Below are 53,845 nucleotides of genomic sequence, written 5' to 3' on the forward strand. Positions count from 1 at the left end.
GTTAGCAAACGTATTAGTCAAAAGCGCTAGAAAGTTAAAAATGAATATTCCTACATACCGTTCCGTATTTACGTTGTAATTATGCACCAACTATATACCATTAATACCAAAAGAAGAAAAAACAATGAACCGCGGTCATGCACACCGTTATTTTTATCCATTTATGGCATAATATAAGTGATTGCATAAATCTCATTCTGCAACACAAACCCAAATAACTAGTTTGACAATCCTTAAAGTATGATATTATGTTTCTTCATAAATTAGTAAACTATCATTTGTGAATGATAAAGAGTTATAAAGCAAAAAATTCTAATTATAACAAAGGTACGCAGATTTTTTCAAGAATAAAATTTCGGAAAAGAATGATATTACAAGAAATCAAAAGAAAAGATAAAAAAATGGTTTTTAGTTCTTATAGACATTTAACACATGGAAAATGCTAAAGTTATAAAAGATTTTGACAAAAGAAAGTTTACAGCTGATGTGACGGTGTTGGTTTGAAACTTTCTTTTGTCAAAATCCTTAACACATTGGCCGTTAATAAACAATTTAAAACATGTAGTACTGATTTTTATTTGTTGGTTTATTGAACTATATTATGCAACCAAGTAAAAGTGGTGTGCCATCTAATAGCTTTGTTTTTTTATTACTAAAGATTTTTTTTGTTATTACTAAAGATTTAACATGATCTTACATATAGATATCAACATAAATGTCATTAATGTTTTGTAATCTAAACAAACTCAATCCCAAAGATTTTTAACCTAAAAAAAAGTCAATTTATACATGTAGCACTTCTCATATTGTTATATTATATTTTGAGTTTTATCTATCAAATACCTTACGTTCGATATACTCCAACTTCACTTGGTCAACTCAAGTCATGGCGGCCCAAAAGACAAATTTACCAGTTGAAGGAGTGTTCGGTGGTGGAAACGAGTCCGATAAGACTTGTGAAGGAGTAAGGAAACTACCTTGGGAAAGATACTCAGCTGTTATCAAGAATCCATATACAAATAAAATGAAATGGTTGGGTTACTTTGATTCTGATGTGGAAGCTTCTAGAGCATTCCATGAGGCAACCATCAACCTTCTTAGATCTAATGCCCCAAGACAAAAACCCAAATCTAAATATTTTTTTACCCAAGATGAAATTCAAAGTCCTGTTACAATAAGGAAAAGGAAAGTGGAAAATGTGGGCAAGGAAAATGAAAAAATTCCCTTGCCATTTGATTTGAATTTACCACCACCTCCTTCTTAATCCCCCTTTGATATTAGATATATGGTAGTTTTGATTGTATATAGACAATAAAAGCTTAATAAAACTTAATTTGCATGAACTTGTGTTGGATAAGGAGATGTTTTGAATGAAATCATGTTTTGGTTGATAGATAGATATATAGATGTTTTAATTCGTTTTCTTAGTAAATACTACGTGGATGTTTTAATTGTGAAATCGTACTCTTTTTCATAAATAGTTAGAAAAAAAGTTTAATAAAAAAAATTGTTATAACAGAATAGATATATAGATACATAGATGTTTTAATGAAATGTGTCTTAAAAAGGATAATGACTCTCTGCCTCTCTTGGTATTCTATGACATGTACTGTAAGCTCGCCCCAATTTTATGTTTCAAACATGATATACCACTATTAGCATTGTTCTAGATCACCCACACATTAGAATATGTGAATTAGCTAAGTCCTAGCAATTTTTAATATCTTCCAAGCTGGTGTTTTCCCAAGAGAGATTAGTCTTGAAAGACTCTAACATGGTATCAGAGCTAGTGTAGGAACAATGTATCATAATTTCGTAACCTTAGTTCTAAACTGAGGTGGAGCGTTGAGTGACTCCAACCATTTACGTTCAGAGGATGCATCAATATTGACCCACATCGCATGGGCATCAGCGTAAGAACTTAACGGCAAAGTAGGTGAATCTTGGACAATCATTTGTTTGGCTAGTTTTGGGAGAGAGTTGTGCCTAATGGACTCTCAAAGAAATCTCGTTAGAACTAATCAGATATCCAAATGTTTCTTGATGGTTGATATATATCAAAAGAATATATTTGCAAAATTTTATCGATCTCAACATTGAACTCCTTTCGAGGTATTGCTACCATTTTAGCAAATAAAAAAAAAATTGGGTAATGCCTAAGAAATTATTTAGAAAAAATGTTTAAAGCCAACTTTGAGATTTCACTCACAAAACTAGAAGGGTGAGATATGAGGTTGATTGTTTACAATGATATATAAGTAGCTATTGCAGCAAAATATAATGTTTATCCGCCGGTGGTATTAGAAACGAATGAAATTCGTCCAACGATATTCTGTATTTTGCTCAAAGTACTATTATGTGTGCACCGACAATTTAGAACCAATCAAATATATGGCTTCTATCAAATAAATGAATCAAAATCATAAATTTTTCGATCCATTTATAGCCCCAAATGGCAAAATCAGTGTTTACATAATTTTGTTCTGCAACTCCAAACCTAATAACTAGCATTATTTATTGGAGACTTCGACAATCTTCAAACTAGCTAATATGTGATAATGTCTTTTTCATAAATAGTTACACAAAAATAATTGTTATAACAGAATAACGGTTAGAAAGGAATAAATACTTCTCATAATTTTGAATGTACTGAAGTACATAGGGTAAAGAAAATGGAAATAGTCTTTGGAAATCGTCTCAATATTTGAAAAAGACATCTTCTCAAATGTAGACATTTCCTCTCTTCACATATTTACGAAAAAGTAAACTGTTGTCTGTTTGGCCTGGAATTTTTCAAGTTTTACCGTTTCAAAAAAAGATGTAAATATCGGAAGTATTACTAACTATTTACCAAAGAGTGCGTAATGTATAAGTATCTATTGTTGCAAAAAATAATGTGAAACTTGTTAGCAAACATATTAGTCAAAAGCGCTAGAAAATTAAAAATGAATACTCCCACATACCGTTCCGTACGTACGTTGTAAGTAAGTGTTGGAAATATAGGGTAGATCAATGGATTAATCGAACAGTAATAACTTTGTTCGATGTGTCGTGGTGTGGAGGCCATTGTCTTGAAAGTGATTTCGGAGTAACCTTGGTGCAAATTACTATTTCCCTTCACTACCCAAGGATCGACCATAACTTACCGCCTCTATCTGCACTGACAGAGAAAGTAATGGAGATTGCAGAACTCGAAGCTTGAGCAGACAGAGAGAGGAAGATAGCCGAATTAAGTTGTGTATTTTCTCTTTTGATTTTGGCCAGTATATATAGCCTCTGAGATAACCCTAACCGCCTAGGAAACGTGGTAGAGAAAGTAAGAGAGTTGGAGATAAACTCGGAAATTAATTGGATTAACCCTACGAAATCAGTTAGAGATAAGCTCCCAAGCACCCGGGCACCCGAGCTCACGGGCCACGGCCCAAAGGCCCATAAGCCCAAATAGCCCAACTAGCTAAAGAACTCAAATAGTTAAAAGCCCAAATGCCTCACATGTGTGCGCGCGCGTGTGGGAGCCTTCACTACTCCATCATGTGCTTTACAATGAGTGGTCAAGCAACTTATTATAAGGCACCTTTAGTTTCACTAGTTGGAAGATGTGGGACATTAATTGTCTAGAGAAAGAAAACTTTGAATGTCATCTTCCCTCTAGAGGTGGACCCCACCCATGTGCTAACTAGAAGACAAATAGTCTTGACTAGTAGTGAGTGGGTGAGGCTCACTCTCAATTAATTATAAGATGGTAATGGGTCCAACCAAGGAATCACCCAAATGGGTCCAACCATGATACAAACCCAACAATCCCCCACAAGATGGATATCAAAGACTTCTGACTACTAAGCTGGAAGTGGGACATGTACTTAAGTGTTCAATATCTTTCGATTTGAATTGACACATGGTGGAGTGAGGCAACAACAAAAAATAAAGCAACCAAGTGAAATTACTCTTGAACTTGGAGATTTTTGCCGAGACCCCCACAACACATACGATACCCGGTGAGTTCTGCGTTCTCCGCGATTCGTTCATGTTCATTAAGTAGGCCCTGAACATACCTTGGGACTGGTGAGTTTTTAAGAAGCCTGTTGTCTGTCTTCTATAGAGGGCGGCCTTCATCAAGTCCGTCTCATTAGGACCATCACAAAGGGCTATGAACGCATTAAGAGCCTTAAGACCATCCTCTGGTCAAGCTCTGACCCTTCAATGGAGCTCTGCTAGGTCTACTCTAGCTGGCTCTGCTCCACGCCATAGGAATGGAAAATCAGCACAAGGGCTTCAACCCCATTCCCCTCGACGTCTCGAGAACTAGTCTCCTCGTTAAGCCTTCAGTGAGAGGGTCTGTCAGATTGAAGGGAAATTGGTGTCGTTTCCCTTCCCCACTGTGGTATGTCTCCCAAGAGATTTCTCAACCACTCTGCCTCCTGACCTGCCAGCTCAAGAGCGATAAATTCAGACTCCATGGTGGATCGTGCTATGCATGTCTGTTTGGAAGACTTCCATGACACATCCCCTCCACCTAATACAAAAACATAATCACTAGTAGCACTGGCTTCATCATTATCAGTGACCCAGTTAGCATCACAGTAGCCTTCCAGAACAGCTGGGAACTTTCCATAATGCAGGCCTAGGTCAATTGTGTCTCTTAAATACTTAAGCAGGCGACGAAGTGCACTCCAGTGTTCCTCACTAGGGTTATGCGTGTATCTACTCAGTCTATTCACCGCGAAGGCAATGTCAGGTCTAGTGTGATTCATCAAAAACATCACACTTCCTATGATCTTAGCATACTCAGATTGCGAGACACCTGGTCCTTCATTCTTCACAAGAGTTGTGCAAGGGTCATAGGGGGTTCTCATAGGATTCACATCATAGGAGTTGAACTTTCTCAGTATCTGTTCAACATAATGAGGTTGACTTAAAGAGATGCCATCTCGGGTTCTCTTGATTTTGGCCCCTAGTATTACATATGCCTCTCCTAAGTCCTTCATCTCAAACTTAGATGACAGAAAGGTCTTTACCTCATTCACATCATCTTCATTGGCACCGAGATGAGCATGTCATCAACATACAGACATATCCAGACTTACACTGTTTACAATATACACACGAGTCTGAGTTATTCACAGTGAAGTAGTTGCTCAACATGGTATCATCGAATTTCTCATACCATTTCTTAGGTGCCTGTTTTAGACCATAGAGGGACTTCTTCAGTCTACATACCTTGTTCTCTTGACCAGGGATCACAAATCCCTCTGGTTGAGACATATAAATCTCCTCATCTAGATCTCAATTCAGGAAGGCCATTTTAACATCCATTTGATGTATTACCAGGTCATGCATGGCATCCAACGCAATAAGAGATCTAATTATGGTGATTTTAGTCACTAGAGAGTAGGTGTCAAAGTAGTCAAGTCCCTCTCTTTGTGTAAAGCCTCTGATCACCAGTCTGGCTTTATACTTATCTATGGTCCCATCTGGTCTCATCTTTTTCTTAAAGATCCACTTACTGCTAATGGGTTTACACCCTTTAGGTAAGTTTGCCAGCTCTCCCGTGTGATTGACAAGGATAGAGTCTAGCTCACCTTTTATGGTCTCTTTCCATAAGCTTGCATCTACTGAAGTTATGGCTTCATGATAAGTCTTTGGATCAGTCTCAATTAAGAAACTAGATACAAACTGATCGTTAAGCCAGTCTACACCTTCAGATAAAAAAGCAGTATTGAAATCGGGGCCAAAAGTTTTCTCTATCCTACGTCTCTTACTTTTTCTAAGTTTTGTTTCATCTTCTACACTATTAGTGGTAGAACTAGATGGAAGCATACTATTAGGCACTTCTTCATGCAAGGGTAAGTTAGTAAGTGACGAATCATTCATGAGAATATTTTCAACAGGTAGTTTCAAAGGAAACTCATGCTCAAAGAATTCAGCATCTCTAGATTCTATTATTGTTTCATCTTCCAATAACATGAATCTATATGCTGCAATGTTTTGAGCATAACCAATAAATACAGAATCAACTGTCTTTGGTCTGAGACTGACTTTCCTAAAGTCAGGTATACCCACTTTGGCCAGACACCCCCACACTCTTCGAAATTTCAGATTAGGTGCATAACATTTCTATAATTCGTAAGGTGTTTTGTCTAGCCCTTTGTGAGGTACTCTGTTGAGTATGTGGCAGGCTAATAAGATCGCCTTCCCCCACAGTTCATCGGGTAAGCCTGAGCTTAGAATCATGGCGTTCATCATGTTTTTGAGTGTCCTATTTTTCCTCTCAGCCGCACCATTCTGTTGTGGCGTATAAGGAACACTAAATTCATGGATGATTCCATGTTTTTCACAAAAGAATTTAAGGGTGTTAGAGTTATACTCTCCTCCCCTGTCAGACCTAAACCTCTTTATTTTTCTGTCTAGTTGGTTTTCTACTTCAGCCTTATAATTCAGAAAAGCTTCTTCAGCTTCATCCTTAGACCTCAGGATGTAAACTTTCGTGTATCTAGAGTAGTCATCTATGAAGGTAATGTAGTATCTCATACCTCCTCTGCTAGCTAGGTTTCTGAAGTCAGCTAAGTCTGAGTGTACTAGTTCTAAAATTTATGTCGTTCTGTTTGTGACATTCTTAAAGGACAGTTTCGCGTGTTTAGCTTCTACACATATGGGACATCTAGTGTGATCATCAAGATCGTCTGCACTAATGATTCCATTCTCTTTAAGTTTCTTAATAGAAGCGTAATTAACGTGTCCTAATCTACCATGCCATAAATCAGAAGACTCAACGATATAAGCAGAGCTAGAATTATTATTAATTTCTGAATCGACGTTCACTATAAAAAGCCCCTCACTCAGATATCCCTTCCCAGCAAAGATCCCATTCTTAGAGATTACAATTTTATCAGACTCAAAGACTAATTTTAAACCAGCTTTGTTGAGAAGAGATCCCGAGATCAGATTCCTCCTTAGGGTAGATACATAGAGAACATCGTTCAGAGACAAATTCTTTCCAGAGGTGAGTTTCAGAAGAACCTTTCCTTTGCCCATGATTCCAGCTTTTGCAGAGTTGCCCATATAGATGCTGGATCCATCGTTCATCTCCTGGAAGGTCTGAAACATCTCTCTGTTTGCACACATATGCCTGAAAACTGCTGTGTCCAGCACCCATTCCTGTTTGTTTTCCACCAGACAAGTTTCGGCTACTGCAACAATGATCTCTTTAGACTCAGCAACATTCAGTACAACAGTGTTTGAGCGTTGGTCCTTCCCCTGGTTGCATTGGTATGCCTTATATCCTGATTTTCCACAAACATAGCAGAGACCCTTCGATTTCTAGATCTTTAAGTTGGACTTGACTCCTCCTGTCTTACTTTTTCAAGACTTCTTCTTCTTATTATTAGTTTTAACCTGTCTTTGTTTCCAGAGGGAACAGATTCAACCAATTTAGTAGTAGAAGAATTCAAAGAGAGGTTAGCAAACTTATCCTTGAGGCGATTAGCGTCTTCAGTCCTCATATAACTGATCAGCTCCTGAAGGGACATGTCCTTCTTCTTGTGCTTCAGATGGTTTCTGTAGTCACTCCAGGATTGGGGAAACTTCTCCAGCAGAACATTAGAATGAAGGATTTCGCACATCTTCATACCTTCACAAAGTATTTCTGCAACCAGGTTCTCATAAACATGAACCTGATCCACGATTGAGGAATCATCGTTGATCTGGAACTGCAACCACTTTCCCACGATGTACTTCTTCCTCCCAACATCATCAACTTCATATTTCTTTTCAAGTGTATCCCAGATATCCTTAGCAGATTTTTAGTTTACAAACAAGTCGAATAACTTGTTGTCCATATGATTCAGCAGATGTTTTCGAACGATTTTGTTGTCTTTCTATTGTTTGACACATCACTGTTCGAAGTAGAAGACCTATCCCTAACAGGGGTAATATCGATGTCGATTGAAGAACCAGTGGATAAATCTTTGAACAAAATATAATCAACTTCGAGTTGTTCAAAGAAGAGAAGAAGCTTCTGTGACCACCTCTTGTAGTTAGTTCCATCAAGAGGGATCATCTTTGACATATCACGTAGAGTTTTAAGATTAACAGCAGCCATTGATCAGAAAATCACTTTCAAATTGTTGGAAATATAGGGTAGATCAATGGATTAATCGAACAGTAATAACTTTCTTCGTTGTGTCGCGTTATGGAGGTCACTTGCCTTGAAAGTGATTTCGGAGTAACCTCGGTGCAAATTACTGTTTCCGTTGACTCCCCAAGAATTGACCACAACTTACTGCCTCTATCTGCACTGACAGAGAAAGTAATGGAAATTGCAAAACTCGAAGCTTGAGCAGACAGAGAGAGGAAGATAGCTGAATTGAGTTTTGTATTTTCTCTCTTGATTTTGGCCAGTATATATAGCCTCTGACAAAACCCTAACCGCCTAGGAAACGTGGTAGAGAAGTTAAGAGAGTTGGAGGTTGGTTGGGCCTAGAAAGTTTCCTAAATAGGTCACCACCCGCAAGTATACGGGCGTCAAGTAATAATTCCGGTAAGACCGGTTCGTTCCTCAGAGACTAGTTAAACCTATTCTTAGACTTGAAAATATCACGGTTTTTCTTTTTAAATTGGTTTTGGTGAAAATAACAATATAGTCAAACAAAAAGAAACTCAAATAAATAGTAAAAAATATAATATGAGAGAAAAATCCTAGAGTTCGGAATCCACTTTAAACATTCATAAATAACTTCACCCCTTTCCTATCATGATTCTCTAACTTTATAACTCAACATTTAGATAAACAACATTATTTAAACATCGGAAAATCAAACATTTAAAACAACCGTGTTCAAGAGGGACTACGCTAGATTGAAATCCTAAATAATCCTATCCCAACTATCGTTTATCAAATTTACAAGTATAAACCATCAAAGAAACTTACTTCTAAGTATGACCTATCAAGCTATAAGTATAAACGATGAAGTTATAATTATTATTCGATGGACTCAACTAGACATAGTTAAACAAAGATGCACCTTTGTTAGAATCATGGCAAAAAAAGTAAACTATTTCACTCATATTTGAAGCTTCATCTTCACTCCAGAATAACAAACTTAGCTACTCATATATTACACACACATCATCAAAATAATAAAAGATCTTCTCATTATGAAATCAAAAGTAAAAGTAGAGAAGATCACCGAATGAGAGGTTTATTGATTTGATTCTCCTCCATGATGAATGAGATGGATAGTTGATGATGAGGTTCTCTCTCACAAAGAAAACTCAATCATACAAATATCCTCTCTCTTCTATCTTCAACACTCTGTTTTCTCTCTTAACTCTCTCACAAAGAAGGAGATGAAAAACAAATGATGAAAAGAAGATAAAATATTCCGAAGAATCTTTAATATTGGTCTTTGAAAATTCAATGAATCACCGTCTCTACAATTCTCTCTCTAATCAAAACATCTAAGAAGAAGAAGAAAACCGTTGTACTTGAATTTCTCTAGATTTCCACCAGTGGGCTGCCTCTGTTCTTTCGCTCGTTCTGTCCGGCTACCTCCTGGATTCTCTTTCTAAGTTGTTATCCTTCAAAACCCCCCTTTTCTCTGCCCCTTCTCAGTCCCTCTTTTATCCCTAGAAAGTGGCGATAGGATCACCCCAAATCTTCCATGATCGGCTGTTATTCTGATAAGGAAGTAAAGCTTTACCTTTCCTAACCAAAAAAATATGGTGGGTTCCATTCCTCTTTTAAATTATTTGCTGCCCTGGGTTATAGCAAGTCATCATCACCCAATACTCTAAATTACCTAACTTCAACCAAATCACTTATTATTTCCTAAGAACTCAGTGGTGGGACCCTTTTGTTCCATGATTTCCAAATTAATGGTGCTACTTCCCCCGAATTGTAAAGATTTCAATAAACAAACCGATTTACCACTTGGGTCCCTAATTTTCAACACATTATGGAATGCCTCTTACTGACTTCACTACAAGTGCCTTTAGTGCAAATCATCCACAAGACTAAATTAAGTTGTACTAGACTATCAACTTCTCATGATTATTGAATTTTTCACTACTTTGGATTATTCCTGAAAACCAGTTTAACTCAATTAGTTTTATTAAAAGTTAACAACTAACAAACGAAAGTTGACGACAAATAAATGAGTTCTAACGAACTCATCAGAGATAAACACTTAAACTAATTGGATTAACATACTCAAATACTGATTAGGTTAATTCCACCGACTTAGTCAAAATCTGAATTTAAGTGAAACTACTCTTCGTGGCAAAAGAGTCTTTTTCTCTATAAGCTCCCGAGTACACGGGCTCACGGGCCACGGTCTGAAGGCCCATAAGCCCAAATAGCCAAAGAACCCAAATAGTTAAAGCCCAAATGCCTCACATTTGTGCGTGCGCGTGTGGGAGCCTTCTCTACTCCCCCATATGTTTTACAATGAGTGGTCAAGCAACTTATTATAATGCACCTTTAGTTTCACTAGTTGGAAGATGTGGGACATTAATTGTCTAGAGAAAGAAAACTTTGAATGCCATCTTCCCTCTAGAGGTGGACCCCACCCATGTGCTAACTAGAAGACAAATAGTCTTGACTAGTAGTGAGTAGGTGAGGCTCACTCTCAATTAATTATAAGATGGTAATGGGCCCAACCAAGAAATCACCCCAATGGGCCCAACCCTGATACGAACCCAACAGTAAGCACCTACTATATACCATTAATACCAAAAGAAGAAAAAACAATGAATCCTGGTCATGCACACCGTTATTTTTATCCATTTATGGCATAATAAAATTGATTGCATAAATTTCATTCCGCAACACAAACCCTAATAACTAGTTCGACAATCCTTAAAGTATGATATTACGTTTCTTCATAAATTACTAAACTATCATTTGTGAATGATAAAGAGTTATAACAGAAGAAATGCTTATTATAACAAAAGTACGCAGATTTTTCAAGAATAAAATTTCGGAAAAGAATGATATTACAAGAAACAGAAAGAAAAGATAAAAAGTGGCCTTTAGTTCCTATTGACATTTAACACATTGGCCGTTAATAAACAATTTAAAACATGTAGTACTGATTTTTATTTGTAGGTTTATCGAACTATATTATGCAACTAAGTGAAAGTGGTGTGCCATCTAATAGCTTTGTTGTTTTATTACTAAAGATTTTACATGATCTTAATTCTTACATGAAGATATCAACATAAATGTCATTAATGTTTTGTAATCTAAACAAACTCAATCCCAAAGATTTTTAACATATATGAAGAGACTAACCAAAAACGTTTATTTATACATGTAGCACTTCTCATATTGTTATATTATTTGTTAGTTTTATCTATCAAATACCTTAAGATCGAAATACCCCAATTTTACTTTGTCAATTCAAGTCATGGCGGCCCAAAAGACAAATTTTCCATTTGAAGGAGTCTTCGGTGGTGGAAGCAGTAATGTTGGTGGTGGAAAGGAGTCTGGTAAGACTTGCGAAGGAATAAGGAAACTACCTTGGGGAAAATACTCAGTTGTTATCAAGAATCCATATACAAATGAAATGAAATGGTTGGGTTACTATGATTCTGATGTGGAAGCTTCTAGAGCATTCCATGATGCAACCATCAACCTTAGTAAATCTAATGCCCCAAGACAAAAATCCAAAGTCTTGTTACAAAGAAAAGGAAAGTGGAAATTGTGGGCAAGGAAAAGGAAAAAGTTCCCTTGCCATTTGATTTGAATTTACCACCACCTCCTTCTTAATCCTCCTTTGATGATACATGGTTGTTTTGATTGTATATGGACAATAAAGAGATGTTTCTTAGTTTAGAGGAACATCTTAATTTAGTAAAACTTAATTTGCATGAACTTGTGTTGGATAAGGAGATGTTTTGAATGAAATCATGTTTTGTTTGATAGATGGATATGTAGATGTTTTAATTCGTTTTCTTAGTAAACACGTACATAGATGTTTTAATCGTGATATCGTACTCTTTTTCATAAATATAAATATATATATATATATATATATATGTTTTAATGAAGAAGCTCGCAACCAACTTGGTTGCCTCTCCATCCAAATTCTTGTTTCTTCATTTCAATAATGAAATGTGTCTTTAATAAGGAAAATGGCTCTCTGCCTCTCTTGGTATTCCATGACATGTATTGTAAGCTCGCCCCAATTATATATTTCAAACATGATATACCACTATTAGCATTGTTCCACATCACCCAGACATTAGAATTTGTGAATTAGATAAGTCGTAGCAATTCTTAATATCTTCCAAGTTGGTGGTTTCCCAAGAGAGTTAGGCCTGAAGACTAACATGGTGTCAGAGCTAGTGTAGGAACAATGTATCATAATTTCGTAACCTTAGTTCTACATTGAGGTGGAGCATTGAGTGACTCCAACCGTTTACATTCAGAGGATACATCAATATAAACCCACATTGCATGAGCATTATTAAAAACTTAACCGCAAAGTAGGTGAATCTTGGACAATCATTTGTTTGGCTAGTTTTCGTAGAGAGTCGTGCCTAAATCCTAATGGACTCTCAAGCAAGTCTCGTTAGAACTAATCAATTATCCAAATGCTCCTTGATGTTTGATATCAAAAGAATATATTTGCAAAATTTTATCGATCTCAACATTGAACTCATTTGGAGATATTGCTTACCATTTTAGCAAAAAATAGTGGGTAATGCTTAATAAATTAAAAATATTTGTTTAAAGCCTACTTTGAGATTTCACTTACAGAACTAGAAGGCTGAGATATGAGGGGTTGATTGTTTACAATGATATATAAGTAGCTATAGCAGCAAATATATATAATGTGTATCCGCCAAAGGTATTAGAAACGAATGAGATTCGTCCAACCATATTCTGTATTTTGCTCAAAGTATGATTATGTGTGCACCAGCAACTTAGAACCCACCGAATATATGGCTTCTATCAAATAAATGAATCAAGAATAATAAATTTTTCAATCCATTTATAGCCCAAAATGGAAAAATCAGTGTTTACGTAATTTTGCTCTGAACTCGAAAGGTTCCTCCATCTCATCACCTCTCTCGGCACCACTTCATCTTCTCGACACCTCATCATCTTCTCCGGCGAAAGTCGCCAGCCGGCCAATATTCTGGCCGGCGACTTTCGCCGGAGAAGATGATGAGGTGTCGAGAAGATGAAGTGACAGAGAAAACAGATGAGATGGAGGAGAACTTTCAAAAAATTATATTCTCTATTTCCCATAAAAATTTATTCTCCGGAGAATTTTCAAAAAAATTTGGATTCCCTCGAGAATTTTCTTTATTCCCCAAAGCCGCGGCCTTGCTCAAAGTATGATTATGTGTGCACCAGCAACTTAGAGCCCATCAAATATATGGCTTCTATCAAATAAATGAATTAAGAATCATAAATTTTTCAATCCATTTATAGCCCAAAATGGCAAAATCAGTGTTTACGTAATTTTGCTCTGAACTCGAAACCTAATAACAAGCATTATTTATTGGAGACTTCGACTATCTTCAAACTAGCTAATATGTGATAATGTCTTTTTTATAAATAGTTACAACAAAATAATTGTTATAACAGAAAAACGGTTAGAATGGAATAAATACTTCTTATAATTATGAAAGTACTGAAGTACATAGGGTAAAGAAAATGGAAATAGTCTATGGAAAACAGCGTCTCAGTATTTGAAAAAGACATCTTCTCAAACGTAGACATCTCCTCTCTCCACATATTTCCGAAAAAATAAACTATTGTCTATTTGTCTTGAAAATTTTCAACTAGTCTCTCAAAACCCTCTTGCTTTCTTTGATTTCAAGTAATTCAAGAGAAAGAGACGTAGATGCAAGAAATTTTGACTGGTTCGCTGAAAGACTTTGACTGATTTAGCGACTTGAGACTAATGTTGCAGTCATTCGAATGAGTCATGCAAGTCTATGAGAGCAGACATAGTGGAAGTCGAGTGTGAGAAATATATACATGTGTATATATATAATTATATACTAATATGGAAGGAGATAATTCCATTTATAAGGTGCTGCCAGTCGAGGAACATGTTTGGTGGTTATATAATAAAATAGTTAGGTTTTCTCTCTATTTTTTTTCTTTTTCTTGGGACAGTGTTGAGATTTTATTACCAAATTAATCCTTACATTTCTTCTTATTTTGTTATAAAAATAAGGACAACGTTAGGTAGGACATGCCAACCACTGGTAGGCCAGTTGATCAGTGCATATACTCTGCAATGCAGAGGTCCCAGGTTCGATCTCCATGGAAGTGCAAATCCAGGAAATATTGAACTTGAGTATAAATAAAGTAGTTTACGTAGGCTTTTGGCCATTTAATTCGCCAGGTTATATGCCATTTAATTCGCCAGGCTTTAGGCCAAATAGTATTTCAACAATTATTGTGCTTATCACATCGTATCGATGTATCAATGCCTTGTAACGACTTATGTAGATCTAATTCTAAAAAAAAAAATGTTAGGTAGGACATAATAGTCATTTTTTTAGTAGATACATATCCGACTATACCAAGTTAATTTAGGTAGGACATAATCATATAATAGTCATCTTTCTCTTCAATAAACAAGCATGGCTTTCAATTTCCGAACAAAATAATAAGGAACTTGAAGAAATAGTGATGAAAACTTGCAAGAATCTTCTCTTATTCGTCTATACTAGTTGAATATCTCAAAGAAATAGAACTATGAAGAAGATTGAATCCAAATCCTGGTTACGACTATGAAAAATAAAAATTTTGGATTTTGATTGGGTGTTGAGATCGGTTTAGTACGAGAAATAACCAGCCAAGTAGTGGAGGAAACGACTTGATGTTTGATTACAGACGAACCTTCGCCGAATATGGTGAGAGTTTAACATCTCAGGTCTGTTAGAGAGAGAGAAAGAGGGTCTGTTAGAGAAAGAAAGAGTCTGAGTCTTGTCGTCTTTGATGGACCTCCATTGCCGCCGGTTGTTTTTTAGGGCCGTCTTTGGCGGGGGTGGTGGTGGTGGTTTTAGAGAGAGAAATAGGGTATGTTAGAGAGAGACGACAGAGATAAGATACAACTGTTTTAGGGTTGTCTTTGTTTTTATAACTAGAAAGGTGAGAAAAATTAGGGTGTTGAAGAGAAAAATTAGGATTTGGTTTTTTTTCAAATACATGTAATAAGGATATAACTGTCAAAAAATCAATTTCAGATCTAATAATTCAGATTGAAAAACAAACATGCTAACTTGTAAAGTTATTCAGAAATTCAGACTCAGACGCAAAAAAAAAAGGGTTTTTTGAGTTTAACTCCTCAAAATTAATTGATAATTGAGTTTACCCTCTTCAATAATTGCTAATCGAACTTACCCCCTTGAATTTAGATTTTTTGTCAAAACTACTAATGGTATGTTTGGGTATGTGATAATAAAACCATAATCTTATATAAAGATATCAACATAGATATAATTAACTTTTTGTAATGTAATAAATAACCTAAATCCCAAAGATTGTTAACCACAAGGAAGATACAAAAAAAAAAAAGTCTATTTATACATGTAATTTGAGCATTATGGCTATCAAGTACCATAATACTCAAATTCATCTCATGGCACCTCCAAAGAGAAATTCACTTATGAAAGGAATTTCTGAAGGCGGCAACAACAATGGTGGTGGTGGAGGAAAAGAACCTGTCGTGGTTTCTGAAGGCGTTACGAGACGACCACGGGACAGATACTCATCTGTTACCAAAAACCCATTCACAAAAAAAATGAAATTGCTGGGATATTTTGACACTGCTGAGGAAACCTCTACAGCTTACGACAAGGTCGGGTTCAGTAACTCCGGTGCCCCAAGAAAAAGCAACACATTCAAATATGTTTCTAGTGAATCTGAAATTGAAAGTGGTGGTAATATTGTGAAGGAAAAAAATTTGGAAAATATGAGTGAGGAAAAGAAGAAAGTTCCTTTGCCATTTGATTTGAATTTCCCACCTCCTGTTTGATTAAATGGTTATTATGTTTGATTATATGTAGAAAACTAAGAGTTATATCTTAATTTGGAGTATCTCTTATCGCAATAAAAATTTATATATTTCATGTATTTCATGTTGTCTACTGCATGAACTTGTGTTTCATAAGGATATCTTTTGAATGGAATCATATTTTGTGTGGTAGGTATATGTTTTAATTCGTTTTCTTGGTATACAAATACATCGCTTTTGAAGCTTACCATTTTGCTCTATAAAGGGGAACTCTACCCAAGAATATAACATTTCGATATCTATTCGAGATTTGTCTATCATGAAAGATTGCCGTTGAGTTGTTATCTAATGATCTTCTAACCCATGCAAATCATATGTGCATTATTTTATCTCTTCCTCAAAAAAAATGCACGCATAATATGGGCGAGTCAACTTCAAAATTTAGGGTGTTTTTGTATCCTTTGTCTCTCATGAATCATGTTAACATATAACTTCATAAGTTAAATTTCAATTGTGATTATCTTTAATTTTCTTCATATGTGACTACTAGGATTTCATTCAAACACTTATAGACTAAATTGTTAATTTGGCTCCCAATGAAATATGTTTTGTAGCTTGTTTTAGCCAGCATCAAGCGTTAAGGTTTCTATTTTTTCGTGCTCCTGCTTGTTTCTTACTAGGATATATTCTTTCTCATAAGGTGATAAGGTAGCCTTTCTAGAGTTTAGCTAACATGAAGCGAAACAAACTGAAGGATAATAGAACTTTTATGGAGTATCAAAACATAAAAGAATACTAAATCAAACAAAGAATATTGTGTGATTCAATCTCAAGTAATCATATAGTGAAACCATACTTTTTTTTTTTGAAATCAAGTGAAACTATTTCACTTCATAAGTGATAAATCACAATGTTACATGGGTATAATTGTTATTTCTCTCCTCTGAAAATTTCATGAGAGTTACATACCTTCAAATGTAAAGTGCCTCACGAAGAGAAAGAAATTGACTCGAACTAACTCAAATAAAAGACCCTAAAGGCCGACAAAAGATCCTAAAGATCGAGGATGAAAAGACCCTAAAGGTCGAGAATGAAAAGACCCTGAAGGTCGACAAATATATTGTACTAATACTAAAAGAACCACCAAATCCATCACCGGAAAACCGACGCCGTCACCGAAAAGTCGTTTCTGTCGCCGGAAAACCGCAGCCACTGCGAGCACCAGACCCGCTGAATTGCACAGCTCCACCACTGAAATCCAACTCCACCACCATCACCATTAAAACATATCCATCTTTTTTATACCTCCACACCACCACCACCGAATCATGAAATCCGCAACCTAACACCATGAACACACCACAAGATCAAATACCAACACCACCCCTAAACACACCCAAACAACCAGATATAACCATTAAATCCGTCTCCTTTATAAATGATGAAAGGCTAAATCTCAAGAATGAAGGAAAAAGAGGAAGAAACGATACAATATTTGGCGGTAACCGGTCGAAACCGATCAGATCTGCCAAAAGAAACCGTCGCCGTCGTGAGTAATGGTGGTGCCGGAGAGGAAAAAATCGCTCCGCCTCAGAGCGACCCTTTTCCTCACACTCTTATTACTTACACAGTAAAAAAAATAAGAGTGTATCAAAAACCATACTTATATCAATACAAGTTTTGCCGTTTCAAAAAAAATGTACACTTTTCGAGGTATTACTAACTATTTTACAAAAGAGTGCGTAATGTGTATGGAAATTAGGCTGTTTCTAAAACTAATTTGATATTTGTTTTACAAAACGAGAATGTTGAAGAAGGTATACTAGGTTGATTGGTTACAATGACAAATAAGTATCTATTGTGGCAAAAAATAATGTGAAACTTGTTAGCAAAGGTATTAGTCAAAAGCGCTAGAAAGTTAAAAATGAATTTTCCCACATACCGTTCCGTACGTACGTTGTACGTAAGCACCAACTGTATACCATTAACACCAAAAGAAGAAAAAACAATGAATCGCGGTCATGCACACAGTTATTTTTATCCATTTATGGCATAATCTAAGTGATTGCATAAATTTCATTCTGCAACACAAACCCTAATAACTAGTTCGACAATCCTTAAAGTATGATATTACGTCTCTTCATAAATTACTAAACTATCATTTGTGAATGATAAAGAGTTATAACACGGGAAATGCTTATTATAACAAAAGTACGCAGATTTTTTAAAGAATAAAGTTTCGGAAAGGAATGATATTACAAGAAATAGAAAGAAAATATAAAAAATGGCCTTTAGTTCTTATTGACTTTTAACACATTGGTCGTTAATAAACAATTTAAAACATGTAGTACTGATTTTTATTTGTTGGTTTATTGAACTATATATATTATGCAACCAAGTAAAAGTGGTGTGCCATCTAATAGCTTTGTTGTTTTATTACTAAAGATTTGACATGATCTTACATAAAGATATCAACATAAATGTCACTAATGTTTTGTAATCTAAACAAACTCAATCCCAAAGATTTTTAACCTAAAAAAAGTCTATTTATACATGTAGCACTTCTCATATTGTTATATTATTTTTTGAGTTTTATCTATCAAATACCTTAAGTTCGATATACTCCAATTTCACTTGGTCAACTCAAGTCATGGCGGCCCAAAAGACAAATTTACCAGTTGAAGGAGTCTTCGGCGGTGGAAGCAGTAATGGCGATGGTGGAAACGAGTCCGGTAAGACTTGTGAAGGAGTAAGGAAACTACCTTGGGGAAGATACTCAGCTGTTATCAAGAATCCATATACTAATAAAATGAAATGGCTGGGTTACTTTGATTCTTCTGTGGAAGCTTCTAGAGCATTCCATGAGGCAACCATCAACCTTCTTAGATCTAATGCCCCAAGACGAAAACCCAAATCTAAATATATTTTTACCCAAGATGAAATTCAAAGTCCTGTTACAATAAGGAAAAGGAAAGGGGAAAATGTGGGCAAGGAAAAGGAAAAGTTTCCCTTGCCATTTGATTTAAATTTACCGCCACCTCTTTCTTAATCCTCCTTTGATATTAGATATATGGTTGTCTTGATTGTGTATATAGACCATAAAGAGATGTTTCTTAGTTTAGAGCAACATCTTAATTTAATAAAGGTTTAATAAAACTTAATTTGCATGAACTTGTGTTGGATAAGGAGATGTTTTGAATGAAATCATGTTTTATTTGATAGATAGATATATAGATGTTTTAATTCGTTTTCTTAGTAAATACGTACGTAGATGTTTTAATTGTGATATCGTACTCTTTTTCATAAATAGTTAGAAAAAAAATTGTTATAACATAATAGATATATAGTTGTTTTAATGAAAAAGCTTGCAACCACCTTGGTTGCCTCTAGATCCAATCTCTTGTTTCTTCCTTTCAATAATGAAATGTGTCTTAAAAAGGATAATGGCTCTCTCTGCCTCTCTTGGTATTCTATGACATGTATTGTAAGCTCGCCTCAATTATATGTTTCAAACATGATATGCCACTATTAGCATTGTTCCACATCACCCAGACATTAGAATTTGTGAATTAGATATGTCGTAGCAATTTTTAATATCTTCCAAGTTGGTGGTTTCCCAAGAAAGTTAGGCCTGAAGACTCTAACATGGTACCAGAGCTAGTGTAGGAACAGTGTATCATAATTTCTAGTAACCTTAGTTCTACACTGAGGTGGAGCGTTGAGTGACTCCAACTGTTTACATTCGGAGGAGGCATCAATATTAACCCTCGTCGCATGGGCATTAGTAAGAACTTAACTGCAAAGTAGGTGAATCTTAGACAATCATTTGTTTGGCTAGTTTTCGGAGAGAGTTGTGCCTACGAGTTGTGCCTAATGGACTCTCAAACAAATCTCGTTAGAACTAATCAGTTATCCAAATGTTGCTTGATGTTTGATATCAAAAGAATATATTTGCAAAATTTTATCGATCTCAACATTTAACTCATTTGGAGGTATTGCTTACCATTTTAGCAAAAAATAGTGGGTAATGCTTAATAAATTAAAAATATTTGTTTAAAGCCTACTTTGAAATTTCACTTACAAAAGTAGAAGGCTGAGATATGAGGTTGATTGTTTACAATGATATATATAAGTAGCCATAATATATGTAATGTGTATCCGCCCAAGGTATTAGAAACGAATGAGATTCGTCCAACGATATTCTGTATTTTGCTCAAAGTATGATTATGTGGGTACCGGCAACTTAGAACCAATCGAATATATGGCTTCTATCAAATTAATGAATCAAAATCATAAATTTTTCCATCCATTTATAGCCTAAAATGGCAAAATCTGTGTTTACATAATTTTGCTCTGCAACTCCAAACCTAATAACTAGCATTATTTATTGGAGACTTGGACAATCTTCAAGCTAGTTAATATGAGATATTGTGATGTAGAACGCAGCGGAATTTAAGAATAAAATAAACTAATACGAAGAACGATAAAATAACGATTAAATAACTCTAAATAACTGTAAACTCGATTAAACTTGATTGGGTTTTCTCTTCAACATGACCATAATGGACAAACTAGATATCCTTTTATAGGATTCTGGACTTTCCTAGATAGACTTGAATTAGACTTTCCTAAATAAATAAAATACTGCAACTTCCTAAATAACTAGACTCAAATCTGGACCTTTCCAATTATTGGAAATACTAAAATAACATAATTTCCTAAACCTAAATTCTCTAATGATCATACTAAAATTGGGACTTCCTAAAGCTACTCTTCATGGCCGGATGGCCCATGGCCCGGTTTAGTCATGGAAAAAGCCTCCACGCCGGGTGCCCCTGCATCATATTGTTTCATGAATAGTTACCAAAAAAATTGTTATAACAGAATAACGGTTAGAACGGAAAAAAATACTTCTTATAACTATGAAAGTACTGAAGTGCGTTGGGTAAAGAAAATGGAAATAGTCTTTGGAAAATATCGTCTCAGTATTCGAAAAATACATCTTCTCAAACATAGACATCTCCTCTCTCCACATATTTACGTAAAGGTAAACTACTATTGGTCTTGGAATTTTTCAACTAGTCTCTCAAAACCCTCTTGCTTCCTTTGATTTCAAGTAATTCAAGAGAGAGCAGTAGATGCAGGAAATTTTGACTGGTTTGCTGAAAGACTTTGACTGATTAATCGACTTGAGACTTATGTTGCATTCATTGGAATGACTCATGCAAGTCTATGAGAGCAGTCATAGTGGAAGTAGAGTGTGAAAAATATATATATGTGTATATATATATATATATATATATATATATATATATATATATTATATGGAAGGAGATAGTTCCATTTATGAGGTGCTGCCAGTGGAGGAGCATGTTTCTTGGTTATGGAATAAAATAGTTAGGTTTTCTCTTTTTCTTTTTCTTCGGACAATGTCGAGATTTTATTACGAAATTAACCCTTATATTTCTTCTTATTTTCTTATAACAATATTGGATAATGTTAGGTTGGACATAATTGTCGTCTTTTTTCTTGATAGTAGATACATATCTTGGCTTATACCATACACCTAGTCAACTTCATGCTTTAAAGCATTATTCTTAGGAAAGTACAATTTGGTGAATGATTCTCAAAAGAATATGTTTGATTTGGCCAAATTGGGAAGAATATATCAAATTTCATTCCCAATTCTTCTTTCCTATAACTCTTCTTGGTCAACTAGCAAGATTTGAATTCTACCTTGACCAAATCTCCCCTAAAAAGAGAGAAAATAAACTAGAGCTAAAGACAGTTAGATAGACCCATCTTTTTTAGAACAAGATTCTTTCTTGGCAGTAAACCAAATATTTGGTTTCAATTTAAGCCAATTTTAGTGTTGCACCAAAGGGTTTTTCGTATAGCTTGGAAAACTTTCAAGGGAGTATGAACTCGGAGCGTCTTGATGAAACCCTGACTTCTGAGCTCCAGCCCACGGTCTTTGGCAAGTGTTGCATCAAAATTAAAAGGATAGTAGAAGTCGATTTTAGCAGAGACAGTTGTTGCTACAATAATTCTTTTCATCAAATCTAACTATTATTAAGAAGAAAATAAGGTCACTACAACCATTATCAGCTTTAAACAAAATTCACATAAGCCTCTTAAACTTGGAATATCAGCTTGACATCTTCCACAATTCTGAGTTAGAAACTGATCCACATCGATATAACTCAACAATAGAATAAGTAGCAGTAAACTTCCTTGAACGGAAATTTAAAAGAAGAGTTAGCTCATCCATGTAACAACAAAGGAACTCATTCGAAGTAACAAAATATCAACAATGACATTAGAAAAGCTATATTAATTTTGATGTTGGCTGGAGTTCCACATTTAAACCAAAATATGAAATTTCAAATTGTAAACTAGTCTGATCATAATAAAACCAAAACAAAACCCACCATGTAAAAGACTATTACCCACTTCCATCGAAAAACAACTCCTCACTACAATATCTTTGATTTTCCGATCTTTTCGCAGCAGAGTTTCTCCCTCTCTCTCTCGCTACTTTGTTTTTGGCTCCACGATCTCTCCGTCTCTCTCTCTTCTATAACTTGTGCTTGGAACCATGCACAATTATATACATGGGACTGTTCGGAACCATGGACTGTGATGGATATGAACAGGAAGAACCATCGAAGAATTCTGATTGAGCTTTTGATGGTTACAATGTGGTTGCAGGTTGAGGTGGTAACCTAGAGTGATTATGTTCGCCTTCATAAGTGACGATAAGCATAGAAGGCTCTTCCAAGCATCTCTCTACATGCTTCCTTGCTGGGCAACCTCTCATACTGCTACATTTATAGTATCCCCTGCAAAATTTAGAGACCAAAACCAGCCATTTTCAGTCTACTTCGATGTCTTCAAGTCTGGCTTCATATAACTTCAAATTTAACATAAAAATAGCGATAAGCTTAGTTCTAGAACACCCAAATTACAATTCTTCAAAGGGTGGATCGATCGACCTTTAGATGAAATCGAGTACACCTATTAGAAAGTAGAAACCAAATCCTAAATGTTCCAATATTCCATAAAAAAGAAAAGGTTAGGCATTGGCGAAGTCTAATTTTAACCAACATAAAAGCTTTAAGAGTTAAAAGGACAAGAGACAATTTTGGTAAGATAAAAAAAAAAGAGAGATCAAAAGTGTCGATTATTCTGTCAAAATAGAACATTAGAATACGAAATAGAGTTCCTTTTCTTCATCTATTAGAGGTATATGATCTATAATTAGGTAGTTTAGTCAATTCCAGTTCGTTAATGTCATGAAAGCTTGTTGATCATTACAAGTGCCAAAACAAACAGAACTTACTTTCATAAAGATGGGGGATATATCAAAGTAGTGAACTTTTCGAAACCCCTCAACCACGAGATTGTTTTTATCCAAATTTGACAACTAAAGCTCGTCTCGAAATAAAATCAACTATTTTTTAATATAGACTAGTTCAAATGAAACACGAAGGGCAAGACAGAAATGACATGAACTTCTAGACGAGCGTATAGATTAGTGTTTTTAGACCAAAGTTAACACCGGTAGAAGCTTGAATTAGAAGTTCATAAATCATCATAAAAGTAGACAAAATTTAGAGATATACCGAGGGTGTGGCGATCCCTTGATCGGTTTTTGCCCGTACTTCCTCCATGAAAACTCATCAGGGGGAATGTCTGCAATCTTGTTACTAATAGCAGGCACCTTAATTGATCGTTTCACCCTCAATTTCCTGTGAAAAGATACACGAAACAGATCATGGTTAATGTTATTATGGTCTAAAAGTCATCAAAAAATTTCGAAGATATTGAAAAATCGAACCTCCGCTTTGAACAATGACATCTTCCACTACTTCCACATTTTCCACTTCCATCTTCTCCTTTACCATGGCATCTTCTCTTAGGGTTTTGCTGTGAGTGATCTGACAGTTGTGGTGCTCCAATCAAATTAAAGGGTTTTCCATCCAAGCTAGCACTACCATCCATACTAAGTGATGATATGAAAGATCGATTCGATGACATTGTGGGTGTAGAACTAGGGTTATCAAATTTGAGATTTATCCCATTACTATTGCTCTTTCTATACATCATTTCAGCTTGAAATTTCATATTTTGCTGTTGCTGATGATGATGATGGTGAAGTTGTTGTTGCTGAATCTGAAATCTTTGTTGTTGTTGTTGTTGCTGTTTAAGTTGTTGTTGTTGTTGTTGGAAGAACTGATATTGGGTTATTGATGAAGGTGCTTGTTGAGAAAATTGGATATGATTCTTAGAAACACAACTCATATCTAATGCTGGGTTCTCTAAGAACAAATTTTTAAGGTTTTGTTGAGGATCTATAGATGTTGAACCCAGCTCTAAATTTGTGTTGGCTGGGATAAATTGGAGAGGTTTAGCTGAAGTTATGCAATTAGGGTTATCTAAGAAGCTATTTAGAGGTAGAGGGGATTGAAATTCCTTCCTTTTCCTAAATCTAGCATGACCCAAACTATTACTAAGACCTGATATTACTCTCTTGAACTTCATCACTGCTTCTCCAGTTTCTACCTTCAAATTTCTATACTGAATCTGATCTTGGGGTTTAGATAATAAGGAAAGAACTCCATGGGAGCTCTCTATAGCTGCTCTGTTAGTTTTCTCAATCTCCTCCATTACTTCCCTTGAACTTCAATCCTCAAAAACCCTAGAAACCCAGAAACCATAAAGCCATATAAACATCAAATATTCCAAAAATAAGAAATTTGTTTAACCAAATACCCATTTTAGAAGAACAAAGACCCAGATCAATTTTAGTCAAAATTTCCTATTTTGAGATTCAACAACTATTTCTACTTCTTTTTTTCATCTTTAAGAGTAAGACAAAAGGAAAATATGGTAAGTAAATTTAGATGAGAAGAAAAACACCCAAAGATTAAACTAGCTTAATCAGAGTAAAAGATGAAGAAAATTAAGAGTGGGGAGGCAGACCTTATAATTTGATTTGAAGATAGTAGTAGTGAAACCCTAGAGTACTCTTCCATGACAATATTGTAAGAATGAACCGAAAGGTGTGAAAGAGAAGACCCCTTTCTCTCTCTCAAAATAAACAATTCATAGACCAAAAAGAAGAAAAACCAAATCCAATCTTTTATATGTAATAAAATAATTGGAAATCATTAACAAAAGTTGGATTGATTAATGAAAAAGTAGAGAGAGAGTGGGTGATGGCAGTGGAAGGATGAATTAAATATGACCTGCCGCACCAGAGAGAAACTCAAGTAAATTGAAACTGCTGTATGTGTCATAGATCCGAATGTAGTTCCTACCTTAAATGCTTTTATTTCAATTCCCCTCATTATATTTTATTTTGTGACTTTTCTTTTCTTTTATTTTCGAAAAGTAAAGATACATTTTCTTGTTAGACTTATACATGACCTACGACCTAGTGTTACGACTAATCGACAGCTTGTCGAGCTCTAATGTGATCTATGGATGTGGGTTTGGACGTTTTTAAAATATGTTTGATTGTGTGTTTTTGACAAGTGATGCGACTTATCATTATTGAATATTTTGTTAAGATCTAACATGATCTATAGGTTGGCTAGTATCTTGACAAGTGTTCTGCATAAATACACTGAACTATTATGAGGTACATGGTGGCTTGGTTGCTTGACCTCGTTAGGTTTCATCAGTACATGTGTTTTTTGCCCTAAAGCCCTCCATTTCTGTTTTAATATAACACAACTCCAAAACTAAGAAGAATGATTATTTTTTTTTGTTGAGGTAAAAAAGAAAGACTTTTTTTTTTTTGTTGAACAAAAAAAGAGAAAGACTTAGATACAAAAGATTTACAAATTGACATGAAGAAAGTCATGAAACTGTATAACTTGAATCTAATCATATACGGTCAAAAATTATTACTAGCCTCCAAAAAACTCTTCAATATATTGTTGATATTGATTGTATGTATACACTACATAGTAAATGTTACAATTGACTATGTGCAATCAAATGAGTAATTGTAGTGAATCAATAAAATTTCAATAGTTACATAATAAAGTGTATTAACGGATGTTGACTAGTTATCTACAACATATTTCGAATTCAAAATTTTTATAGATTTTCACATAATGTTTTCTTTCATGTCCTAGCTGAAACGACATATGAGAATCTAAATTAACGTTTACTCTTCACTTAGATCCTAAGACCAAAATCTCATACTTCGTAATGGGGAAAACTATTTCTAATTTTTTTTAAATCAAAAGTGTTTCCAAAGGAATAAAGTCTATCTTCTTAGTATTTCTCATTTTTCCTCGTCTTTGGAAAAAGTTTACTAGTCAAGAATCTCAAGATGTTGGCCAAACTTTGAGTTGGGTCCACGAAAGAGAGAGAGGGCCACTACGAAGTAGCCGTTGTGAGTTAATCCAATAGCAATACGACACGTGTAAATGAGAAAGTAAAAGTATGACACGTAGTTCTAGAAATGTTGACTGATGGGGGTGCTTTTTTAATTCTTGTGTTTTCTTTCTCGGGGGCCGTTTAATTCGCTCTACAAGAGAACGGCTGTTTGTAGTGGTGAAGTGAAAGTACTAAAAATGTGGGACCCACTTTGTCAGAATACCGTTGACTTGAAACTGATATGTCTTTTCTCGATTGTCGTGTTTGTTATAAACAAATAAAAAGGGATTAGTTTATCTGGCGGTTAAGATTTCGCCTTCTTGCTTGACACAGGATTCGAGGGTTCAATTCAAAGGTAGGATCTGAGATTTAGGAGAGATGGGCAACCGGTAGACCCCTTTTCATAACAATCTTAAAAATTAGTATTGTCACATACTATTGTATAATTTTTAGGGTTGTTTTAACAATTTCACATTTTTTTTTTGGTTGCGAAAGCAAAATCCAAATTACAACTCAAACATGATAGAATATGTTCGGTACTTAAATATAGATGTTTCAAGAGGACATTGTGTTTTTAGAGTTTATCTTAAGATATTTCTATGTACCGACTCAACTTTTATTTATATTTAGAAAAACATATTTGTATCTAGAAATACCAAACTTTTCAACTAATCAATTTAATCTTCGTTTCTTTCATTCCTTTTCTTCTTCATTGTTTTGTAATCAAGACTAACCAAAACTTGCTCTTATCTTCTTCAACACCATATTAACCTCTTTCACTTTCTTCTTAATTGTTCGTAACCTAATTTTGTTTTTCTTCTTCTACACTCTTACACACAATAAAAGCGAAGAAGGTGTGGTTTTTGTTTCTCTTTAAATCCAAATCAAATTACAAATGTTTAGGTTTCTTAAATCCCATACACCTTTTCCTCTTTCAAAAATTTCAATCAAACAATGAAGGTATATTTTCCCTTTTTCTCGATTACTAAAAATCTGATAATATAACTTTTTTGTCTTGATTCCTCCATGTTTCATAAAAACCAGATAACAGAATATAAAATTTCTAAATGTACGAATTATAATTTATAAACTTAATTTATATAAAGAGAGAAAGAACAATTTTGAATTAGGTTATCATGTTGCTAATTGTAAGAAAAGAGAATTGTAGTGATTTGTATTGATTTTCATAGCTATTACATAAGATCATTATAAGGAGTAGTACAAGAGAAAAGTTTAAGCAATTGAATAATGTGGGACTATATTGGACTATATTTCTAACATTCCCCCTCAAACGAATGACTTTTGCTAGTGAAAAATTCATAAGTTTGCTAAACAAATTTTTAGATTTTGACTTGATGGAGGCATCATTGTGAGGTTGCTATGTTGTTGTTTGTTGTTGATTTTGCTTTTCTTCACTTGAAGAAAAGTTGGCACCATTGCCAGGTTTTGTTGATGTTGATTTTGTTGTTGATTTTGCTTTTCTCCACTTGAAGAAAAGTTGGCACCATTGCCAGGTTTTGATGTTGATGTTGTTGATTTTGCTTTTCTCCATATGAAGAAAAGTTGGCACCATTGCCAGGTATTGACAATTACTAACCATTGTCCGGTTGACAATTACTAACCATTGCCCGGTTGACAATTACTAACCATTCTCCGGTTTTGGAGATCTTCCTACCTTGGTTTTTAATAGTCCTCACACATGATTATTACTCCAACATCATCAATGCAATTCAAGTTTTTGATCTACTTGATTTTATGTGTGTTGAACATAAACACTAGCAATCATTCGATCTTGACCTTCCCACTTCTATTATTCATTTATACTCTTTCTCATGTCTCCTCTTCTTTTGATCTTACAGAAAATATAATGGAACCAAGTAGCATACTAAAGTAACAAACATTTGAGAGTTCTCATCTTGGATATAAGAAGTATGAGCAAATCAATTGAAGAGAATTAACTCTTTTGCCATAAAGTACCCACAAACATGTTTTCAAAAACATCAAAAGAAAACCATCTTTGAGAATAAGCATGATTTCTTTGATACATTCTATCAAACACTTCATGTGCATCATATTGTAAATCAAGATTTTGGAGAATTATAAGTATAGTTTCAAGATAAACATGGGGTATATAACTATTCTAACAAAGAAATCCATGAATTCTTTTCCCCCTCTCTAATAGCTTTCCAATTTCTCTCAAAATATAACTTCATGGACCATGGATACACATAGATTTGATGTTGGGGAGGACTTGACATTTGAAATGCTTGAGATCATTGAAGAGTATATCATGTGATTTCTTCAACAAATCACTCTTCTTTGGATCTTTCATCTTCTTGTTAATCTTCATCATCTTCAAATACTATTGAGAAAAGTATTGAAGAATGATTAGATCTCAACACTAGAAGAGAACTACTCTTATTTGAAAGAAAGAAAGAAAAAAAAATACTAAATTTGAACTAAAAACCGATAAAAGTCCGGCGGACGGTAGTCATTAATGGGACTACCGCCGCCGGCAAGCGGAAGACTCTATTGACTAACCCAAGAAAAAAAAACCTAGAAGCTCTTATACCATGTAAGAAAAGAGAATTGTAGTGATTTGTATTGATTTTCATAGCTATTACATAAGATCATTATAAGGAGTAGTACAAGAGAAAAGTTTAAGCAATTGAACAATGTGGGACTATATTGGACTATATTTCTAACACTAACGTATCTATTAATTTCGACTAAGAGCAATCTTTTCGTGTATATATGTCACAACTTTTATTTGTAGTTAACTCTTAATTTTTATTTCTAGTTAACTCTTAATTTTGGAAATGTAATCAGACTGGCTTAAGTTTTAAGATTGATAAAATTATGATATAAAAGTGGTAGTGTTTAATTTATGTTGAACATTTTCTAAAGTATAAGAGCTCTTATTCTTGATAATGGTAGATTGCGAGGTTATCTATAATATACCGTGGAATTATGAAGGATAAGTAGTTTGTTTTCCGGTAATTACAATGAATTATATACACTTAGATGTTTTTGTCGGAAGTTCTCGTCGTTTCGATGAAAGTCTTTAGTAGGTGTGATTTGTTTATTGTGTTTCTTTATCGATAATGAACTTAATTTTAAACTGGGACCATCTAAAAATATTGCATTCTTCGCATCTTCATTATATCAAGAAAGTTCAATTGGGCAGAGAGTTGAACTTAAAATTTTGGTTTTATCTAAAACTCTCAAATTTTGGTTTTAGATGATCAAAACTAGATTAGATCCCAACAAAGGAAATGAGCCGAATTTGCACTGTAAATTATTTTCTGAGAGCAGAGTCATCAATTTCAGAAGTAAGTTGAATAATTGTAAACAAATGTAAACGAACTTTGAGATCCTTCTGGTAAAACATTTTAATGTTCTTTGTTATATACTACGTGCATTTTTCATCTAGTCATCCAATACTTGTATCTTTAGAGATTAATGACTTATATATGAGTGTTTTGTGCCAAATATTGGTCAACTTCAACCAGTCGAGAAGTCAACATATGGACTTAAGCTACCAGTTAGGCCCATGTGTCTAAGAAACAAGCATCCGATAAAGTCCTTAGTGGGTGGATCTGAGTAAGCTCTACCACCTGAGTCCAAATTTGACTAGAGAGTTTGTTGGGAAGTAGACATAAGTTTCTTAGACACCTTCAACTTACGCTGACGGCTGATACAAAGAATACAAGAGGTGGATCCGGGTCAGCTCAGCTCTACCTTGAGGAAAGCGAAGGGGTGGATCTGAATCAACAATGAAACTGAGTTATGCTTTCGCCAGAGAGGCAAAGTAGGAGATCTGAAGCAGTTAGGCTGACACATTGAACACGCTCGGGAGAATAACATATGTGAAGGCTAGGCAGTGTCAAAGATCTACCTTTCATATACAAATTGTTTTGTCAAAAGATCCGTCAGTGTTAGGAGATACACACTTAAACAATTATTATCCTCTAACGGTCATAACACGTGCTATTATCAAGTCGATGTTTTAACACCGAATCATATCGGTCGTGCGTTGCCACCGGTTGCCAAACTTATATAAGTATATTAGCTTTGCCCTTTTTCACCCTCAGTTACTTCATTAAACTAGCAACACTTGGCTGACTTTGAGTGTCTAAGTTTTTTTGTTGTAGGTTTTACCAAATCTCGTATCGTTATCTGTTAAGGAAGAACATTCACAAGAGTTACAAGATCAAATTTTTAGGGGATTCTCGGGGAACTCACTTTCAGACATTATCAAAGTATTTGGATAATTAAATCTGAGACATGAATTATAAAAGTGTTAAACTAATTATTTATACTTCCTAATAATTATAGGTGGCCAATACGCGGACAACCGTTTTTCTTATATGGACAACTATCTTATGTGGACAACGCAAAAAAAATAAATTTTTATATGGACATCAGTTTCTAAGGGGACAACTATCTATTATTTTCACTCAAGTCCTCTTAGAATCAGATGTATTATTTGATGACCTCCCTCTTTCTCCATAAACCCTAGTTAGTCTTCATCTCTTCTATTACTTGTTCTTCATCATCACCCAAATTTCTAGAGAGAGAAATTCCTTGGAGAAGCAATATTGGTGGTTATGGCATCAAACAAAGGTAAGGGAGTTGTTGTAGAATCTTCCCAAAGACAAAGATTAGAACCCTAAAACTCTAAAACTCTAAAACTCTAAAATCAACCATGAAGAAGAAGATGGTACTGATGGGAAAGAAAATCAGAGAAGATGTGGAAGACGAAGATGGATCTGTTGGTTCCGACTCTGAAAACGATGGTTAAGAGGAAGATGAATCTGGTAATTGGGGTTGTGCAAATATATGGCATAATAGAACATTACTTGCGACGAAAATCTGGCATAATCAGAAAACTTGCCAGGTTTTCGTCGCAACTTAGCTTCTGTTATGCCAGATTTTCGTCGCAAGTTATGTTCTGTTTTACCTCATCAATTTCATTAATGCCTATTATAGAAACGTCCGGAAAAACTTCTTCAGGTGCAGATTGAGGGATTGTCTTCTTCATCCATCTAGGGTTTGATAAAAAAAAATGGTAGAAACTATAATTTACTTTTAGTAGAAGTGAATAAAGAAGAATAAGACTAAGAAGAGATTTTGTCTTCTTCATCCATCTAGGGTTTGATAAAAAAAATTGTAGAAACTACTATTTACTTTTAGTAGAAGTGAAGAAAGAAGAAGAAGACTAAAAAGAAGGAAGAAGATGAAGAAGACAGTTTAGGTTTTCAATCTTTAACTATTATTTTTGTTAGTAGTCCACAAGTTACTAATTATTAGTATCTAAGACTTTATGGAGTTGTCCCCTTATTAAATCAAAGTCAACTAAGTCAAGTATAGTTGACTCGCATCCGGCCCGAAAATAGTTGTCCATATAAGAAAAACGGTTGTCCGCGTATTGGCCACCATAATTATATTGCAATTTGTGCCTTTTATAACCACAAATGAAAAGAAATTTAATTCTTGTAGTCATAAATTTATTTGATTTTATAGTAATGTAATAATTATAAACAAAAATATCTATATAATAAAACAGGTTGAAACATGCTGACTAGGACAAACCAAGAGATAAGTCTGACCGCCCATCTCAGATCAGCACAAATCACCATGATAAATCATGTTCTAATGACCTTTGGATCCAACATGTCCATGATTAAAAGAAAACCACCCAAATTAAATTTATTTCTAATTAATTTTTGTCATTATAGAATTAATATTGTATCTCTATGTTACAATAAATCGAAGTCATGCAACAATTACAAAGCAAATGATTCTATACTCTTGGTTTCAAAGAGTACCTTTGGGTCTAACATGTCTATGAATAAAAAAAACCCCAAATAAAATTTATTGTAAGTAAATTTTGTCATTATAGAATTAATACCCCACCTCTCTGATACGATAAATCAAATTCATTCAACAGCTACAAAGAAAATGGATTCTCTACGCTTGGTTTCAGTGGATTTTCATTTATAATTATAAAAATATTTGTTTCATTTCATTTTGTATGTCTCTTCTTTGTAGGCCAGTGGCAATGAAATTGTTCTTGTTATATTTTGTGATTTTGGTTTTGGTTTTGAGAGTGTATGCTTTTGATTAAAGGAAAATAGGTGTTTTAATCTTCTCGAAAGTGTATGACAACGGTAAGACGTCGTTATGATTTCAATTATCTTTCTCATTTTCACGATCTTTTGTTCATCAAGTGTGGATTGAAATTATTGTGAATGATGTTCTATTAGATTAAAATTTTGCAATTTTATCTCTCTATAAATCAACCTAATCGATTATAGAATTGTTTTTTTATTTGCTTAATAACCTCTTAATGTTGTGCATGGAGAAATAATTGTTCGATCTTGATGGTTGGATGGTTACGTGACAAGCTTTCACCTCGCTTCAATGTAATGGGTTTGAATTGTAAGTTTATTTTAATAATTTTGAGTTTAATAATGTGGTTAGTTTGAGACTTTGAGTGATCTTATGATGAAGTGGTTCATTTCTTTATTGTCATATTTGTTTCTCCCTAAATTTGATAACGAATAAGGTTTTGTATGATCTAGGTTCGTTGTAGTTATAGAATTGTAGTTTACAAATATTTTTCAAGATTTGCATTCACAAATATTTAATTTGGTTAAGTTGTGTCAGAAAACATGTAATAAGTGCCATAACAACAGATTTATTGAGCTCAATAATCCGTTTATCCATAGTTATTTAATTTTTGTTGATGAGTCCAGGTTTCCTCCATTTTTGTTTCATTTTTGAGATTGTACTTATTCGAGTTTTTCATTTTTTGTGTGTCAACAAAAAAAAAAAAGTTTTTCATTTTTTGTTTAATTTATCCCGGTATGCTTGATATTCAGGTTGGTTCAATTACTTTTATTTTTGTAGAATCCATGGTGACTCTAAGTTAGCTTAAACTAAATTGCTTATAATGGTAGCGATTTTGTTGTGCATTTCAATAACTTCATGTTGTGTGAGTTCGAAAAAAATCCTCAATCGATCCATACTTATTTTCCGAAGTACACAAATTTCTTATTTGCTTTATGAACCAATAGGTGATAATGTGATATTGATTTTGGTAGAAATTATTTTAGAAATTGTGAAACAATCGAAACCAATTAGAAGTTTTCAGCATATTCTATTGTTTTTTTATTCTATAGTTTGTTTTTAGAGATTTACTATCTCAAACATTTAGTTTGATTTATTTCTGTTAAGAGGGGATCAAATAATTTTGATAACAAAAGATCTATTTTTGCAGACAGAAGGTCATTCATTTTGACAATAGGTAGTCAACGACTTTATAACAACGACTCTTATTATACCTAGTATTATAAAAGTAGTAATGATAGTATATGATTATCTGATTCATATAACAGTAAAATTTCTCGAGTCAAGCATCACTAAGATATACTAATTATGTTGTTTTGTGTAATTTGTAGTGAAACTAACGTCGATATCTAGTTATATGTCAACAATTAAGAGTTTGACTAGTGATGATGTTGTTCTTACACACAGTGTTGAGACGAAATATCAAGTGATTGCTCAAACTCGAATGAAATAACACAAAGTTCGACAGACACAATTACAACCAATATTAACACCTATACTGGAAACACCGGTGGTGCATAATACATGGCTGAACGATGGCCATATTTGTGGCTGACTATATATTTTTACTGTTTTTTTTGTTAAAAGCATATAAATATATATATATATATATATTGTGATATAGATTTTTGTCATGATATAATAATTAATGATAACTCAAGGACGAGAATTCAAAGTATTTGCCTGAGCACTTTCTTCGTTGTACTTCAATCAAATTTTAGATGCACATTACACACCCGCACGGTGGTCGTATTTGTGCAGAACGCTATATATTTATTGTGATAAAAGTTTTCACATGATATAATAATTAATGATAACTTCAAGGATGAGAATTCAAAGTATCTGCCCGAGCATTTTCTTTGTTGTTTTGGGATAAACATCAACCTCTTCATTTGAACTTTAAATGCAATTAAACATTAAGTAGTTTATACACAAAGTTGTTGCAATTAGAAAAAATAATCGAGTCCACTATAAAAGGTGATTGGCAAAATTAATATGCTTGGTCTTCTTGATAAGAATGTGCAAGAAGGTGAAAGCACTGCAATTGAAAGCCTTAAACATTTTTGTAATTCAGTAATCAAGATTTTTGAAGAACAATATCTGAGAAAACCTAATAAAGATGATATCAAAATGTTATGAAAAGAATGAGAAAAAAGAGATTTTCCTGGCATGCTTAGTAGTCTTGCTTGAATGCATCGACATTGGTAAAATTGTCTTAAAGCATGACATGGTACACATACAAATTCTTTTAAAAGCGTTTTTTACTCTTCTTTTAGAGGCGATCACATCATAAAATGTATGGATTTGGCGTGCATTGTTTGGTATGACAGATACACATAATGAAATTATAGTTATTCCCAAATGACCCCTATTTTATGACCACCTTCCCGCGTAGCACCCTACTTTATCAAAAATACCCAGATGATATCCTTTTTCCGTTACCGTCAAATGTCTGTTAACTTTCTGTCCTCCATCTCATCACCTCTCTCTACCACGTCATCCATCGTGCCACCTCATCATCTTCTCCGATAAGGTCGCCGACCGACCAAATTTCTGACGACCGGCCAACGACCTTCATCTTAAAAAAAAGTAAAAATTCTTTTTATCTCTTCTTCTTCTTCTTTTCTCTCATCCTCTCCTTTTCTCTCTCATCCTCTCTCTCTATTCTGTTCGGTGAAGGATGGAACCCTCCGGCGACTGTCGGCCTGGAAAAACCCAGAACTTAGAGATCTGGGTTTTCCCAAACCGACGGTCGGTGAAGGGGGGGACCCTCTGCCGGTCAGAAGAGAGAGAAAATGTGAGAAGAGAGACAAAAGGAGAGGAGGAGAGAGAGGAGAGAGGAGGATAGAGAAGAAGAATTTTTTGTTATAAAGTATGAAGGTTGCGGAGATTTTGGTCGGTCGGCGACCTTATAGGAGAAGATGATGAGGTGGCGAGAGGGATGACGTGGCAGAGAGAGGTGATGAGATGGATGAGTGAGAGTTAACGGACATTTTATGATAACGGAAAAAGGGGGTCATCTCGGTATTTTCGATAAAGTAGGGGGCTACGCGGGAAGCTGGTCATAAAATAGGGGCCATCTGGGAAATAACCCATGAAATTATTGTTCGTAATCAGTTTAGTCTATTTGATGGCCTTTTAATAGAGTAGTTCTACCATGTAATTTCACATTATAAGGTCATTATTACAACATGTGATATACCCGACTGATGGAATATATCCAAAATATGCTACTTGATTCATTCTCAAACATCCAGTATGAAAGAGAAAATATTTCTTAAGCAACAAGAAGTCGTAAGAAATAATGTGGAACATGCACTGGGAATAGTACAAAGCAAATGACATATTGTCAAGGGTTCATCAAGTATGAGAAAGGTGGAGGGTCTTGGGTAGATTATGCAGAAATGCATCATCTTGCAGAATATGAATATGAGAGTGAAAACAAACAATGAGTCGATCCTAAATGTTGGGACACCATTCGGTTCAATGGACGAATACGTTCAGATTGGAGTGAGCACTCCAGTCGAATCTCTAAGAGAATTTGTAGGAACAATCGTCGATGTGTTTGACCCTCAATACTTAAGGTCTCCGTACGAATATGATATTTGTAAGCTTTTAACACTTAGTGACCAACACAGATTTCAAGGAATATTACGGAGTACAGATTGCATGCATTAGGAGTGAAAAAATTGCCCAACTGCAAGGAGCATACACTGTATTGACCATTGTTATAGTCCAACAATCATATTTGAAGTCGTTGCATCGTCTAATCTATAGATATGACCTGCACTTTTTGGGATGCCTAGATCGTGTAATGACATCAATGTGTTAGAGCTTTCTCCGGTATTCGATGCAGTAATAACAGGTAAGACCTCGTTGTTAATTATGAACTAAATGGTAATCGATGTCGTACGAGTTATTTTCTCGATGATGGGATATCTTCATTGGGGTTCTTTTGTTAAAACCACACAATCTTTCTTTACTTAGCAAGAAAAGATGTTGGATGAACTTTTGGGGTATTGCAAACTTGTTTTACTATTATCCGAGGGCGGGGGTGTTTTTGGGATTTAAAACCACCAGGTAATATAATGAAGACATGTAATATAATGCATAATATGATAACCGAAAATGAGGGATGTGATGCTACTACTGATTTTGATAGAAGTCTTCCAACAGATCCAGTGTTTTGTTGGGAGCTATTGTCGAGTTAGAAACAAAGAAGTTCATCTGTAAAACAACATGCGAGTAAAACGAGGTTAGTAATCTGGATTCCTTTGAAGTTCTTGCGTCGTTTACCATCATAATTGATCCAGGTCTAAGTTGCTATTTCGAAAGCGCACTTTGTTCATGTTTTTCCACCAGATTCACAAAAGATAAGTATATGTATGCAAATTTTGTTTGCTGCTTCTCCTTTCATCAACAATTCCTTTAGGTTGGTAATTGGATCTAAGCGTAACGATAATAATTCTTATTCCTGGGTTATAACTAATAAGGCTTCAAATTTAAGACAATCTCCAAATAAATGAAAAGTTGTTTCGCTTTCATTCATATTACATATCTTGCAGCTCACGTCTATGTTAAGTACCCTCTTCCCAACATTTGATAATGTTTCTAGCTCATTATGGATTAAATTTCATATAAATAGTTGAATCTTAGGATTCATTGTATTCCTTCTTTCATATTTTAGACTAAGGGAAAATGATTAAGTGATGCTCTAATATTCGTTTGATTTTGTGGAGTAGTCTGATTTAGTCCTAAAAACTCTATTCTCGGTATCGCACCAAATAAGTATGTCCTTTTGATTTAGTCGTAATTGTTAAGTGTCAATAAAAATTATATCTTTTAAGTGGCAATACAGATACACTCTAAACATTTTTTTGTCTCCAATAGAGATCTCTAAAATACCTGAAGGTCCCGTACAGACAGCTATAAAAAAGATATTGTGGTAGGAATACGACTTTCAAGTTAGATTTCTGGAGTCATACTTAACGTGGGTAAAGAAAACCCTCTGATTTGACATTAGCTTCCAGCTTAAGTATCAAAGAAGCCCCCCCCCACAACCGTTTGTATAGTGTATTTCTTGGCGCGCTTCTCATTTCTTGAGTTTTCTCCTCAGAAGAACTGAATCCAGAAACCAATCCGCAAACCCTATAAATGGAAGACGATCTGTGTTAGTTTTCACTCTCGCAACCCTAATATCTCAATTTCAATTCCTAACTTCATTTTCATAATGAACATCTTTCACTTTTGCAGCTAAAACAACGATTCAACTTCAAAATGAAGATAAAGCTAGAAACCGAATAGCGTACGCACCGTGTAAGTTATCTTTTCTTTAAAACCCTAGAAATCTTAGTTCAATCTTTCATAAGCTTGTTATGATTTTGATTCTTGAAATCTTTTCTCGTTTGCAGGTCCAGAAGGAATTCATTTTACAATTCTTAATGCTGCTTACAAAGGGAATCTTGATGAACTGAAACGTAAGCTTCTCCTAAGATTTTCCAGAAAATTTCTTGTTTCTAATGTTATTTAACATCAATTTCTTTATTGTTGTTCTATTCAGAATTGGGATCAGCATTAGCAAGATCAGTAACTGATATTAGGGATGAAAAGTGTAGAGGAGCTCTGCATTTTGCTGCTTCAGGGGGAAGGTTAAATATTTGCAAATACTTGATTGAAGAATTAAGAGGTTATGTGGATATAAAAGATGAAGATGGTAATACTCTTTCCTAGTTCTACAAGATTACATATTTCTTGGTTTGATGCTTACTGTAATATCTATCTCAAGATTTTCTTGGTGTAAAAGATGTAGTACACTTAATATTCTGTCACTTGATTTTGTTTACTAATGTATCTCTCCTTTATCGAATTTGGTTTTAGTCCCTACCGAATACCGATACTTTAGTTAGATTAGCCTGTTAGGACAATTCGTGTTTGAAGGAGTGTGACAGGTCAAATGTCACTTGAAGTTGAGTTTTCTCCTTATAAACATTTTTGATGTATAGAAGCGTAAAGAGAACATAAAAAAAGGGGATTAGCGGAGATGTGAATTGAGCTCATTTTCATTTGGGTTGTTCCGTGAATTTTCTTTTTATAGACGTTGATGTGATACCTACACCGAATTCTTACTCTATATTACTTTCGAAGTTTGCGTTGACGGGGACGTAAACTCACCAGTCAAAGCTCACATTCACATGTGTAATTATCAAATATGTTGTTCTACAGGTCATACTCCCTTGTCCTATGCAGCGATAAAAGGACACTTGATAAATGTCAAATATCTTCTTAAGAAGGGTGCCGCTCCTGACATAGAAAATGAGGCAAATTTCACTCCCCTACATTTTGCTGCAAAGAGCGGTAATTGCTATTCGTCCTCATAGATTTTTCTTTATATAACTCAATCATGTTAAGGAAAACTCATTTCAAACCCTAGGTTGCCTTTCCCGTTCGCAACTTATGAAACCTATAAAAAGTAAGTTTTAAGAAAAAAAATGTTATACAATATTACCACCATGCTTGAATTTACTGCAAAATATCTATTTATTCTTCATAAAGACTTATTGCAACAAGGGTTGCAGAAGAAAGCCCAAGAGGATTAATTAAGATCCTCATTTGTTAGCCTCTGAGGTGTTTGTTGAACTACACTATTATTTCAATTTAATATATCGAGTCACTTAATAGTAGAATCTCAAGTGCTGTCGGTAAATGTAGACTAATAAGAGGGTTATGATCATTTAACTCTGGTCCTTTCTGAACTGTACTTCGTAAAGGATAGGATTGGATAGAGAAAGATGATTGATTCGGGTGATCAGATGAGCAAACCATGTCCTGATTTTTAATTAAAATCATTCCTAAAAAAGAACTATATACCCGCGCCGGGGTATCAAAGCACTCAACAGCTCTTTTCAAGGAAATAGGGAATTTGTTTTGAAAGTTTCAGTGTCTTGCTATTTGAGGCTTTCCCCTTCCGGCGCTCCGTATAATTCTTACTTGCGAAGTCTAGTCGGCAGAAGAGTTAAGTTATCTTAAGTCCGACTTGCTATTTCAGGCTGACAGATTCACGTTGTAACATAGGTTAGGGCCGTTGGGCTACCTACACGTCAAGAATGCAGTTTCTAGGATCAATTTAGAGAGTTCAATATAGTATGGGCAGTATTTCTACTAAACTCTTCAAGGAGCCTAGGACTGGCTCTGTTGGCAAGAGCCAATAAATGTTAGAACCGTGTAATTTTTTAGTTTTGGCTCAATATTGAGTGACTTAAAGTTAAAGTCTACGCCTTTAATTTTCAAAGTCTACCTTTGTCACTTTAGTTCTTCTATATTACTCCTGAATTATGTAATTTTACTACAGGAAATACGGAGATACTTGCCTCGTTACTTTTAGAGGGTGTTCGAGTAGATGTTATAACTAGATCTGGCACAGCCCTTCATTATGCAGCTTCTCTCGGTCACCATAATGCTGTGAAGCTTCTACTTGACTACAAGGCTAAGGTAAGTGGGGTTCACCTTGTTCACATTAACATTTTATGTATTCGTAATAGTCTTTAAATGGTAATTCGACAAAGTGTTTTTCTCATGTGGAATAACTTGTCTGCCGGTTACTCAATTACACGTCAAGTGCTTATTACTCATCTGTTCTTTTGTTTCTTCTTCTAAACTGAAAGTAATAGAAGAATGAACTGGGAAGCTCATTTCTATTGTACGATGATTTATTATTTATCCTTTCAGCTCTTTTGGCATTCCATATGACTTCCCATCTGTGGATGCAAGGTTAAAGTGTATGAGTGTGTGAGTGTTTATATTTCCATAATCTGACGTTATCGGGATTGAATTAGCACAATAACCGAAAAAGGAAGTGGAGGAGAAACTCTGAAGTGTTTATTTCATCCTTTATGTCAACCTTACCTTTTTTTCTATTATGGATTCTGATTAGGGAAACAATGTTATAAGCACTATACGTACAATGACAAGTTGCCACAACGTTTAATTAATGCAGCACCGAGCTTTACTTCTCCGCATTTATTTTCGAACTCTGGGAGTAACTCACTTAAATCTACCTTTGTCTTTATATATGCAGCCTAATCAAATGCTTGACGGTATACTCACACCCCTGGAGATATCTGTTGTAGTCGACTCATTGCCGTGCGTGAAGCTTTTAGTTGAGGTACAAAAGTTTCTGATCCTTTAGTGGTCAAACTGTCTTAGTGTCTCATACTCTCATTAACTCTAGTGTGGAAATAAAGTTTTGGACAATTCAAAAGGTTATTTTCCTCTTTTTAAAGGTGGAATAATTTGCAGTTTAGAGTAATCACTTAATTAAATCTACAATGGTAACAGAAGAATTTTGTGAAGTATTTGCAATAGGTAAGTACTTTAATCCATCAAAAAACAATCCCAAACTCAGGGTTAGTGTTTATTTTCTAGAACTAATTTTATTGTATGGATTTCATAGAAAGTTCAAGCTTATATGAATATTCTTCTAAAGTTTTTAAGCATCTCTGAATTCCCTACCTTATCTTTAGATATATTTTTTTCTTTTGATATATTAGATTGTTATGCAATGCATATTCTCAAATCTCTACCTCATCTTTATATATTTTCTTTCTTCCGCCACCTATATAGGCAGGTAAGAACCCGAATTTTGGAATGCCTCTTGTACCAGCAGCGTCTATGGGGCGATTAAAAATTACAGACTTCTTACTCAAAGCTGGGGCTAATCCAAATTTCAAAGATGAAGTAAGCTTTTTGAAACTTCACTTTATTGGTTGATTTTGTAATATTTTTAACATATTTAGATATCTGTCAATGTTGAAAGCTATTTAGGGCTCATATGGAGGTGGTTCACAGATTTTTCTGCGTGATGTATAGGTAATCCTTAGGAATCAGTCCATCATTAAACTTCTAGGACTTTTGAAAAGAGTACTTAAAAGTTGATAATTGTTTAGGCAGGTTTGAAGGGATTAGAAGTTCTAGAACGTGTAAAAACTTCTAATACCATTAAGAGTCGTAGGAGATTCATGGTAAAGTCCATGCTCTAATTTTGCAAAGAATGAGGAAGTTAGAAGTGTGGTTAACTAGGAGATTTAGATGGGCCCTCATGAAGTGGTTCATTGGACTAGTTCTGATGAAAGATGATATAGGCGATGGGACAACAAAAGTTCTACATCTTCTATGTGTGAGAATAGTCCTACATGAACAAAAGGTACTCTCGTACCCAAAAATATGATATGTAGCTTCTCTCCACATATTGTCAACTGCTTTTGACTCCCGAGTCGGGTCTCCACAAATTAACAATATCCTTGTTGAAAGCTATAATTCATCCATTTTTGTCACAAAAGTTTTTGCCCAATTTCTGATGGATTTGAAATTTCAGAACAAAAGTTTTGTTGAGGATGGTCTACAATGCGACTTGATCACCACCACAGGCTTCACACTGTATGGAAGATAATAATCTAATAATGTATATAATTTATCAATTGAGGATATGCTTACAAATCAAGTACATCGTATTTTATATCAAGGATAGGTTTTAACAAAGTAATATAGTCTTTCGACCGCCTTCTCAATCTCAATGGAATCCACTTCTCTTAAACTTGTAACTTGAGTTTCACAATTCACTTGCTAGATGAACGTGGACTTTAACACCTCTTGAAATAAAAAGACTGTCATTAAATTTTTGAGGATTAAAAATTATTTTCTTCTGATACTCTAGCTTATGGGATTGTGATCCAACTAATTTTTTTTCACAGGATGGGCGTATGCCAATAGAACTTGCAGCTATTGCTGGCAATCGTGAAATTGTTGACCTTCTTTTACCTTTCACTTCTTCAATCTCGAAATATAGTAAATGGAGCCCTGATGAGATAATCAGACATTTGCATTCTGAAGATGAGATACGTAAGGTATTAAACTTTATTTTCATTCTTCTGGGCTACTGTTTGGTAGTTTCACTGGTTTGAGTTTATACATGTGCATGTGTATGCATGTGTGGATGAGGTTTTTAGCAATTTAAAAAGCTACAACTTTGATATAGAGAAAGCTTGACGATGATAAAAAGGTGCCTCGGCTAAAAAAATGCGGCAATTGTGCATTTGGACGAGGAGACTATATCTCCGCATTATATTATTACACAAAGGTATTTGTTTCTTTAACAAATGCCCTATATTTTGATGAAATCTATTACAATGTGTGTGCTGTATATTTTCTACTGTGTTTACAATAGAATGTGATCCTTATGTCTTTGTTTGTTCTGTAGTGTTAAGACCTTGTTTTAGTATGTTCTGTAGTAGTTCTCTAATTTATATATAGTAAGAGCATTTCCAATAATTTCGTTTCGGTTTTGTCTTTGATGTTGTTCATATGTGGTGGATTTTCAATGTGATCCTTAATAACTTCATTTCTTTTTAATATCCTTTCATATTTCTACTGTTTCTAGAGAGAATAAATGTTACTAAATTACTAATTTGTTTTACAAACCAGAAACTCCTTCAGACCTAAAAAAATAATACTTGCATTCTGTTTTCCTTTTCTTTCTCCCTCTACTCTTATTGTCGATTGCCTTAATAATTTTAGTTTTTGTGATGGCGTGATATAGGGCCTTGCTATTGACCCAAACCACGTTGGACTACTATCCAACAGGAGTTTCTGCTGGACCCGTTTGAACGAGGGAGATAATGCTTTAAGGGATGCCCAAGCATGTGTAAAGCATAAACCTAACTGGCCTAAGGCATATTATAGATTAGGTAGCGCTCTCTATGTCCTAAAGGTATAAATTTTCCTCGAGTTACTTCTTTTGTCCTCAGATTATACTATGTAACTCAAATCCCTTTATAATTCTATTCGCTACATTATAATCACAGATGTACGACAAGGCAGCAGATGCTTTTTCTGAGGGTTTGAAGCGGGATCCTAGAAACGAAGATATCATTGACATGCTCAGGTTAGACCCGTATGCCTGGTAAATGTCGGTTTTATGGGTCGACGTTAGATGGTCTCTCAAACCACATTAGACATGTAGTAAACGACATCAAACTTTTCATTTGCAGTCTGAATAGCTCCAAACTTTTTTATTTTTATTGAAGCTTCTATCTTTGTGTAGCACTGGGCTACGGTTTCGTATTTTAGTAACTTCTTTTGTTGACTGTTAACAGGAAAGCTAGTGAAGCTAGAGATAACCTTACCAAAGAACGAAAAGGCGGACACAAAAAAGATGACACTACTTAGTATGCGAATTTTGCTCAAGATTCTTACTCATTTTGTTCAAGGTTCTTACTCATTTTGTTCAAGGTGATACAATATTGTCAGGAAGAACTACTTTTTTGCAAGGTTTCTCCACAATGTCTCGAAAACAAGTAAACAGGCGATATAATGTTTGGGAGTACTATTTTTTTTTTTCTGGAAAACATATGGTGGTTTAGCTTCGAAAGGGAAGTATTAGGCAATTAAATGTTGTCGGGTATACTTTTATTGTGTGTATGCAAGGAGCCTTACTGGTTTTGGCTCGGAAAGGAAAGTAAGTATATGGAGAACTGTTGTAATTCCTCCAAGTTCTGTAAAGTTACAAACTATAGATTTACTGAAGTAACAGATGATTTCAAAATATGAAGTTTGTGAGAGATTGTGATTTTTGTGGTGATTTTTAGTATTTGTCTTATCTTTTACACTTCATTTTCATTTTGGTCATTTTTATCATGTATGGTTGGTTTCGTAGTAAAATTAGTGAAGATAGTTTACCAAAGAGAAGGTGTTGGATGATTGCTATTATGTACCACCCTCTCTTGCTTTTGTAGTTGAAGTTGACACCCTCACCACCGCCAGACCACTGCCCTATCACCCCAACCACACCTTCACGACCCTCACCACAACCACCACAAACATCTACAAAACCACGACACCTTAATCACCATCACTGAACAACAACCACTACCACTACATATATTCCCCTCTAGTTTACTTTATTAAGAGCACCTCTAACTTACCACGACGGCTAAAACTACACAAAATAAACCAAATATTAGCGACTCAATCAAGAAGGGAGGGAGAAAGAAGAGAGAAAAATGAGACGAGAAGATGAGAAAGAGAAAGGAAGGGGAGAGAGGAAAGGATTCGTAGACAAAGATTGATAGACGGATTAGCCGATGATATGGGGATCAATCATTTTCTCTTGAGTGGCGAAAATAAGGATAACCGAAGTAACTTGATTGAAAATAATAGATAAAAAAGAAAAGCAAAAAATCAGATGTTAACTTAATCGAAGGAAAGGATCATTTTCGGAAGTAGGTCATCTTATGGTGTAGTAGGGGGGCTAGTTTGAGAATTTGGTCGTGTTCAGGGAGTCAAAATAGAATTATCGCTGCCAATAGCACGACTGCACGAGATCAGAAAGGTAGTGGGGCTCGGGTTAACTCGAAGCACACGTGTCGAAATCTCAGAAACCCAAACCGTTCTACTAACATTTCTTGGCGCGCTTCCTCTTCCCATAGAATCAAAACAAAACATTTTACCTTCTTCAAACAAGGAGATCATTAAAACCCTAAAAAAAATGGATGATTCGTCTTTCACGTCCTTTCTTCAGTCGTTCGATCGAAGGCTAAACCAAGCAGAACTTTCTCCATGTTAGTACTATTTTAAGTGTAAAACTCTAGATTTCTCTCTTTCAATCTTCAAACCCTTTTTGATCTCTATTTTCATTTTGCAGTTCCAATGTCATCACATTTCGAGTTCTTCAATGCTGCATACAAAGGAAAACTCAACAAGTTTAAGAGTAAGCTGCTGTAGTAAAACTCCTGAAAGTTCTTATTTTCTTACTTTTAGTTATTGAAGATGAATATCTCTTTTTTTCCTTTTTTGGTAATTTGTTAGGGTTAGCCTTAATGCATGATGATGGAAAAGGATTAGCAGTAACAGTTGGAAGTATTAAGGATGAATTTGGTAGAGGAGCTCTTGCTTTTGCTGCAGGAGGAGGAAGGTTAAATGTTTGCAAATACTTGCTTGAAGATTTAAGACTTGATGTTGATGTTACAGATGCACCTGGTAATCTCATTTCTTTAGTTCTTGATTTGGTTTTTCAAGATGTAGTTATCTTTTTCTAAGCATATATTATCTAGTTTTGTTGAAAGTAATCGGAATCGATGGGATTTTCGTTCCTTTTTGCTCTTCTAAGTAGGTTTAGAGCGAGTTCTGATCATACCTCTCAATTACGGCTTATTTTATAACCTAGTTTTGTTCTTTGCACAAATTTTGTGCGAAGTGTGTTCTCGTCCAACTCAACACCAATTATCCTTTTTCCATGTGGAACTATTCTAACATTTTTCTATGAGAGTTTGGTGTATGTGAATGTGGTTCTTATAAGTTGCCGTAGTAAATGGAAGGATCATGTAGTCATACAACCTGAGAAGAAAATAGTCGGTGAAGCTGACCCTAGTTCATTTCCTCTGCTTCTTAATTATTTTGATGTACTGTTAAATGCTTATTACGTTCATCTTTTGATGTGTTCAACAGCTAATTTCTACTTATTCTTGTTGTTTTCATAAGACAATAACTTTGGTTCTAAGGATTTTTTTTGTTCTTGAAGTCTCACTCTGTAATATTAAGATCTGGTATCTACTGATAATGAATTTTCCCTCCACTAGTTGATGAGCCAGCACTTACATGGCAAGTTCACAAAATCTCCAATAATATAATTTTGAAAATCGTTATAAATTTCCTTTATGTAAGCTTAAACTCGGAAGATTCATTATGTGGTGGAACAGTATGTAGGACTGGGAGGCAGGCATCAAATTCCTAGAAGAAGAGCGGATTGTAATATCTTTCCGGTTTGGTAGTTTACTTCACCTTATGGGAAACACAAACTAATTCAACACTCAGATTCTCTTGACTCACATTTGCGAACAATTTGTGAATGTAATACTTCTTATATACACTGTATGTGTGCTCGATCGTAATCGTTTTATGACCACTTAAGTATTAAACATCACAGTCTTAAATATTTTATGCGTGTAACGTCATGCCTTTTTGGCCTATCCACTCACTTTGTCTCAATACCTCATACCGGAGTCCCATATCAATAAAAGTTCATCAGGCGTCCATGATAAATAGCTCTCTTAGTATATAGTTTTTATCATTCTTAAATTCATTTCTAATCTTTAGATTTGCAATTACGTATAAATAGATCTATATTTATATTTTTATTGCTATGTATTTTACAGGTACAACTCCCTTGACACATGCTGTTTTAGGGGAGCACTTCAGCACTGTTGAATACCTTCTTGAGAAGGGTGCCAATCCTAATGCATGTACTGCGGAAAATTTTACTCCTTTGCACTGTGCTGCGAAGATGGGTAAATTTTTTGTTATTACTTAGTCGAGTTCTGTTTCTTCATTTTCAATATGTCGAGATACCCAATTTGGGTACCTTATGGAACTTATAGGAACACTATGACCGACAGGGACCTACGCCAATCAGATATTGGGATCTGTCCCTTGTAAATTTTCTCTCACAAGATCTGCTAGATCCCTGTCTGTCGTGGTCCCAATATCTTTTGTTATTCCAATATCTGAGTATATTAGTTTTATGTTAAATCTTTTGTAAGTAAAGCAGTCCGTGTTGTTCACTTGTTTGCTTCATTAGTTTTAGAGGGATGACTCCTATACATTATCCCTGTACGGAGCTGTCTCTTGAGTTATCGTGTGAAATCCTGTATGTTGGAGATCAGTTCTAGACATTTTAAAGATTATTTAGTGTGAGATATTATAACAGTACCACATGTTTAAGAGGCATTTAGTTACCGTTTTTACCTTGCTTTTTTTAATTTTTCGTTTTACTCTTTGATTGGTATCAAACTATCAAACGTTCCACTTTGTCTGTATCACCTTATTTATTTTATTATTGCAAATAAAGATATTTGACTCCTGGTTTATCTGAAATGGTAAATGATCTCACTAAACATACTAGACTTCCTGTCTTTAATCGTAATAATAATGTGAATCTTAATGATGACAACTGCAATTGTATATGGTCTTCTCCTGCAGGAAATAAAGAAATACTTACCTTGTTACTGTCAAGAGGTGTTCGAGTAAATGTTATAACTAAATCTGGCACACCTCTACAATTTGCTGCCTCTCTTGGTCACTACGACGCTATTAAACTTTTGCTGGATCACCATGCAAATGTAAGTGTTTTAGATGCCGGCTGTTTGTGAAAAGTAATTAATGATCTTACATGACCTTTACTTTGGATTCGTTGTCACTTTATTTACAACTGTTAGTGTTTTAGGTGCCGATTGTTTTGCAGTCCATAATCAATTTATTTCTGTAACTTCATTATACATTTATGTACTGCATATTTTCATTATTTTATATTTTTTCAGTACGTCTAGAAAAATATGGAAAAAACCTACTTAAATACATATGGGGAAAATATTTATTTGTATGTCATATTTAGGTTTAGAGCAAATTTTCGGATCACTGGAGTACGAACAAACTAGTACCTTTCTTTTTGTTCCTTTTTCTCGTATTTGTTATGTGACTGTGTCAATAATAGCTATTTTTTTTCCTCAATGGGGAGGCAACTAGATCAATTTATAGAGCAGTTACCTCACTTGGTTAATGACTTCAATTAAGGGGAGCTAACTGAGTAATGGATTTTGTTCCCTTCCCCCCTCCCGTGGGAGCAAAATTTGTTTCGTGGCAGCTATGCGTTTATCTATAAAGGAAGTACTTAATTTAGAGTAATGTGAGATATAGGACACAATCAGGATATTAGTGGTCCTTACAAGGGCAACTAGCTCACAGTGCCGGAAAAGGGGTTTGATATGTCCAAAGCCCGTCACACAATACGCAGTTCAGAGAAAAGGAAACTCACAATCACAAGTTGGCCTTTCTGCTGATGTAAGGTGAGCCTCGCCCTACTCGATTCACAAGTAAGATGGACTAGTTACTTGTGCGAGTCAATGCCAGGTCATGAACAAATTGACCAAGTAACATCACTTGGTTCCGTTAAAAGTTGGAACACTATAAATAGACCTTTTCTTTCTTTACTTAGCTTTTATCTTTGTAGTTGTTATCGTGGCCTTCTAGCTGCTATTTCATCGTATTTGTGATGTTATTTTAGCTATGCTTTAATCTGTCATCATCTTATGTTTATATCAAACCTTTATTTATTTCTAATTTAACTTGGAAGCAACAAAGCTTTAACTACTATCAAGTTGGAGTAGCATTTAACTAGTCCAGGATAGATAGATGTTTCTCTTCGACATACATTTCCAACTCAGATTAATATAATATCTACCTTTTACTTTGTAAATGCAGCCTAATTTGTTAGTCCCTAATATCTTTCCACCACTGGTGGGAAGCATTGTCGCGGGTTCATTGGAATGTGTGAAGCTTCTACTTAAGGTACAACATAAAATTTCTGCCTGCCAACTCTCTTCATACGTTTTACAGACTTGCTATCCTTAGATCTAGAAGGTCCAAACGTGTTCTCCTCAATCAGCTAGAAGATGGAATTATTTATCAAGTTATAATTTAATTGTTTTGTGAAGAATTTTACATAGTAATCTTGTCTGTTAATTTTATAATCCCTCCCTACGTTATGTATTTTGCTAAACGATCCTACTATATAGTCGTGTTTGTTCTCTCTCTCTCTCATTTACTCTATTTTGAATCAAATTAGGAGCTCAAAGCCTCAAACATGATCCTTCAATTTTGTAATTAATAAAACTACCATAGTACCATTAATGGAACGAATCCACTATCCCTTATTTTCTAATGAAATTATGATAGTACTTAACATTGGCCTACCCGTACTTACTATTACTTTTCTGCATCGGCCATGTGATGCAATGCAACAGCTGAATCTGTCTTATGTTACCTTTCATATAGTTTTGCATAATTTGCTGCTTATTTCACACATCATAAATTTTTTACGGTAATTGTAGGCAGGTGCTAATCCAAATGTTGGATACTTTGGATCAACACCTTTGATTGCAGCAGTAACTGAAGGGGTATCAGAAATGATCATTTGCTTATTGGAAGCTGGTGCAGATCCTAATTTGACGGATCAAGTAAGCTTATCTACCCTCCGCCTCCTTCTTGCTTTTCCTTTAATTATTGTATTCTTTCTGTAGCATGTTCTAAATAGAGAGCATGGGTTAATATACTCCTGGCTCGCTTCTCTGTTGCCTACTCTCATGGGACCACAAAGGGGTCCCTGTTCCATTAACTTCGTAGGAACTGCCTTTTACTTGTTGTAAGTTTCATATAACAGTTGAATGAACTTTCCAATTACAAGTATTGTGTAACACATTCATGAAGATGACCAAAGAGCTAACATTTAGCTAGAAAGAGAGAGCCTAAATGTTACATCATAATAGTCTCCCAGTTAGAAACAAAGTCAGCATATGACTTGTTCTTAGCCCGGGGGGGGGGACTCCTGCTCCAGTGGAATGGCTGGGCAAGGATGTCCTCCACTTCCAGATAACTGAATGCATTGGAGTCTTTGAATATTTTCTCATTTCTATCCTTCCAAACTAACCACAAGATTGCCAAAGGGACCAGGCTCCAAAACTCTTTCTTTTCTTTCCTAACTATGAGGAATTTCCACTGGTTAGTGCCTGACTGATTGTCTTTGGCATCAACCAAAAGTTCCCTGATTCGTGGACAAAAAAATCCCATAGTGGTCGGGTCTTGTCAGAATGGAGTAAAAGATGATTGGTATTCTCCTCTTCCTTTGCACATCTGATGCATCTGTTAGGGGTCATCAATCCTCTTCTTTTCAGCATATCAATAGCTGATATTTTGTTCTTCACTGCTGCCCTGGCAGGCATTGTCTTGCTTTTAGAATATGTATCTTGATTCTTGAGTTCCGTGGTCGAATTGCTAAACGAGATAGAGTTTTCAACCTCACGAGAATGCTAAACGAGATAGAGTTTTCAACCTCACGAGAACAAGAGCAATGCTTGAATATCTAATTGAAAATAAGATTTTATTTGATTCCTCCAGCTATCTTATGTTATTCAGCTTACTTTTGTTGCAGTATGGGGTCAAGCCAGTAGAAGTTGCAGCTAAGGAGGGCAATTTTGAAATCCTTGGAATTCTTTTTCCCGTCACTTCTCGCATTCCGAAATATAGTGACTGGAGCATTCGTGGAATGATGAGGCACATGCGTTCTGAAGGTGAAGAACAGGTGGTACTTTGAATCTATTTCTATCATATCATTCCTATTTTGTTTGCATTTCACCAGGATTTGATACTTTCATCACATGGAGCACGGGGATCATAGATGTATTATATGGATTTTATAACACTCGTTAACTTGTAAATAGGGAGAGCCTCAAGTAAAGCAGAGGTTTCATGAAGCAAAAGCAAGGGGCACTGATGCGTTTAGGAAAAATGAGTATCACACTGCAATATATTGGTACACAGAGGTATTGTTACTGAATGAAACTTTAGTAAGTGATACGAAAAGAGCTATTTATAAAATATCTCTTTAGGAATAAATTTTATCTCATTGACAAGAGAAATCGAGAAATCCTTCCGATTTCCAATGGCTCGACTTGTGTTAGAGTTGTCTTGAGCGTTCGTTGCTCCCAAGTCCCAAGTGGTGTTGGGCCTCATTCACCCTAAAGTTAACTCAAGAGATGAGGCTTTCCCTTACACTTACAAAGTCACCACCAGCCCATACCACAACCGGTATGGGATAATTCCAACAATCTTTCCTTCACAATTGGGACATGGAAGGCCACAACTCACGCAATGTTCATAGCTTAATATTACTAACATCTCTTTCATCACACTCTCCTTTTTCCATCTCTTACTGTTTGGTTGCTTTAGTAATATAGGTTTTGTGATGGAATGAATACAGGCCTTGGTTTTCGATCCAACTGATGAAACTGTGCTATCCAATAGGAGTTTGTGTTGGGCCAAACTAAACGATGGAAGTAGTGCTTTAAGTGATGCTATGGAATGCATATCTCTAAAGCCCGACTGGCCTAAGGCGCATTATAGGGCAGGTGTAGCTCTAAATATGCTAAAGGTATGCGTCTTATTTCCAGCATTCTACCCTTAGATAGTTAGATTAAAAGAAGCATAGGAATCCTTATGAGTTTCTTTTCCTGCATTTATTATCTCAGATGTATGGTGAAGCAGCAGATGCCTTCTTGAGGGGTCTTATGATAGATCCTAAAAACGAAGAGCTCAAAGATGCATTCAGGTTAGGCTCTCTCTCATCTACATTTCTATCTTTAAGCTCATAAAGGACCTCAGATATGAATGATCCATTCCCGTAAAATATTGAAGGAATTAAATTACTTCATTCAGTTGATTTAACTCATATCGAAATGAATAATCAGGATGATCTTTTATTGTTTGCCAGCGAAAATTTGCTTTATTGCGTTATAGGATTCGCAAGTAAAAGGATCTGATTTTGTGTTGGAGTGATGTAGTCGTAAGCTCCATCTAGGGGGACCTTATGGTCCTATAGCCGTGGTATTATTATCATTATTATTATTAATAGTTCCTAAGCACTAGTAGAATTGATATTTCTATTTTACGGGTTACTTGTAATCCAGGTTATTGTTTTAGGAATTAGAAATCAACTAGGAAAGGGTTTGAGATGATCCACAACATTATAGAGTTTTAACCCGCTGTGTTTATATCACAGATTGTTTTGGTCCACGACAAATGACGATTGATTAATATCACTCATTTGTTTTGCCGTTTCAGTTTAAGATAGTTTTTTGGGGAAAAGAGTAATAGCTGATACTTATTTAAGAAGCATATAGTTGCCATTTCTTTTTCTGTTTTAACTCGTTTTTGCTAACAGGGAAGCTATTGAAGCGAGGATAAATTCCATCAAAGTATGAAAGGGTCGAAGACGACACTAACCTAGCTTAAAAGTTAAAATGAAGTCATGTTTGTGCAAAGTTCTTATGAGTCTTGAAAGGTATGTAAATGTGCTAGGTAAGGCTACTCTGTCTCTGTAAATGAAGTAGTTCCAAGTCCATCAAACTTTTTACAAGTACAAGAATCAGTTAGACTCATCTTTTTTGGAGTGTTCTGAGTTGCCTGCTTTTGATAATTTTCATTTTGAAACCCTAATGTCTTTCATGGTTGAATAGTATGTCATTTTGAGGACTAGTAGACTTGAGGTCATTTTGGTTTGAGGTGATGTATAAAGATCTGATTACTTGCATTCTAGTGAAACAAATATCATATTATATCTTCATATATATATATATATATATATATAGATACCAATTTTAGAAGGATCGTTTAACATAAGAGATAAAGAGAAAACTTACAAAGATGGGAGAGCAAATACCAGACTTATTCTTCAAAATAAATTAAGAAAAACTTACAAAGATGGGAGAGCAGAAACCAGACTTAATCTTCAAAATACTTCGGCTTTATTAATCTTCTAACTTTGATTACAAACTACTATTACAGAGCTTGACAGAGAAAGAGAGAAGAAACTAAAAACTTGAAAAGGAAAAACTTAGAAGAAAATAACTTAGGTTCAGAATGAACCAACATTCGGAATTTATAGAAATTTTTAGATGACCGGAACAGTTCCGGTTTCCAGGTCTACTTCGTCGTCTTCTGATGAATAGTGAATAGTAAAATTGACTTTTTACTATTTGCCTTTTACTATTTGCCACAGTAAGCCGCCATCTACTGTTGGCACAGTAATCCGCCTTCTACTGTTGAGAATAGTTCTTGACTCTTCCTGTCGAAATAGTTCTTGACTCTTCATGTCAAAATAGTTCTTGACTCTTCCTGTCGAAACAGTCTTGACCTTTACTATTTAAGCTGACAATCACTATTTTGAATAGTGTCTTCTAGATGCTGATACTGTCGAATAATACTGAAATACGGATTTACTGTACAATTGTACAGTAACTGTAGCAAACTACTGATCTTTTTGTTTGCCTTTTGCAGATTTTAGTAACTTCTGAGAATGCACTTCGATGATAGCATCCCAGTAATCTGCCATTGATGTGTCCGATTTTGCTGATTTTGAGTCATCGAAATCCTCATTCGGATCTTGGCTTTCTCCAGCCAATACAGCATACTGATTTTCTTGAGATGACGAGTCATCTATATCTTGCTTCTGATGATGAGCTAGGAATTGATTTTTAATTATTTCCATAGCTTTAATCTGTTGATCTACAGATGACAGGTTCGGATATTTTTTCTGAATATCATCCAATAAAAATTGGAAAATATTATCAGAAGGTGAAATAGATACGGATTTTTGAGTAGCCTTATAGGCATTTTCATACTCAATTACAGTTTGACAAATGAGTTTATGGGTATCTGTAATAGGAAATCCATCC

The 53,845-nt window shown here is 34.9% G+C and overlaps 5 protein-coding genes across 8 annotated transcripts; 4 read left to right on the forward strand and 1 right to left on the reverse strand.

Annotated features, from left to right (window-relative positions):
• The first annotated feature begins 886 nt into the window (after nucleotides 1-886).
• On the forward strand, nucleotides 887-1,264 carry LOC147559086 (ethylene-responsive transcription factor 7-like). Its single transcript, XM_086659145.1, has one exon. The coding sequence runs from the start codon at nucleotides 887-889 to the stop codon at nucleotides 1,262-1,264; it is 378 nt and encodes a 125-aa protein (XP_086515271.1).
• Nucleotides 1,265-18,633: 17,369 nt separating this feature from the next.
• LOC147559087 (ethylene-responsive transcription factor 7-like) lies at nucleotides 18,634-19,032 on the forward strand. The gene has a single exon (XM_086659146.1). The coding sequence runs from the start codon at nucleotides 18,634-18,636 to the stop codon at nucleotides 19,030-19,032; it is 399 nt and encodes a 132-aa protein (XP_086515272.1).
• A 3,248-nt stretch (nucleotides 19,033-22,280) lies between these two features.
• Nucleotides 22,281-25,374, reverse strand: LOC147559088 (putative WRKY transcription factor 21). Its single transcript, XM_086660838.1, has 4 exons — nucleotides 24,969-25,374; nucleotides 23,824-24,684; nucleotides 23,609-23,734; nucleotides 22,281-22,825 (listed from the first exon to the last, which is right to left on the reverse strand). The coding sequence occupies exons 2-4, from the start codon at nucleotides 24,651-24,653 to the stop codon at nucleotides 22,678-22,680; spliced, it is 1,104 nt and encodes a 367-aa protein (XP_086516964.1). The 5' UTR covers nucleotides 24,654-24,684; nucleotides 24,969-25,374; the 3' UTR covers nucleotides 22,281-22,677.
• A 12,078-nt stretch (nucleotides 25,375-37,452) lies between these two features.
• Nucleotides 37,453-44,160, forward strand: LOC147559089 (uncharacterized). The gene is made up of 13 exons (XM_086660876.1): nucleotides 37,453-37,683; nucleotides 37,767-37,829; nucleotides 37,925-37,990; nucleotides 38,074-38,226; nucleotides 38,736-38,867; nucleotides 39,862-40,001; nucleotides 40,588-40,674; nucleotides 41,133-41,246; nucleotides 42,260-42,412; nucleotides 42,544-42,645; nucleotides 43,105-43,275; nucleotides 43,370-43,449; nucleotides 43,661-44,160. The coding sequence occupies exons 1-13, from the start codon at nucleotides 37,668-37,670 to the stop codon at nucleotides 43,731-43,733; spliced, it is 1,350 nt and encodes a 449-aa protein (XP_086517002.1). The 5' UTR covers nucleotides 37,453-37,667; the 3' UTR covers nucleotides 43,734-44,160.
• A 368-nt stretch (nucleotides 44,161-44,528) lies between these two features.
• On the forward strand, nucleotides 44,529-52,736 carry LOC147559090 (uncharacterized). 4 transcript variants are annotated; one of them, XR_015234488.1, is made up of 13 exons: nucleotides 44,538-45,124; nucleotides 45,208-45,273; nucleotides 45,372-45,542; nucleotides 46,718-46,849; nucleotides 47,541-47,680; nucleotides 48,819-48,905; nucleotides 49,448-49,573; nucleotides 50,545-50,694; nucleotides 50,834-50,935; nucleotides 51,373-51,543; nucleotides 51,641-51,720; nucleotides 51,883-51,995; nucleotides 52,333-52,736. XR_015234488.1 is itself a non-coding variant. In XM_086660877.1 (12 exons), the coding sequence occupies exons 1-12, from the start codon at nucleotides 45,052-45,054 to the stop codon at nucleotides 52,370-52,372; spliced, it is 1,338 nt and encodes a 445-aa protein (XP_086517003.1). In that variant the 5' UTR covers nucleotides 44,529-45,051; the 3' UTR covers nucleotides 52,373-52,736. The 4 variants fall into 4 exon arrangements, 1 of the variants encoding a protein (XP_086517003.1); XM_086660877.1 differs by lacking the exon at nucleotides 51,883-51,995 and having other exon boundaries at nucleotides 44,529-45,124; XR_015234489.1 differs by lacking the exon at nucleotides 51,883-51,995 and having other exon boundaries at nucleotides 44,904-45,124; nucleotides 51,417-51,543.
• The last annotated feature ends 1,109 nt before the right edge of the window (nucleotides 52,737-53,845 follow it).

The sequence above is a fragment of the Eschscholzia californica genome, unplaced genomic scaffold (assembly GCF_041429995.1).
Source record: "Eschscholzia californica isolate CP2 unplaced genomic scaffold, dmEscCali1.0.p SCAF_2, whole genome shotgun sequence".
Classification (NCBI taxonomy): domain Eukaryota; kingdom Viridiplantae; phylum Streptophyta; class Magnoliopsida; order Ranunculales; family Papaveraceae; genus Eschscholzia; species Eschscholzia californica.

Coding starts and splice junctions, on each gene's coding strand:
- LOC147559087 (XM_086659146.1), top strand. CDS start 18,634: ATGGCGGCCCAAAAGACAAATTTACCAGTTGAAGGAGTCTTCGGCGGT.
- LOC147559089 (XM_086660876.1), top strand. Junction 37,830..37,924: donor CCGAATAGCGTACGCACCGT/GTAAGTTATCTT, acceptor TCTCGTTTGCAG/GTCCAGAAGGAATTCATTTT. Junction 37,991..38,073: donor GAATCTTGATGAACTGAAAC/GTAAGCTTCTCC, acceptor TGTTCTATTCAG/AATTGGGATCAGCATTAGCA.
- LOC147559090 (XM_086660877.1), top strand. CDS start 45,052: ATGGATGATTCGTCTTTCACGTCCTTTCTTCAGTCGTTCGATCGAAGG. Junction 45,125..45,207: donor CCAAGCAGAACTTTCTCCAT/GTTAGTACTATT, acceptor TTCATTTTGCAG/TTCCAATGTCATCACATTTC. Junction 48,906..49,447: donor GTGTGAAGCTTCTACTTAAG/GTACAACATAAA, acceptor CGGTAATTGTAG/GCAGGTGCTAATCCAAATGT.
- LOC147559086 (XM_086659145.1), top strand. CDS start 887: ATGGCGGCCCAAAAGACAAATTTACCAGTTGAAGGAGTGTTCGGTGGT.
- LOC147559088 (XM_086660838.1), bottom strand. CDS start 24,653: ATGGAGGAGATTGAGAAAACTAACAGAGCAGCTATAGAGAGCTCCCAT. Junction 23,735..23,823: donor TGTCATTGTTCAAAGCGGAG/GTTCGATTTTTC, acceptor ATCTTTTCACAG/GAAATTGAGGGTGAAACGAT. Junction 22,826..23,608: donor AAGGGATCGCCACACCCTCG/GTATATCTCTAA, acceptor TAAATTTTGCAG/GGGATACTATAAATGTAGCA.